General features: G+C 45.8%; 1 protein-coding gene across 1 annotated transcript; it reads left to right on the forward strand.

Moving 5' to 3' along the window:
* The first annotated feature begins 3350 nt into the window (after nt 1-3350).
* On the forward strand, nt 3351-49277 carry LOC142290665 (thread biopolymer filament subunit alpha-like). Its single transcript, XM_075334649.1, has 10 exons — nt 3351-3986; nt 6212-6423; nt 7022-7082; nt 10402-10497; nt 10724-10900; nt 11565-11690; nt 12386-12499; nt 13002-13108; nt 43575-43900; nt 48596-49277. The coding sequence occupies exons 1-10, from the start codon at nt 3351-3353 to the stop codon at nt 48616-48618; spliced, it is 1878 nt and encodes a 625-aa protein (XP_075190764.1). The 3' UTR covers nt 48619-49277.
* Nucleotides 49278-72089: the final 22812 nt, after the last annotated feature.

Genomic DNA, 72089 nt, shown 5'->3' on the forward strand with positions numbered 1-72089 from the left:
ATTTCTCAGGCAGTGTGAAGCGTTCGCCTCACCTAGGGCCCTGTGCCCGTCGGTGCTATGGTTCCAGGGGTACCTCGTCGTACCCTCCCTGGCAACCACTCTCCTTCACCACCTAGGTCACTGCTACACAACCCCGTCTGCAGACACGTCCGTCTCCTTCAGCTGTCACTACAGACTCTCCTACTGTCTTGTTCCTCCCCCCTGGTTGTCGGCTAGTTGACCGGATCGGCTCCACCCCTAGGTGGCCATCCATTGGGTCCCAATCTAGTCAGTCACCCATGATTGGGAGAGGGGAACTGGGGATGTTTGTGTTTTAATGTTATTTGCACTGGTCTTCCAGGTCCCTGGGGGTAGGCCCTGCATCTTTGTCAGGATGCAGTACCTAGTAGTGCCCTGATGGGTTCAGGGGCGCTACATCTATACAACCACTATGGCAATGTACATGTGGTGTTTCCTGAAACAAAAGGAAGTCAGAGTCTCCAAAAAGTACCAGTGGTCAGTGTGAAATTTGCAAGATTTGTATTTATTATTTTTAATGCAGGTTGGGATATGTAATTTAAAAAAAAATCCCAAAACATTTTCAAAAATATATTTCACAAAAAAAGCCTTGATGTAATTAAAAGATCAATTTCTGATGATAACTTTCCTTCAGAAGATCCAGGGATGCAGCTGACGGTAGCAGCTGAGTCGTGGCCTATGGCTCTGAATAGAAGTTGTGCGGAGGGGACGCAAGCTGAACTTCTGCACCGGCTCCCATGAGCCTTTAGCTATGCTCTGGGGAGTTTGTATCCTCTCCCCATGTTTGCATGGGTTTCCCTCATGTACTCCGGCTTCCTCTCACACTCCAAAACACATGAGGGGTTAATTTACTTCCTATGAAATTGACTCTAGAATGTGTGTCTGAGAATGAAAATTAGATTGTGAGCTCCGAGTTGGACAGGGACTGATGTGACGGATGATAGTGCAGCGCCGCAGAATATGTTACTGCAAAAACAGCACAAAAATACACGAGCAATGGTCTCATATACAGCTGTGCGCTTAGCGAAGGATAAACAATCAGTACGCTGCAGAATTAGTGATATGAGATTTCCAGGCAAGTCAGGTTTGTTATTTAGATGTTTAAAATACATAGATAGGCAGATGGATATTTTCTATATTTTATATGCACACATAGAAAGATAGAAATAAACTAACAGATGGATGGATAGATATATAGATAGAGGATAGATGGATAGAAGGATAGAGGATAAATAGCTGGATGGATAGATCGAAATGGATGGATGGATAGAGGATAGATTGTTGGACAGATGAATGATGATGGGTAGATGGATATATAAAGGATAGATGATGGATGGATGGATGGATAGATAGAGGATAGATGGATGGAGAAATGGATAGAGGATAGATGCATGGATGGATGAATAGATTAATTGAGATGGATGGATTGATGGATGGATATATAGAGAGAGGATAAATGGATGGATAGATTGATCGATGGATAAATGGATAGAGGATAGATGGATGGATGGATGGATACATGGATAGAAACAGGATAGATGGATGGATGGATGGATGAATAGATAGAGGATAGATGGATGGATTGATAGAGGATAAATGGATGGATGGATAAATGGATAGAGGATAGATTGAGGGATGCATGGATAGATATAGGATAAATGGAAGGATGGATTGATAGTGCATAGATGGATGAATAGATAGAGGATCAATAGATTGATGAACAGAGGATAGATGGATGGATGGATGAATAGATAGAGGATAGATAGATGGAGAGATAGATAGAGGATAAATACATGGATAAATGGAAAGATAGAGGATAGATGGATATATAAATGAATTGATAGATGGATGGATGGATGGCTGAACGGATAGATAGAGGATAGCTGGATGATAGATAATATGCATATATAAAATGAGATATATGGATAAATAGAACTGAATAAATGATATATAGATATTTCATTGATTAATTAGATTGCATAGAGAGTTAGTAAATTATGATAAATAAATACATAGATATTAAATTGATACATAGAGAAATAGATATGGAAACATGATATACATGTATAAACAGAGAGATACTAAATACAAACATACATGGATATTAAATGATTTTGGATCGATAGATAGATAGATGATAGATAGATAGATAGATAGATAGATAAATAGATAGATAGATAGATAAATAGATAGATAGATAGAGGGATAGATAGATAGATAGATAGATAGAGGGATAGATAGATAGATAGATAGATAGATAGATAGATAGATAGATAGATAGATAGATAGATAGATAGAGGGATAGATAGATAGATAGATAGATAGAGGGATAGATAGATAGATAGATAGATAGATAAATAGATAGATAGAGGGATAGATAGATAGATAGATAGATAGAGGGATAGATAGATAGATAGATAGATAGAGGGATAGATAGATAGATAGATAGATAGATAGATAGAGGGATAGATAGATAGATAGATAGATAGATAGATAGATAGATAGATAGATAGATAGAGGGATAGATAGATCAATAGATGGATAGATGGATCGATAGATGGATAGATGGATAGATGGATAGATGGATGGATAGATGGATAGATGGATAGATGGATAGATGGATGGATAGATAGATAGATAGATAGATAGATAGATAGATAGATAGATAGATAGATAGATAGATAGATAGATAGATAGATAGATGATAGATATCGTAGATAATAGTAAGGACCTTACTGCAGGTTGACTTTGGGTTCAGCGCATGTTTAAAATTAATTGATTAGTAATTATTAAAATAATCTGTGTGTGTCCTGCACTGAAAGACTTTTGATGTGACCATGCCTGTAAAGTATTAACATCTAACCTCAAAAAAAGCAGCTACGTGGCAAGATCCTCCTTGACGTGAGCTGAGGCATCGCACTATTGCCTGTTTGCAGTATACTTAGTACATGTAGTGGCCGAGGAACTTCCCACCAAAAAAAATGATGATCATCTGAATATAAAAATGACAAGTTCCAACATCTTCCAGCCTGGGAGCAAAGTGAAGGCAACGCCAGCCTTTGGCAATGAGCTTAAATTTAGACACTGTACATTGACATTTTCTTAATTCTTTCAGCTGCTTGCTAGCCCTTGTCCTGAGCTTCATCATTACCAGCCCTGAGGCTAATTACAAGTTTGATTGCAGAATTTTGATGAGTCTTGTTAAAAGGGGCCTCACCCAATAGGAAACAGAGTTTGTGCGTCTGTTCTGGACACCAGGCAGGGGTATATAACTGCACAGAGGTTCAGATACAGCTTTGTTCTGGAAGTTTCAGCCTTGGATACATCTCAGGATGACTGTCGAAAAGCAAGTGAAAGTTAGCAGCTCTGCTGTGCGCTATGGCGCATCTTACGGTGGAAACAGACTCTTCTCTGCGGCCAGGAGCAGTGCTAGGGTCGGTGGTGGCTTTGGTGGTGGCTTTGGGAGTGGCTATGGTGGTGGCTTTGGTGGTGGCTTTGGAGGAGTTGGACTTTCCAGGGCAGTTGGGCTAGGAGCAGCAGGTGGTGGAGGTTTTGGTTTAAGAGGTGGTCTTGGTCTGGCTGGTGGTGCTGGTCTGAGAGGTGGATTTGGTGGAGGCTTGGGTGGGGGTGCAGGAGCAGGATTTGGGATAGGCGGTGGCATTGGTGGTGCAGGAGGTAGATTTGGAGGAGCTATTGGTGTACTAAGAGGTCGCCTAGGTGGTAGAGGTTTCAAAATAGGCAGCTATGGCGGAAGCCCATCCTTCTTGTTTGCTGCTGGCAAACCAGGAGGACTAGGAGGACTTGGAGGACTTGGAGGACTTGGTGGATTGGGAGGTGGTCCAGGTGCTCCTGATATCCCATCTATTGACCCATCCCTACCCTCTGTGGACACTGTTCAAGTCACCCGCCTAAAGGAAAAGGAGGAACTCCAGGGCCTCAACAATAAGTTTGCAACCTTCATTGACAAGGTAAGCCTAAGGATTAACCCTATCTATTCATATTTCATTGTATCTTCATCTTAACAAGGTAACATTCTTGTGCACTGAGCACAAGTCTAATAATGAAGGCTTCTTACCCTGTGCCTTTCATTTATGCCAGCCCTTGACTACCATCATCTTTCTTACTTATATATCTACAAGTACCTTTGCCTATTATTATATTATTAAATTTATACATATAAATTTATATATATATATATATATATATATATATATATATAAAAAATATATCTCTATGTATATGCATGATTTTACATGCAGGTATATATGTATATGTATATTTGTATACACATATGTGTGTGTGTGTGTGTATATAAAACATTTGAGGATGGGTGACGCCCATGGTGGCCATATTTTTTTTATCAGTGTGTATCCATACCTATGGCCCACCCAGGGTGTATCCATACTTATGGCCCACCATATAATATATATATAAAAATAACATTTCGCTGTCTGTTTTTCAGTTACAGAGCCCCTATATGAATATGATACAATTAAATAACAACATTATGGCTGAGTGCAGTCACCACTAGGGGGAGTGCAGGAGTTGACTGCATACTGAATTATCATTTTTTAGTTTAATATCAGCTCCCTCTAGTGTTTGCTTCAAGTAGTAACATTTGCATAATTTAAAGCATAACCCTCATTTTTTTTATTTCCTAAATTAATCGTACACATGAAAATAAGAAACTTTGTAATATTTCTTATCAGACAACTTTGCTTCTTTCTCTGCCAGAATTGATCAGTCATTATCAAAATTCTCAATTCTGAGATAAAATCTGTATTCTCATTACTGAGATAAGAGATGGCAATTGTTACTGATGAGATTCTATGGGAAGGAGGAAGGTGCTAGAAGCAAAGGGAGGGGCTAGATGCAGTGGGAGGAGCTAGAGTCAGAGCTCCGCCCCCTCTTTTATTTACATTGAATCTCAGGATCTGCCAGGATTTTGTATCTCTGTATGAGAAAAATGGATGTGTCATCATAATAAATAGATAATAGGAAACTTTATGTGACATAAAAATGACATGGTACTAGTCTGCAGACATTCAATTTTAGGAATTTGGTATAAAGCGTGACTTATTTTTCACAATTCCATACATTTCAATAATAAAAAAAAACCTTGAAACCAAGGAAAGTCTATTTAATTATGCAAATAAAGTTCCCATGACTCCAGCGATACTCTATTGCCGCCATCACTAGTTGTCACTCATCTCTTATGTGCGTGGATGTTGAATCATTGACTCTCAAAACTTTGGTAACTCTTATAAAGGACCCTCCTTGCATATGAAGGAAGGAGTAGTGACCACAGAATAAACTATCAGGACAGGTGGTGGTCACCTGTATTAGAGGCGTGGTGTTCTAGAGCACCGCTTCTCAAATATTCCTCTTATTTCAGTTGTGTGACATCATCATGGTATTGTAGACGTAGGATATCTCATGAGGAGCAGCACAGTTCTGTGACACCAAATGGTAGATTTTTAAGAGCCATTTAGTGGGTGCTGCTACATCATATCACAAAACTAAAAGGATCCATTTTAGTAAGATGGGTTGAAAAAAGTAAAGAGTCTGAATTTTTCGCAAAAACATCTCCACCATGGGCTATATCCAGTATATTGTAGTCTATTTCAATATATCTGAGCTGACATCAGTTAAGGCCTCGCTACACGCTACTATTTATCTGACGATATGTCGTCGGGGTCACGGTTTTCGTGACGCACCTCCATCATCGTTAGCGACGTTGTTGTGCGTGACACCTACGTGCGACTCCGAACGATCGCAAATAGGTTGAAAATTGTTGATTGTTGACACGTCGTTCAGTCAAAATATTGTTCGTCGTTTGGATCGCAGCAGACATATTGCTACGTTTGACACCCTGCAAACGACGAACAACATCCACACGACCGCCTTGGTCAAACAATATATCGCTGAACGATGTTGCGTCGTTTGTGAGATGTATACGTGTGACCGCTACAAAAACGACCTATGAGCGATCTTGGCAAATCGTAACTACGATCTGGGCGTGTCACATCGCTACTGAGATCGTCAGATAAATCGTAGCGTGTAACGGGGCCTTTAGTTTTAGGGGGCTTCGGAATCGTACCACCATGACGCAGAACCCATATGAGTCCAGTTATTTTATTATATACAGCACATGAATGCAGAGATGTAACCAGACATGTTTTTTTGTTTTCAGGTCCGCAGTCTGGAACAGCAGAACACCATTTTGAAAGCCCAGATCAATCTGTACAACAGAAGTGACCCCAGCGCTCCAGCCAACGCTGGAGTGGTGGCAACTACTGCTGTTGCCGGCTACAAAGCCCAGATCGATGTCCTATCCCAAACTAAGGTAGCACTTCTGGCCGAAGTTGATCACTACAAGCAAGTGATTGAAGAAATCCAATCCAAGTGAGTGGGCACCAGAAATGCCGATCATTAAATGCCATGTGCATTAGTGAGCGCTCGATGGTCCATCTCCATACATACATTCTATGGAGAATTATTATTGCATGTTGCACAGTGTTACATCATGAGCCATCATTTCACATTGAGTTTTGAATTCCTGGTTGATACTGTGAATGGTCAAGTTTAGAAAATACATTTCCACAAGCCATTAAAACTTAAGATTTAGTAGAAGGGTTCTCAAGTTCAGGACGTACATCTGATAGCCAACGAGGAAGTAAAAAATTCACTACAGAGTAGAGAACAACTCCAAAGATCATCTCTCAATTGGAAGGATTTATCATGTCCGTACATAACCTATTAATTTAGATGAGTACTGCGTAATACTTCATTGTTCCTCTGGGGGTGCTGCAGGGAAATGGTACACTTATTGCCAACTTCCTCCACATATAATGGCCAATCTCAGAAAGTTGTTATCTAAAGAGATTGGGAAAAATGAAGAGCAATCAACAACTGCAATGTGTAAAAATGTTTTTCCTGATTAGAAATTAATGTTTTCAGTTTTGATCCTCATACTAAATTGATTTGACATTGCTTTTTATAGATATGATGAGGACAGCTCAAGCACAAAGTCTCTGGAGGCCGAATGGACTACTCTGAAAGAGGTACGATAGCCCTAACATGCTTGTCTATCACATATCTATTTATCTATTCATTAACATGATTACCTATCTATCTATTTATTTATATAACTATTATCTATATTATCTATCTATTTATAGTATCTATCTATCTATCTATTATCTATCTCTTCCCTTATCAATATCTATCTATTACCTATCTATCTATCCTTCTATCTATCTATCTATCCATTACCTATCTATCCAATATTTATCTATCTATCTATCTATCTATCTATCTATCTATCATGTATCTTTCTATCTATCTCTTATCTATTTATCTATGATTCTATCTATTCATTATTTATCTATATATTATCTATCTATCCCTCTATCTATCTATCTATCCGTCTATCTATCTATCTATCTATCTATCTATCTATCTATCTATCTATCCCTCTATCTATCTATCTATCTATCCATCTATCTATCTATCTATCTATCTATCCCTCTATCTAACTATCTATCTATCCCTCTATCCATCTATCTATCTATCTATCCATCATCTATCTTTCTATCTATCTCTTATCTATTTATCCATCTGTGACGCCCTGGACCCCAGGGGTCACAGGTAATTACATCAGCCACATACACACACACGCCCACCCCCTGTGAGGTCACACACATGTCACCCGAGAGGGAGACCTGATGCCTCCCTCAGGGCAAGTAGAGCACACCAGGTGGGCGGAGTCAGGCAGAAAGACACGCCCACCGAGGAGACTACTGTCCTGAGGCAGGAAATACAAACAGAACAGTTTAGAGAGTGACAGTGACAGGAGGTGAAAAAGGAGAGAAACTGTCAGGGACCCGGGTTGGAGCCTGGGCCCCTTGGAAAACGTCAGGCAGGCAGACGGTGGTGGCCGTCTGCAGGAGTACCGGTACAGCAACCAGCGGAACCGTATGGACCAGGCCTGGGTTGGAGCCCGCCGGTCCCGAACCGGGGAGTCAAACGTGTACCGGAGCACCAAAAGAAGGGTACTCAGACCCCGTCCTAGCTTAGAAGCCACTGAGTATAGGCAAATTGACTGATTGCTAGCCGGACCTCATGGGTTCATCCACAACCAAAGTCCCGAAAGAAGGCAAAAGCCCACCGAGACCGGGTGAGCGCCACCGCCAAGGGCCAAACACCCGACGGGCCAGCGCCTGCGGGCAACCGAGGGCTCCTCCGGCAGCTCAACACCGGGGAGCGGGCTACCACTGCTCAGGCAGGGGGGAGCCGAAACACAACATCTAGAGGTGCACGGGAAAAGGGGCCACCATCAACCCCGCAGGGGGACATCAGCAGCCGGCCGCGGGAACCGACCAGACCTGAACTTTGGTTTACCAGTGACTCAGTGTGAATTAATTGTGAGTACACCAGTGCCATCCGGGCACGACACACTACACCGCGGCACGGTGCCCTGCACCCCGACAACAGCATCAAACCCTTACAGTCCCCCAACGGGCCCCGGGACAAACTGCCCCTACCCACGGAGGGGCTAACATCTCGTTGCGGCCGCAACACCGATCCCAGACGAGCCCGCCGTTACTTCAGCCGCAGCGGTGGTGCGTCTCCCGTCACCACGACCCGTGGGTGGCGTCACGATCCGTTACACAACCACCACTCCACACCACCTCCCCTTTAACAAGAGCGACGTGGCCTCCGGTCCGGAGGCGCTCGTGCCACCGACCACCCGAGCCTGGACCTCGAGCGGCTCAGCCCGAGCAAGCGGAGGAAGCGGCCGGGCCCCTCTCAGGGCGGTACACATCTATCTATGATTCTATTTATCTATCTATCTATCTATCTATCCCTCTATTTATCTATCCCTCTATCTATCTATCTATCACTCTATCTATCTATCCCTCTATCTATCTATCTATCTATCTATCTATCTATCCATCATCTATATTTCTATCTATCTCTTATCTATTTATCCATCTGTGACGCCCTGGACCCCAGGGGTCACAGGTAATTACATCAGCCACATACACACCCCCCCACCCCCTGTGAGGTCACACACATGTCACCTGAGAGGGAGACCTGATGCCTCCCTCAGGGCGAGTAGAGCACACCAGGTGGGCGGAGTCAGGCAGAAAGACACGCCCACCGAGGAGACTACTGTCCTGAGGCAGGAAATACAAACAGAACAGTTTAGAGAGTGACAGTGACAGGAGGTGAAAAAGGAGAGAAACTGTCAGGGACCCGGGTTGGAGCCTGGGCCCCTTGGAAAACGTCAGGCAGGCAGACGGTGGTGGCCGTCTGCAGGAGTACCGGTACAGCAACCGGCGGAACCATACGGACCGGGCCTGGGTTGGAGCCCGCCGGTCCCGAACCGGGGAGTCAAACGTGTACCGGAGCACCAAAAGAAGGGTACTCAGACCCCGTCCTTGCTTAGAAGCCACTGAGTATAGGCAAATTGACTGATTGCTGGCCGGACCTCACGGGTTCATCCACAACCAAAGTCCCGAAAGAAGGCAAAAGCCCACCGAGACCGGGTGAGCGCCACCGCCAAGGGCCAAATACCCGACGAGCCAGCGCCTGCGGGCAACCGAGGGCTCCTCCGGCAGCTCAACACCGGAGAGCGGGCTACCACTGCTCAGGCAGGGGGGAGCCGAAACACAACATCTAGAGGAAAAGGGGCCACCATCAACCCCGCAGGGGGACATCGCAGCCGGCCAGACCCGAACTTTGGTTTACCAGTGACTCAGTGTGAATTAATTGAGAGTACACCAGTGCCATCCAGGCACGACACACTACACCGCGGCACGGCGCCCTGCACCCCGACAACAGCATCAAACCCTTACAGTCCCCCAACGGGCCCCGGGAAACACCGCCCCTACCCACGGAGGGGCTAACATCTCGCTGCGGCCGCAACACCGATCTCGGACGAGCCCGCCGTTACTTCAGCCGCAGCGGTGGTGCGTCTCCCGTCACCACGACCCGTGGGTGGAGTCATGACCCGTTACACAACCACCACTCCCCACAGCCTCCCCTTTAACAAGAGCGACGTGGCCCCCGGTCCGGAGGCGCTCGTGCCACCGATCACCTGAGCCCGGACCTCGAGCGGCTCAGCCCGAGCAAGCGGAGGAAGCGGCCGCGCCCCTCTCAGGGCGGTACACATCTATCTATGATTCTATTTATCTATCCATCTATCCATCCATCCATCTATCCATCTATCCATCTATCCATCTATCCATCTATCTATGTATCTATCTATCTATCTATCTATCCCTCTATCTATCTATCTATCTATCTATCTATCTGTATCACAGGTCTATTATTTGCTCATTTCTAAACTAAAATCCTTTTCTCTTCTCCCTCCAGGATGTTGATCATTTGTACCTGACAATCTTCGACTTGCAGACCAAACTTACTGGAGTGGAAGATCAAATCACTCTGTCCAAGCAGATCTATGACGCTGTGAGTAACAGATACATGAAGCGCACTAGCCTCAATGTTAAGAAAAAGCAACTGAAGTATGACATAAGAGCATTAGTAACAGATTCCTGATCTACATTTTATTACTAAGCCCCAAAATATTATTAGTCAGTGACATCCCCAGCTGTCAGATAATCCATGCATTGCTAATACTTTTCCAATGATGGTGGAATTGACGATCCACTATTCTCATATTTCCAAATCACAGAAAGTCAGAGAAGTCCAGACCATTGTCACCAGCGGCACCAAGGCAGCTATTTCCATTTCCTTCGACAACTATGCTCAAGCTGTGGACCTGACATCAGCCATCTCTGAAATGAAATCACAATATGAATTACTTGTGGCAAAGACCAAACACGAGGCATTCGCAGCAGCTGAGAGCAAGGTACGTGTATTTGTGAGATATCATAGCATCTTGTATGATCAGGACTATATTCCACCATATATTATGAATACAGATATGGGGGACCAAGTCTACTGTTTTCTAGAAGGTCAGAAGGTGACTATGCACGTTAGAGAAACGTGAATTTCACAACACCGGCCAGCTGTCTAAAATGTGGTCATCTTCTATTTTTAAATATGTAAAATTGCAAAGGGCGTAAAGATCTTGATCCCGACCATATGGCCATCCTGAACATAAGGACCTTTGGCTGGCCTTACATATTACACACTCAGATATTTCGCTTTTACAGCCATGTTCCCTGTATTTGGGTTCTCAATTTGATAATTGGGTATGGACTATAATTCAGAAACAAAAGATATAATTGGTCATTATTTATTGCCTGAGGGGAATTATGGAGGTGCAAAGGTGGCAGTTACACCCCGGCCCTGGTACCTAGGGGAACACCGGAGTTTTAAATGGCACAGGATAAGTGAGGTCTCTATTACAAGTTTGACATTGGGAAGTTTTAAGCTAGACATCTGGGTATCTAAATGTCACCTTCCCACCAAATCCCCATGTATAAGAGAATTGCAGGGCCATCGGCTAGTGTATAATTATACGGTTTTGTTAGTTTTCAATATATACTATTTATTTCCTTATGTTACAGATTTTTGTGGCATCTGGATATACACAGCCAACTGTACAAGCACTTACATCATTCAAGGAAGAATACAGGTCGGTCAAACTCCAAGTTGACTCTATACATCGTGAGATTGAAAGAGTGAAGACTCTGGTAGGTGTCATATAATCAAATCTGTTATCCTTTGGATGTCTTCTAGTTTACATAAAATATATAGAAATAGGTTGTCTGCATTCTACAATGGTTATCTGCTAAAAGGGTTTCTTAAAAATGAGTTGATCCTAGATTCTCCCAGTGTTGGGAGTGTTGGTGATCACCAGTATTCTGTGGGGCAATCTGGCAGTAAGTGTCCAATCCTCCTACAGTTCCCTGAAGGGGAACTAATGCACCGACACATCGAAAACAATGACTGTGAATAGTGCAGTGGTCGCCCATGCTCACTAACACTACATTCACACAGTGGCTTTTGGCACCCCTGTTCTTTTAATCGGTGAAGGGTCACAGTCTTTAGTCCTCAGTGAAAATACATTTATAACCTATGCTGTTCTAGATGATATGTGTTACTTATAGAATAGGCCCCTTGTCATTGAATGGTAAATTGATAGAGGGAGGGTCCCAGTTGAGTTAATTTCAGGTGTCGGAAAGACTTCCATTTTCTAGACATCCAACCCTTCCACATTGGCCGATGACTTCCAACGTAAAATAAGGTTCATATCTGCATAAATAAAATGTCTCTTGGATATAAAAAAGAAAAACATTATACAATGTATGTTTCCACGGGATTTATGTCTAAATGTTCATTATTTGTGTCTTATATGACATGACTGACTCCTATGTTTGATTTACAGAACCTTCAGCTGGAATCTTCCATCTCAGAAGCTGAGTCCAGTTCCACCAGCGAGGTTGACACCTACCAGGAGCAGGCCACAGCTCTCAAATCTCAACTGGATGACATTAGAAAGGTAAAGCTCGAAATCCATGATCCATGGTAGGAATGTCTTGAGAACCCATCTTGGAAGAGATGGTGATCCAAAAAATACGCTGGAACCTATTGCTTTTAGCGTGATAACCAAGCGTTAAGCTATGGAACCAGTGTTTTAAGTTTAGGACTATCTGGTAGGGCGAGGGCCCCAGTGCTCCAATGTCAGACATCTGAATACTGGGTACAACTATTTGTACTGTTATTTTTTAATGTTTATATATACACATATATATATATATATATATATATATATATATATATATTTTTTTTTTTATATATATATATATATATATATATATATAAATAATCTTTTTGATCATCTCAGAGTAATAGTGAAAACTAGTTGACATTATTCAAATTAAGTTCTTCTTATGATTTGGAGCCATCGTGAATGGTCCCTTACTTTTTGCCAAACGCCTCATGTTGTATCATCATGGAAGTGTAAATGCACATTCTCATACTTCTTGCTTTCACTGTAACAGCAAATTGCTCACTATGGTCAAGAATACCAGGATCTGCTGGCCGTGAAGATGGGACTGGATGTAGAGATTACAGCCTACAAGAAACTGATGGACAGTGAAGAGCTGAGGTAAGAAATTATCATGATATCTATGCATATTATAGTTCTCAACTCTCCTGGAAAAGAAAGTTGAGATCTACCAGACTCCAAGAAGAGCAGGCAAATATTTTGTTTGCAGTCTAAATTGCCCAAAAACAGCACTCCTGAAAGGTTTCCCTGGCCGAGGCTGGGATGCTCAAAAATAGGACAATTCCCAGCCATCCTATTTGAAGTTTGGGTTGACAACAGGGTCAGATGGGTGTAGCTAGACGCGTAACTATAATAAGAGCAATTGCTCCCCGGCCTTGGAGCCTAAGAGGCCCCAAAAGTCCCTATTGCTTGTATGAAAAGGCCAGTATTCTTAAAGACTTGCAATAATTGGGAGCCCCATTGGAGATTTTGCATTGGGGCCCATGAGCTTCAAGTTATGCCACTGGTAGGTGGTATGGCTATATACAAAAATTTCCATCTGTGCACGTCAGGAAACTTAGTATTGAGTCCATTGGCAAAAAAAGTATATAAAAATATATGCTTATATACTTTTTCGCCAGCAGATTCAATTTTTATGGATTTATCCTGTGACTAGGGGGGTGAAACATACATTAAATAGTTCTTCTAAAGGAACTTTATGTCCAATTTTGGGCTAATTTCTCGAATACATAGGGCAAAGCTTTAAACATTCTGTTGGATTTTTAGGATTGAGGATTAGTTAAGGATATGTTTTTGGATTATGTGGAATTACTAGTTGGCAGCATTTTACCACGCATTTTATCAGAGCTGGCCGGTTGATGAAAGTGCAGAAGTATTACATAGAGCTCTATAGCCTACATCATGGAATAGGTTGCCGTCCTTGCTGTGTTCATTCAGGATCTACCGCCTTCCCTGACCTGCCTTTCTGTTTTACCGTGAACAGCTGTTTCCATGAACCCAGCTGATTGATAGCAGGTTCTGCCGAGTAACGGAGTGTAGCCGACTGTAAATTAGAGAGCTCCGCTCAAAGAGCCGGGGAACATACAGTCGGAATGGGATGAATTAATCAGACCCCGGACAGATCAGGCAAGGTGACCATTCGGTAAATTTAGGAAGAACCGGATATGATTCAGTGTTTTACTTCACTGAGGAAATGGAAATAAAATATCAGCTTGATGTTAGAAGGATCACTGTGTCCATTTTACAATGGCATATGCTCCAATATAGGCAAAGATGTCTACTGTCCCTGGAATAAATGACAACCCTTCACCAGGTCTTACTTTACTCCTACTGCTCTCTTGAGTTTTTTTTAATCTGCCATACAGTTATGGGCCTTTTTATCTAGAGCTCAATTTTTGGTCTTTACCAATGGGTATTTAGCCAGAGAAACCTAAATACATGCCCTCAACACTCCCTCGGCAAAGTCCTTAAAAATTAGCACTAGAGATGAGTGGATCTGAACTTTATAATTCGGTATTCTTACCGAACAAGGACTTTGCGAAGAAATCAGTGTTCGCGTTCAGAGATAGGGCGCTTTACGTATGCCGACCACTCGAGTGAGCATCGCTGTGCTCGGGTACGCTCAGTGCTCGGCTCAGTTTGAGCCGCTTGCAGTCTCTGGATGGATCTCACGGGAGTAAAAGCAGTGCTATTGGATGTAGTGCATACAAAAAAATTTTTAAAAATTAAAAAATGTTTCCTATCACAGAAGTGCTATAACTGGTTGTATGTGGGTGGAGAGCCAATTAGTGAGCTCCAATGAGGTTCATGTCCAGAACGGAACTTTCTCTAAAGTCCGACTGAACCACCAAACTTCACAGGTCCGCTCATCTCTAAACAACACTAAAGAAAGTCCCATATCTCTGGATCTGTATGGCAAATTTAGCAAAAACTGGATGCCCAGGTCAACAGTGGGATTAAAGAAGATCAAACATTCTCCGCCTTTAACTCTATGAACGGTCCTCTTTAAAGTGATCTAGTTTTATCAACAGTTCTCTGAATTTAAAAGACGCCCTTGGACTACGATCATTGAATATTTCATGCTCAGGCATTTCAATGTAACATAGACACTTCAGTGGAAAGACCACATGGTTATAAATGTGATGGGCTACATCCTAGTTTTTGAGATTGATGAACCTCCTAGGAGCCGATTCCTTAAAGAGGACCAACCACCAGGATTTTCCTATATAAACTAAATCCAGTGTTATGCTGGCGCTATCATGCTGATTCTATACAGACCTTTAGTTGTGAGATTGGATGTATAGATTCTGAAATACAGGCAAGTAAAGTTTGTGAAATGCACTGTTATTTGATTGATAGCAGCTACAGAATATCTAATAGGTGGGTCGGGTTCTGCTAGTTATTCCCGCCCCTGTCTGCCTGCCTGTCCTTCCTCCCCTTGTCTTTGTTATTACAAGGAGGAGGAAGGAGGGAAAAGGGATAGTGGGGAGGAAGGACAGACAGACAAATAGTGGTGGGAATAACTAGCAAAACCCGACCCACCTATTAGATATTCTGTTGCACCTATCAATCAAATAACAGTGCATTTCACAAACTTTACTTGCCTGTATTTCAGAAAGTATACATCCGATCGCACAACTAAAGGTATATTTAGAATCAGCTTGATAGCGCCAGTATAGCACTGGCTTTAGGTTATATAGGAAAATGCTGGTGGTTGGTCCTCTTTAAATAATTAGATATAAAAAAAGGACACAGTACAAAGTCAATATTTTATCATGTTAGTAAAAACCACAAGGGTGGTAATGCACATTGCAATCACTGGGTGGTCATACATAGATACATATAGCATAAGCTTCTCCTAACAGAGTATCACAAAATCACATTTTTTCTTTTAAGCTTATCAGGTCCTATCTCGAATAAATTAAATTAAGGAAAAGTAAAGAAAAGCCTGTATTGGTAGAAATGGATAATCTACATTTTTAACACAGATACATTAGCTTTAAACTTTAACAAGCATGGGGCTGGTTCTGCTTGTTGGGTTATTGGCCTTTTTTTGATTATGGTGCAGCATTTTTCAAAACTATTCAGCCAGACATTGTTTTGCAGAAAGTCGGATAATATATAGATGACGTTTTCTGCCTAGAATAAAATCCATGTCCCACTTAGTGGCCACTCCATAGCAGAGCCGGCAACTAATGTAGAGGTGATCATTCAGGATCATTTTGAGGGAGTCACATTTTTGCCTTTTTTCTAGAATGTCTGTAATTTTACTGGTTTTGGAAGCAACCAAAAGAGTCAGGCAAATCCGCTATCAAACAAAAAAAGAAGCGATATTGAAAATAGCCGGAATGGAGCATTCATTCACAATCCTGACACTGTCGGGAAGAATTCTGGTATAATCCATTTTAAATTATTTAGCAGAGCAATTTAGAGTCGAGAGGGACATGTCAGCCAAAAATAAGCAGAAATTGAGAAAATGTGAAAAATATACTAGAGTGAGAAAAAAAAAAAAAGCCGGGTAATCAAAATGTGACTGATTACATTACGGCCTCCATAGTCTGTCATAATATGACAGGTATATTGCCCAGGAGGTCAGGCCGCACTCGGGGGGCAATGTTTTAAACCGCAACGACAGTCGGGTCTTAGCTGTCTATCTGTCTTTTTTGCCTTCTCTGCTGTAAAACCAGAATGCAGAACAGTAGTTATTCCTTAATAGGCGGCCTGAGAGAAGAACATGCTCTTATCAGATGTGGAAGGGAATCGTGAGCAGTGAACAGAAAATAAAAACTGAACGCAAAAGTGATCGGAGGGACCGGAGAGATAGCAAAATGACTAATGGCTATAATAATTTACTGGTGTAGTAATATCAATGCAACGAAATAGAGCTAATGCATGTAGGGTGCCCGCCTTATTGACAATAAGTGTACAGATCTTACCCAGAACAGGAAAAAAATGTATTTTCTTGGGATTTATAATAATTTATCCCTGCTGCACTTGAAATCAGCTCTCGGTGCATGATGTCTAGAGTGATGGGCAAGTGCGACTATACAGAAGCCAATCTGAACAGAAAGAGCTGCAGTTTAATGCTAGATGAGGGGTCAGATTAGCAAAGTGATAGACAACCTCATATTCCCTCTCGTTCCCAAAAGCTTAAAGGGCTTCTTGTCATATGGTATTGTTGACTTAAAGGGGTATTCCCATCTCTAAGATTCTATCCCAATATGTAGTAGGTGTAATAATATTAGCAAATACCTCCAAATAGAAATGTAGTATAATTCTCCTGTTAGCTATGTCGCTTACCTCATGTGCAGGGCATTGCACAATCTTGGGTATCCATGGTTACGACCACTACCAACTAATTAACTTCAATTCTCTGCACATGAGGTAAGCAACATAGTGAATCAGAAGAACTATACTACATTTCTAATTGGAGGTATTTGCTAATATTATTATTACATCTACTACATATTACGATAGGATCTTGGAGATAGGAATACCCCCTTAAACTCGAGAGGAGGAGCTTTTCTGTGGTACCCAACAACATTTGCTCCACATTGAATGGAACTGTATAGTGCAGATTCATTGAATGTTTACGTCTGGTCGTCACTGGAGCTAAAAAAACCCCTTAGGCTATGTGCCCATGGGGACAGTGTCCTGCGGATATATCCGCAGGACATTCCGCAGGTGCTCCCAGGAAACAGCACCACAACTTCTGTCTGTTTCCATGTTGTGGAATGTCCTGCGGATATGGTGCGGGCATTCTGCATTGAGGATACAGTACCATGGCTTCGGCACTGCACCCTCAATGCAGAACAAGTGCTGCAGTGATCGGGGGAGTTCATACTTACCTCCATCATGCAGCACCTCGCTTTCCGGCAGCCGGGTCACTCTCTCAGCATCTGCAGGAGAAGGTGGGCGGGCCTGAACTAGCTCCGGCTGTCACATGACCGGAGCTCGTGCAGGCTCCGCCCATCGCTTCCTTCCTGTACCTGGATTCACCGCGCTCCTGTACACCGGACGGAGAAAGTCCCTCCGGTGAGGCAGGTAAGTATATGGGACCCTGCGGAGAAATCCGCAACAATAATTGACATGCTGCAGATTTTTCCGCACAAAAATCCGCACGATTTCCGCTGCGGAAAAATCCGCAGCGTGGGCACAGCATTTCCCAAATGCCATAGAAATGGCTGGGGAGTAGCTGTGCTGCAGATTTCTGGAAAATCCGCGGCTTTTCCGCGAGAAATCCGCGGCAAAATCCGCACATTTTCCGCAGCATGGCACATAGCCTAAATAGACAGATCAGATATTGATCAGATATTGAATATATCTCTTAAGAAAAGGTCTTCAATATCATATGACTGATAGCCTCTTTTATTAAAGCATTCCCTACAAGATCAACATCTCCATCAGGCAAACTTGGGCAAATGCTAGGGCCCACTGTGCTTGAGTGGCAAAGGGGGCATAACAATGTGTTGTGGAGTGATCAAGCTGAGCTCAGATAGGATGGGGGCCCTTGTGACTAAAGGATCCAAATATATCCAGACCCAGTCCTGTGCCAGTATATGCTTTTTTCCTGTAAATGAAGACCATATAGCTTCAACAAGACCCTGGCTAGTAGTATCATCTTTGCTACTAGGTGAAATAATTTGTACAGAAGTCCCCCACCCCAGAGGAACTGCACTGTTAGCAAATCCGAGGGTTGGAAAATGGCTCAAGGGGAATGTAGTGATAGACAGTAGTGATGAGCGAATACTAAATATTCGGGTTCGGGTTATTCATACCAAATAACTACTACTATTCCAGTATTCACCACGAATAACAAACCTAATGCAAGTCAATGGGTAACCTAAGCATTTTTCTAGGAAATCTTCAAGAAAAATGCTCCGGTTCCCCATTGACTTGCATTAGGTTTGTTATCCATGATGAATACTGGAATAGTACTAAGAATGTTGTAAGAATAACCAGAACCCAAATATTTAGTACTCAGCTCATCACTAATAGACACCTGCCTCTTAGTGATGAGGGGGTGTTTATTTTAATCTTTAATATAGATTCCTCATTTTTCTATGCACGCCAATGCACATTACACAGATTTCTCTACGATAGACAGAAAGAGCATACACCCAGATCCAGTCCTATAACCCAATATCCAAAGTCCTCTCCCACGTCATGTCCAGCTTCAGTAACCACCGATGAATATGAATATGTAATGAAAATGGGGTATCTTCTTTGCTATTGGGCAAGATAACCTGCACAGAAGTCCCCGCCCCAGAGGAACTTCACTTTTAGCAAATCAGAGAGTTGTGGCAATGACAGATACCTGGCCATTCTTTCCTGGTTGAGGGGCCCATTTTGATTTTTGATATGGGGTCTGCTTTTTTATATGTACACCACCAGACATCTCTACAAATTGGGAAATAGAGCTAATAATCCCAGATTTATTATGAGCAAATCGTCCCTTTACCAAAACATGACTATGTTCCTTTCTGCCGATGTTCACTCTTGATATTCTGACGTATCCCTCTGAACATTGGAGAGCCTTCTGCATCAAACAAGACCCTCGCTTTAATGTGTTCCTTCATTGCGCACTTGTTAATGGGTTGCTAAAAATAGCAGTGCCGTATTCCAGTAAAATATTACTAGTGAAATAGAGCAGAGCACAGAAGAGCGGCGTAATGCATTATGTTCTGTACGGCTACTGTATGCGGCGCTGACTGCTATCTCCCTGGCATTACAGCAGAACAGAGGAATAAATACCTTGTTAGAAAGAATGAAATAATATAAAACGACAGAGCTGGGATTGCATAACAGAAGGATTTCGGCGAAGATACTAGCTGCAGAATATCCCCTGCTTTGTATAAGACTTGAGCAGCAGATACTTGTGTCCTGCCGGTCTCTCAGGGTGACGTATATAGAGCTTTCTATAGATTGCTTGTAGTAATCAATAAATCACTAGTAATATACAGCGTGGTGACCTACATAGAGGTTACTTACCTTATGTTTTCCTGCTGGTGTGTAAGTGATACTCTGACCTATATTTGCATTTCTCTCATTAACCCTTTTGTGCTGCTTCAGCTGTCCCCGTCCTTTGCTGTGACATCGGTGGTTTCCACTGTCAATATTTTTGACTCTTTGGACCACATTTAATAAGACTGAACTCTCTTTACTCCAGCTTGCAATAAACATTAGTTTAATTCAAAATATATGAAAATGTGCACTCTGCTTATAGATATTTTACACTACTAATGTGATCCTCTTTCTTTTATCCTAACTTTTCCTAACTAACACTCTCCTAATATAGGAGCAGATGGGACGATCTCATGCAGCGTTCTCAAATGACCAGGTATGATATCCACATGGACAGAGGGTCATCCATGTGGATATTGTACCTGGTAGTTTGGAGTGCTGCATGAGATCTTCCCCTCTGCAACTATATTAGGAGATTGTTAGTTATGAAAAGTTAGGATAAATGAAAGGGGATCACATTAGTAGTGATCATTAGTAGCACCAAGCAAGGTATCCTCCACAGCCTTTCGTACCAGCGGCACACCACAACGGGACGACAAAGCCACATTGGCAGGAGATATATCTTCTTCTTCTTCTAATATATAAAGCTGAATGTGTGTGTGTATGTGTGTGTGTGTATGTGTGTGTGTGTGTATGTCCGGGATTGGCATCCGCACCGTCGCAGCTGCAGCCACAAAATTTTGCACAGTCACACTTCTGGCCCTGGAGAGCGTCATAGGCTATGTTTCGACGGGAAATTTTAACCCCGCTCTTTACAGTTATTCGCCAAAAAACCTGCCTCCATTAAAGCGAATGGAGTTGGGAGCCACAGTGCAGCCAGAACTTCAGAAGAATGCGCAGCCACGCCCTTATATGGAATGTTGGATGTTGGCGTCTCACAATGCAGCCAGGGAAAGAGACAGACACAGACAGGGTAAGAAACAGACACAAAGAGACAGACACAGACAAAGAGACAGACTCAGACTAACAGGGAAAGAGACAGACAGGGAAAGAGAGGGAAAGAGACAGACAGGGAAAGTGACAGACAGGGAAAGTGACAGACAGGGAAAGAGATAGATAGACAGATAAGGAAAGAGATTGAGACAGACAGGGAAAGAGACAGACAGGGAAAGAGACAGACAGACAGGGAAAGAGACAGACAGACAAAGAGAGAGAGACAGAGAGATATATACAGAGGGGGAGACAGACAGAGAATGGGAGAGAAACAGAGAGACAGTTACTATCCCGGGCAGCGCCGGGTGCTATGTTGTGAGGCGAAATTTTAACCCCGCGCGTTCCAATTTACCAATCAATTTTGCCCCTATCTACATAATTGGGAAAAAGTGAATCGAAAAGTGTTGGGGGAAAATTGACAGCTGCCAGATGTGAACAAGAGGGACTTAAAGAATGAGAGCGATGGCGCCAAAGAGTATATACCGTACAGTTGCTAAGGTGGGGCCCCGACATGGGATACTCACCACACTCGGGGGGGGATATGAACACACACACAAAATGCGCCACACACTACCACGTGCTTGAACACATATGTCGCGGGCGGGGAGGAGGGTGTCAGCACACCGCGCTCACCCCTTCTGCTCGGGTCCGGCAGTTGCTCCTGGTGGCTCGAGCTGTGGGCCGGATCCCGGGGTGTCTCGAGCGACACTCCTCGCCCGTGAGTGAAAAGGGGGTGTTTGTTGGGGTTATAGTTCGTGACGCCACCCACGGTTGTGGTGATTGCACCACCGCTGCTTTGGATGGGGATCCCGGGGATGGTGATGGGAGCAGCCAGGTGTTGTGTTGCCCCTCCGTGGGTAGGGGTTGGTGATCCCGGGGCCCAGTGGGGTGCAGGGGCGCAGGGGCAGCGCTGTGCCTTGCGGCACTGAGGTACTCACTCAGCCAGTAAACACGACACAGTTCTCGGTAAACAAACGGCTGGTTGGACGGGTCCCTCGGACGGTTCACGGTGCTGCGGTTCCCTGCAGTTAGCGGTGACGGTCTCTTCCCTGCACCTTTGAAATGTCTTGTGGTATCGGTGGATTCCCTCCGGTTACCCGCTCCCCGGCTGCAATCTGGGCCGGAGGAGCTCTACACTTTGCCCGCAGGCGCCGGCCCTGGGAAACTGGTGCCTTGGCGGTGGCGGTGTTTCCCCGTTGTGGTTGGACCTTTGCCGTCAATCAGGACTTGCTTGTTGGGAGATCTACGTCCCCTTCACTAACGGATTTAGCAATTTACAGCGACTCCAAGCCTTGCTGGGATCCGAAAGCCCCTGCTCTGGTACTGACTGCCCTTTGTATACTGCTCCAGGCCCTGGATACACACAGCCTCCGCGGCCCTTCCAGCAACCTCCAGACAGTCCCACTGCAGATCTTCACCGCTGTCTGCTGACCTTGCTGACTCCGTCTGGGCACACAGCCACAGACCAACTTCAGGCTTTCTGTCACTTTACTTGCTTGTCTCCTTTACACCTCTCTACTTTCACCACTTTCACTTCTCTGGTTACTCTAGCCCTCAGCTAGACTTCACTCTTCCCCTGCCTGGGGCTATCTCTCTCTTAGCTCCTCACTCCTGCTCCTCCCTGAGCTATCTCCTCTCTCAAGCTCTCCCCTGAGCTATCTGCCTGGTTTACTTCCTGCCTCCAGAGTTGTGAGCTCCTTGGTGGGCGGAGCCAACCGCCTGGCCCACCCCCTGGTGTGCATCATCAACCTCTGGAAGAAGGCAACAAGGATTTATGGGTTCGCTGGTGTACCTGCAGGGAATGTGGGGTGCGTGTGTGTTGTTATCTGTGTCCCCTGGCTTGCCCAGGGCGACACACATATACCACAATCAGCACACATTTCACACATACACCAACCTCGCCACATAATCGACCTAAACACACACAAGTCTGGTATTATCCTTCAAAAATAAAAATCTGATTAATAAGCAGCCACACTACAAGAACAACAAATGTACCACATAGGAAATACGGCAGCTGTCAGTCACATGACCTGTCTATATGTGTATGTGTGAGCTAATATATACTGTCAGGGGGGAGGGCTTTCTGTTGCCTGGAGATTTATCAGGCTGCCAATAGCAACCAATCACAGCTTAGCTTCTATTTTGCCACAGTTAATTAATCTGAGCTCTGATTGGTTAATATAGGCAACAAAGGACATTCTCAGTATGTGTGAGGTCATAGGATGTTAAATCTGTGTGGAATATCTGTGGTGTTGAAATATATGTTGTGAAATGCTTCTATTAGCTTAGTTTTTGCCTTTTAATAATTACATTTATATCTATTTGTTTTGTGGTTTTTGTGTGCAGAATACATTTTTGTTAATACATTCTATTTTGTTAACAGCAGTTATTAACCCGGGCGAAGCCGGGTAGTACAGCTAGTATATATATATATACTAGCTGTACTACCCGGCTTCGCCCGGGTTAATAACTGTTGTTAACAAAATAGAATGTATTAACAAAAATTAATTCTGCACACAATATCCGCTGCCCGGGATAATAACTGTCTCTCTGTTTCTATCCCATTCTCTGTCTCCCCCTCTGTATATATCTCTCTGTCTCTCTCTATCTCTTTGTCTGTCTGTCTCTTTCCCTGTCTGTCTCTGACTTTCTCTGTCTCTTTCTCCGTCTGTCTCAATCTCTTTCCCTGTCTGTCTATCTATCTCTTTCCCTGTTTGTCTATCTATCTCTGTCACTTTCACTGTCTGTTTCTTTCCCTGTCTGTCTCTGTCCCTCTCTTTCCTTGTCTGTCTCTTTCCCTCTTTACCTCTGTATCTTTTCCTGTGTCTGTCTCTTTGTCTGTCTCTTTACTTGTCTTTGTCTGTCTCTTACCCTGTCTTTCTCTTTCCCTCTCTTTCCCTGTCTGTCAGTTTCCCTGTGTCTGTCTCTGTCTCTTTGTCTGTGTCTGTCTCTTTACCTGTCTGTGTCTGTCTCTTAACCTGTCGCTCTCTCTCCCTGTCTGTCTCTTTCCCTGTCAGTCTGTCTCTTTGTCTGTGTCTGTCTCTTTGTGTCTGTCTCTTTCCCTGTCTGTGTCTGCCTCTTTCCCTGTCTGTGTCTGTCTTTCCCTGGCTGCATTGTGACATGCCAACATTCCATATAAGGGCGTAGCTGCGCATTCTTCTGAAGTTCTGGCTGCACTGTGGCTCCCAGCTCCATTCGCTTTAATGGAGGCAGGTTTTTTGGCAAATAACTGTAAAGCGCGGGGTTAAAATTTCCCCTCGAAACATAGCCTATGACGCTCACGGGGTCCAGACGTGTGAGTGTGCAAAATTTTGTGGCTGTAGCTGCGACACAGCAGATGCCAATCCCGGACACACACACACACACACACACACACACACACACACACATTCAGCTTTATATATTAGATATATGCCTTATGCATTTCCCTAAATGGTGACTGCAATTCATAAATTGTGTCTATTCTATACTTCACTATACGAAGCTTTGATTAATGCTGCGGTGTCTCCTTCCCTTCCTATGTTGTCTTCACTTACAGGGGAGCCTTTTCTCAGTTTCCTAATATACTTTAGCTATCTACTTTGCTCCTATAAGCTTATCTCTAAGAGGCTCGTGAATACCTTTATTGTTGTTGTAGCTTTTCTCTTTCCAGCTGCAGACTGCAATCAGACCAACTGAGCAGGGCACATCACTGGTGGAGGTTGGGCTGCCTCTGATTGACAGCAGTCCGGGCACGCATGCCCAGATCACACTTCACTCTCCTCTCAGCCCACACCATTGACCTGCCCTGCTCAGTTGGTCCGACTCTGGTCTGCGGCCAGAAGTATCAAGACTACAACAACAATAAAGGTATTTGTGAGAAATCAGTTAACTTTAGCAGAGTAGATAGCAGAAGTCTCTTAGGAAAGTGTTATGCTGGGTTTACACACTGCAACATCGCAAACGACATCGCTGTAACGTCACCGGTTTTGTGACGTTACAGCGATCTCCCCAGCGACATTGCAGTGTGTGAAACCTATCAGCGACCTGGCCCCTGCTGTGAAGTTGTGATCGCTACAAATCGTTCAGGACCATTCCTAGGTCCTTTGTTTCCCGCTGTGCAGCATGCATCGCTAGCAGGTTTCAGTGTGTAAAGGGGACTTTACAGCGACTCCGCGGCTCTGTCTGTGTAGCGTCCTGATTAGCGGTCACCGGTGAAGGATTCACCGGTGACCGCTAATCCCCCGAGTGACTGAAGTGTCCCCCCCTCTCTCATACTCCTCGATCCCCGATCCCCGGCTCTGCACGGCGTTCACTCTGCTCCAGCAGCTTTTCCTTTTTTGAAAAAGCCGGCCGCTCATTAAACAATCTCGTATTCCCTGCTTTTCCCCGCCAACCGGCAAATATGATTGGTTGCAGTGAGACACGCCCACACGCTGAGTGACAGCTGTGTCACTGCACCCAATCACAGCAGCCGGTGGACGTGTCTATACTGTGCAGTAAAATAAATAATTAAAAAATCCGGTGTGAGGTCCCCCCCAATTTTAATACCAGCCAGATAAAGCCATACGGCTAAAGGCTGGTATTCTCAGGATGGGGAGCTCCACGTTATGGGGAGCCCCCCAGCCTAACAATATCAGTCAGCAGCCGCCCAGAATTGCTGCATACATTATATGCGACAGTTCTGGGACTGTACCCGGCTCTTCCCGATTTGCCCTGGTGCGTTGGCAAATCGGGGTAATAAGGAGTTATTGGCAGCCCATAGCTGCCAATAAGTCCTAGATTAATCATGTCAGGCGTCTATGAGACACCCTCCATGATTAATCTGTAAATTACAGTTAAAAAACACACACCCGAAAAATCCTTTATTAGAAATAAAAAACACTAACAAATTCCCTCATTACCAATTTATTACCCACAACAAAGCCCTCCTTGTCCGGCGTAATCCACGGTCCTCCAGCGTCGCATCCAGCTCTGCTGCATGCAGGTGACAGGAGCAGCAGAAGACACAGCCGCTCCTATCACCTCCACGCAGCTAATGAAGAGAGCCGTGTGATCGGCTGAGCTGTCACTGAGGTTACCTGGATCCAGCGGTGGATGCAGCGGTGGCCGCGGGTAACCTCAGTGACAGCTCAGCTGATCGCGCTACTCACCGCCGCTCCGGTCACCTCCACGCAGCAAATGAGGTGAGTAGCGCGATCAGCTGAGCTGTCACTGAGGTTACCCGCGGCCACCGCTGGATCCACCGCTGGATCCAGGTAACCTCAGTGACAGCTCAGCCGATCACACGGCTCTCTTCATTAGCTGCGTGCAGGTGACAGGAGCGGCTGTGTCTTCTGCTGCTCCTGTCACCTGCATGCAGCAGAGCTGGATGCGACGCTGGAGGACCGTGGATTACGCCGGACAAGGAGGGCTTTGTTGTGGGTAATAAATTGGTAATGAGGGAATTTGTTAGTGTTTTTTATTTCTAATAAAGGATTTTTCGGGTGTGTGTTTTTTAACTGTAATTTACAGATTAATCATGGAAGGTATCTCGGGGTGACGCCTGACATAATTAATCTTGGACTTATTGGCAGCTATGGGCTGCCAATAACTCCTTATTACCCCGATTTGCCAACGCACCAGGGCAAATCGGGAAGAGCCGGGTACAGTCCCAGATCTGTCGCATCTAATGTATGCGGCAATTCTGGGCGTCTGCTGGCTGATATTGTTAGGCTGGGCGGCTCCCCATAACGTGGGGCTCCCCATCCTGAGAATACCAGCCTGCAGCCGTATGGCTTTATCTGGCTGGTATTAAAATAGGGGGGGACCGCAGGCCGGATTTTTTAATTATTTATTTATTTACACGGCACACAGAGCCGCGCGGCATTAAATGAAGTCGGGTGAAGTTCACCTGCTTTTTTGACACGTCCCCAACGACCAGCTAGTCGCTCTGCAGGTCCGGATCGCTGTTAGGTCGTTGGCCAGGTCTGCCTGTTTGACAGCTCACCAGAGACTTTGTAGCGATCCCGGCTAGGTTGAGATCGCAGGTTGGATCGCTAGAAAGTCTCAGTGTGTAAACCCAGCTTAAATTAGGAAGAGTTAGGATAAAAGAAAAGGGATCACTGTTACGAGGGGGACCCGGGGAAGCGTGCCAAGATGGGAAATGGACAGCTTCCGCCGGTCAAGGTCCACTGTGCGGTGTAAGGGACCGCTGCTATGGTCAGGAAAGAGTGAGCGGGTTGCTACTAGTGATCGTCTGGAACGTCACAGACGATCTATGTACACCGGTCCGCCCTAACCCGTGAGGGTTGTATGGCTCGGGGCTTCTCGTACGGTGTACCTGTTGCACGGGGACGCACAGAGGTGCCTACGCACGTGTGCCAGCGGGAGTCACAGGATATGGCACGAGGGTAGCACAGAGGTGCCCACGCACGTGTGCTTTCAATAACCAGGTGAGTCCGGTGGAGACTCGAGGAGCTCACCTGGGACAGGAACACGGCCTGTTGAAGGAGATACTGCCGGAGCAGCAAGGCAGGGGCAAGACCTGCAAACCAGGTGCTGCCTGAGCAGCAAGGGCAAAGCCCACGAAAGACAATGACGTCTGTACAGTGGCGTGGCAGCACACTGCCAGACATCCAAACATAGAAGGACGGTCGCGCCCCGCCATGATGGCAGGGGGAGTTTTTAAGGAGGTGTAGCTCCACCCAAGGGCGGGCGCGAGACGGGCGTGACTCAATCAGGGTTCGTGACGTCCTGGCCCAGCCAGTCAGGATTCAGCACATCACCAGCCTCGTCATGGGGCCGTGTGATATCAGTGAGCGAATCAGAAGACGTCACGTGGAGCACATGCTCATCCTCCTGCCTCTGGGTCATAAAGGCGGGATCCCCGGTTTCACAATGTGCAGAGACATGGGAAGTCTTGCTGCTTCCCTGAGCATCTATTCTTTGCACACTGCACAACTTCCCAGAGCCTCCATGATGCTGAGCAGGAGAGCTCGTGGCAGGCAAGGGATGGGAGACCGCTCCATTCCCTGCAAGGGGAGAACCACTAGGTGTCACCCTTCTGCTGTGTCTCTGAGAAGGCAACTCCTGCAGTCTCCCAGACCTTTGGTGCTGCTGAGCAGTAGGGCTCGTGGCCGACAAGGAATGGGGGACCACCTCATTCCTTGCAACAAGAGAGCCACGACGTGTAACAGATCACATTAGTAGTGAAAAACCTCTTTAACTAGTTTACCACAGTTTACACAGTGTGTACATAAGAAAACGGCAAAAACATTTTTGTCTTGCGAGGATAATTTGCATATTCCCAGTGCCTTCTGGGATAAGTGAAGAGTCACCGCGAGCTCAAGGAGAACCGGGTTTTGGCCGTTACAGCCGGAAGGAAGACTTCTGAAAACCAGGGAAGGAGTCTTGCGAGGATAATTTGCATATTCCCAGTGCCTTCTGGGATAAGTGAAGAGTCACCGCGAGCTCAAGGAGAACCGGGTTTTGGCCGTTACAGCCGGAAGGAAGACTTCTGAAAACCAGGGAAGGAGTCTTGCGATGATAATTTGCATATTCCCAGTGCCTTCTGGGATAAGTGAAGAGTCACCGCGAGCTCAAGGAGAACCGGGTTTTGGCCGTTACAGCCGGAAGGAAGACTTCTGAAATTTAGCCTGTCTTCTTCATTGTGAGCGTGAGTGAGCAAAGTGTGAGCAAAAGTGTGAGTAGAATTGTTTGTATTTAGTTGTTTAATTACTTAACATTTGTTTAGTGCTATCCCCATTAGAAAATGTGCTCCACTATTGCTAATGCGATCCAGTGTACATCTTGTCTCATGTATGCAGTCCTTGAAAAGCCGTTCGAGGGTGCATACTGTTCGAGATGTGAGCAAGTTGCACATTTGGAAGCCCAGATACTGGATCTAAATGAGCAGCTGGCAACTCTGAGATGCATTAGCAATATGGAAAGGAGTGTGCTGCTCAGTGAGCAGCAGCTTGCTGGGTCAGATGTGGGGGAGGATCGTAGTAGGGAGCGGCAGGACGGTGAGGTAGGTAGCTGGGTGACAGTTAGAAAGGGGGGTAAAGGGAAAAGTGCTAGGAAGGCTAGTCCTAAACTGACACACCCCAATGAGTTTGCAAACTTGGCAGATGAGGGGGATGTTATTACAGGGGTAGCATTGCTGCAGCAAGGCATGACCTCTGAATGCCAGAGGAGTGTCTGCTCCAGTAAGGGGGGGAATAGGAGTGCAGGGCAGGCAAGACAGGTACTGGTAGTGGGGGACTCAATTATTAGGGGGACAGATAGGGCAATCTGTCACAAAGACAGGGATCACCGAACAGTGTGTTGTCTTCCTGGCGCTCGAGTTCGGCACATCGCTGATCGGGTTGACAGATTACTGGGAGGGGCTGGGGAGGACCCAGCGGTCATTGTACACATTGGCACAAATGACAAAGTTAGAGGTAGGTGGAAGGTCCTTAAAGATGATTTCAGGGAATTAGGTTGTAAGCTTAAAGCATGGACCTCAAAGGGGGTATTTTCGGAAATACTATCTGTGCCACGAGCCACACCAGAGAGGCAAAGAGAGATCAGGGAGGTTAACAGGTGGCTCAGGAATTGGTGTAAGAAAGAGGGTTTTGGGTTCCTGGAGAATTGGGCCGATTTTTCAGTTGGCTACAGATTCTATGCTAGGGAAGGGCTGCATCTTAATGGGGAGGGTGCAGCTCTGCTGGGGCAGAAAATGGCTAGAAGGTTGGAGGAGTGTTTAAACTAGGAATGGGGGGCGAGGGTATTCACTTTATAGAAGGGGAATGTAGTGCAGATAGTGACCAGGGCACCAGTAATGAAATTGGGGGTGGTACGGGGGGAAGGGTTAGGACAGTTAATACAGTAAACAGGAATACAGGTACAGAGTCATACGTAACGTGCATGTACACTAATGCCCGAAGCCTCACAAATAAGGTGGAGGAATTAGAATTAATATTGTTGGAAGAAAATTATGATATAGTGGGGATATCAGAGACATGGCTGGATGAGAGCTATGACTGGGCTGTTAATTTACAGGGTTATAGCCTATTCAGGAATGACCGTACAAATAAGCGAGGGGGAGGTGTGTGTCTATATGTAAAATCATCCTTAAAACCCATCCTGCGTGACAACATATGTGAGGGAACTGAGAATGTAGAGTCCCTATGGGTGGAGATAAGGGGGGGGGGAGAATGAATAATAAAATACTGATAGGGGTGTGTTATAAGACGTCGAATATTATGGAAGAGGTAGAAAATCTCCTCATAAAGCAAATTGATAAAGCAGCGAGTCTCGGAGAGGTAATTATTATGGGGGACTTTAACTATCCTGATATAAACTGGGGAACAGAAACTTGCAGTTCCAGCAAAGGAAATAGATTTTTGATAACAATGAAAGATAATTACCTTTCACAAATGGTACAGGACCCCACAAGAGGGGGAGCACTACTAGACCTTGTACTAACCAATAGGCCAGACCGCATATCAAATATACAAGTTGGGGGTTACTTGGGGAATAGTGATCACAAAATAATAAGTTTTCATGTATTCTTTAGTAAGATGTCTAGTAGAGGGGCTACAAGGACACTAAACTTCAGGAAAGCAAATTTTAAACGGTTGAGAGATGATCTTAGTGCAATAAACTGGGATGATGTACTAAGTAATAAAAGTACACAAAGCAAATGGGAGACTTTTATGAGCATCCTGAATAGGGCTTGTGCAGAAAATATACCCTATGGGAACAAACATGCTAGAAATAGGAGGAAACCCCTATGGCTAAATAGAGCTGTAAGGGAAGCAATAAAAGAAAAACAGAAAGCCTTAAAAGAATTAAAGAGGGTAGGTAGTGATGAGGCATTATATAATTATAGAAAATTAAATAAAATATGTAAAAAGCAAATTAAGTTAGCTAAGTTTGAGACAGAGAGACTCATTGCGAGAGAAAAGGCCCCGTCACACACAGAGATAAATCTTTGGCAGATCTGTGGTTGCAGTGAAATCATGGACATATTGTTCCATTTGTACACAGCCACAAACCTGGCACTGATTGTCCACAATTTCACTGCAACCACAGATCTGCCGCAGATTTATCTCTGTGTGTGACAGGGCCTAAAGTAAAAATAATCCTAAAATATTCTTTAACTACATAAACAGTAAAAAACTGAAAAGCGATAGTGTTGGCCCCCTTAAAAATAGTCTTGGTGAAATGGTGGAAGGGGATGAGGGTAAAGCCAACCTGCTGAATGACTTTTTTTCTACGGTTTTTATACAAGAAAATGCCATGGCAGATGACATGACCAGTGATACTATAAATTCACCCTTGAATATTACCTGCTTAACCCAGCAGGAAGTACGCCGCCGCCTCGAAATCACTAAGGTTGACAAATCTCCGGGCCCGGATGGCGTACACCCCAGAGTACTACAGGAATTGAGTTCTGTGATAGATAGACCATTATTTTTAATCTTCTCAGATTCCTTAATAACAGGGTCGGTACCGCAGGACTGGCGCATAGCAAATGTGGTGCCAATATTCAAAAAGGGGACAAAAACTGAGCCGGGAAATTATAGGCCGCTAAGTTTAACCTCTACGGTTGGTAAAATCCTTGAGGATTTCTTGAGAGATGCTATACTGGAGTATCTCAAGAAAAATAACCTTATGACAGAGTATCAACATGGGTTTATGAGGGATCGATCCTGTCAAACTAATTTGATCAGCTTCTATGAAGAGGTAAGTTCAAGCCTGGACCAGGGAAATGCAGTGGATGTTGTGTATATGGACTTTTCAAAAGCTTTTGATACGGTGCCACACAAAAGGTTGGTACATAAAATGAGAATAATGGGAATAGGGGAAAATATGTGTAACTGGGTTAAAAACTGGCTCAGTGATAGGAAACAAAGGGTGGTTATTAATGGTACGTACTCGGACTGGGTCTCAGTTCATAGTGGGGTACCACAGGGGTCAGTATTGGGCCCGCTTCTTTTCAACATATTTATAAATGACCTTGTTGGGGGCATGCGGAGTAGACTTTCAATATTTGCAGATGATACTAAACTCTGCAGGTTAATCAATACAGAGGAGGATAATTTTATATTACAGGGAGATTTATGTAACTTGGAGGATTGGGCTGAGAAGTGGCAATTGAAGTTTAATGTAGATAAATGTAAGGTCATGCACTTGGGTAGAGGAAATAACATTTATGATTATGTACTTAATTGTAGAACACTGGGTAAAACAGACACAGAAAAAGACTTGGGTGTATGGGTGGATGGTAAACTTCACTTTAGTGGACAGTGTCAGGCAGCTGCTGCCAGGGCTAATAAAATAATGGGATGTATTAAAAGAGGTATAAGTGTTCATGAAAAAAATATAGTTCTACCTCTGTACAAGTCACTAGTGCGACCGCACTTAGAATACTGTGTACAATTCTGGTCACCGATATATAAGAAGGACATAGCTGAACTGGAGAGGGTGCAGAGAAGAGCGACCAAGATTATTAGAGGAATGGGTGGGCTGCAATACGAAGACCGGTTATTAAATTTGGGGTTATTTAGTTTGGAAAAACAAAGGCTTAGGGGGGATCTAATCACAATGTATAAATATATGAGGGGACAGTACAGAGACCTTTCCAAAGATCTTTTTACACCTAGGCCTGCGACTGGAACACGGGGGCATCCGCTACGTCTTGAGGAAAGAAGGTTTAATCATAATCACAGACGAGGATTCTTTACTGTACGAGCAGTGAGACTATGGAACGCTCTGCCGCATGATGTTGTAATGAGTGATTCACTACTAACATTTAAGCAGAGCCTGGATGCCTTTCTTGAAAAATTTAATATTAGCAGTTATGTATATTAGATTTTATGACAGGGTATTGATCCAGGGAACTAGTCTGATTGCCGGATGTGGAGTCAGGAAGGAAATTTTTTCCCCATTGGAACTTGTTTGCCACATTGGGTTTTTTTTGCCTTCCTCTGGATCAACATGTTAGGCTACGGGTTGAACTAGATGGACTTAGAGTCTCCCTTCAACCTTAAAAACTATGATACTATGATACTATGAACTTTATGTCATTCTTAATCAACTTATCTAAGTCCATGCCAACTCTTTAAAAAACATGTACACTTTGTGCCAATTCTATCAAGTTCTAAGAAAAAGTCACAAAATTTTGTGCAAGTATGATTGGCTACTCGGAAACAAAAAATACAAATATTAATGTACCTACATTTCTTGTTAATCCTGTCGATCGACACTCATGATCACGAGGGAAAACTTGCTCTTTAGGCCAGACTGGATCATGCATTATGGACGTTCATTCATGTATGCCATTCACTTTATCATTTCCCATCCCTCGGTTGAACTTGATAGACATATCTCTTTTTTTAACCATACTATGTAACTATGACTTTTTAAAGCACATTTTTTGCCAAAAAATTAATAATTAAGGTCGGCCTATGACTTTGTAGCATGTGCTGATACAAAGAGCTCTCCTGTTTGAATACATACTTGAATTCCCCATAAAATAACAATTTTGGAGTAATTTACACTTGTGCCATTCCTAAATTATTACTACTGGAAGTATTTGAAATAAATTTACCAAGTATTAACATTCTCTTTTCGAAAGAGGTGCATCAGTGCTGGCAGTGAAAAATCATACCCTGTTGACAAGGGGAAGGGTTACATGCAATTATTTTATTCAAGCATTTTGAGAATACGTAATAAAGGAATTGCAAAGTTCTCATAAAAGATATTCCAGAATAGGTATTTTATAGGGAAAGGAAAAAAAAGTAATCAAAGAGAATGAATGCATAGTAGGGACAATGACTCATTTATGTGACCCCTGGACTTTTATAAATGTGAGATGGTAGAGCAGGATAACTGATTTATATGCCATTAAGAAAGACATTTTTGGGTTAAGGGTGAAGTTAAAGTGTTTAATAAAAAATAAGAGTAAAAGAATTGTAACAGAATTGTAACGCTGTCCCTCCTCCCTCCACAACAAGGTAAAACTGCATTTGGTGCACACACCAGTCTAATATGTCCAAGAACTATCCCGATCCTCATACTTTGTAGCTTGCCATCTACTCTAGGTGGTTTCCCTTCATCAGCCTTTTGCCAGCACTATAGGTGCATTGCTCCTACCATTGTTCAATTACTGCCTTACCCGTTTCTCTGTTATTCCTGTATGCAACATCACAGCAAGGAGAGCAAGAGCAGGGAGACAAATACCTGCCCCACTCCCTGTAAATAGACAAAAATAGCTCCACTTCCTGTAGAGAGACAGAGACCCAACCCCCACTTTCTGTAGAGAGATAAAATTCTGCCCCCAAGTTCATGTAGAGAGACAAAATACTGCCCACCGCTTCTATAGAGAGACGAAGACCCACCCCCACTTCTGTAGAGAGAGAAAACCTGCCCACGACTTCCTATAGAGAGAATCACCCCCCTTCCTGTAGACAGACAAAAAATGCCTCCACTTCCTGTAGAAAGAAAGACCAAAACTCCACTCCCCACTTCCTGTAGACAAAATCCTGCCCACCATTTCCTGTAGAGAGACAAAACCCCGCTTCCTGTAGAGACAAAATTCTGCCCACCACTTCCTGTAGAGAGACAAAATCCTATCCACCACTTCCTGTAGAGAGACAAAAACCCACTCCACCCTTCCTGTAGACAAAATCCTGCCCACCACTTCCTGTGGAGAGACAAAGACCCGGCCCCACTCCCTGTAGAGAGACAAAATCCTGTTCACCACTTCCTGTAGAGAGACAAAAACCCACTCCCCACTTCCTGTAGACAAAATCCTGCCCACCACTTCCTGTGGAGAGACAAAAACTTGCCCCCACTTCCGGTAAAGAGATACAATTTTGTCCACCACTTCATGTAAAGAGACAAAGATCCACCCCCCCCACTTCCTGTAGAGAAAAAGAACCACTCCCCACTCCCAAGTAGAGACAAAATCCTGTCCACCACTTCCTGTAGAGAGACAAAAATCCACTCCCCCTTCCTGTAGACAAAATCCTGCCCACCACTTCCTGTGGAGAGACAAAAACTTGCCCCCCACTTCCTGTAAAGAGATAACATTTTGTCCGCCACTTCCTGTAAAGAGACAAAATCCACCCCCCACTTCCTGTAGAGAAAAAGAACCACTCCCCACTCCCTGTAGAAACAAAATCCTGTCCACCACTCCCTGTAGAGACAAAATCCCGTCCACCACTCCCTGTAGAGACAAAATCCTGCCCAGCACTTCCTGTAGAGAGACAAAAACCCACCCCCACTTCCTGTAGAGAGACAAAATCCTGTCCACCACTTCCTGTAGAGAGACAAAAACCCACTCTCTACTTCCTGTAGACAAAATCCTGCCTAACACTTCCTGTGGAGAGACAAAAACCTACCCCCACTTCCTGTAGAGAGATACAATTTTGTCCACCACTTCCTGTAGAGAGACAAAATCCACCCCCCACTTCCTGTAGAGAAAAAGAACCACTCCCCACTCCCTGTAGAAACAAAATCCTGTCCACCACTCCCTGTAGAGACAAAATCCCGTCCACCACTCCCTGTAGAGACAAAATCCTGCCCAGCACTTCCTGTAGAGAGACAAAAACCCACCCCCACTTCCTGTAGAGAGACAAAATCCTGTCCACCACTTCCTGTAGAGAGACAAAAACCCACTCTCTACTTCCTGTAGACAAAATCCTGCCTAACACTTCCTGTGGAGAGACAAAAACCTACCCCCACTTCCTGTAGAGAGATACAATTTTGTCCACCACTTCCTGTAGAGAGACAAAGATCCACCCCCACTTCCTGTAGAGAAAAAGACCCACTCCCCGCTCCCTGTAGAGACAAAATCCTGTCCACCACTTCCTGTAGAGACAAAATCTTGCCCACCACTTCTTATAGAGCGACAAAGAACTGCCCCTACTCCCTGTAGAGAGAAAAAAACCTGGCCACCACTTCCTGTACAGAGAAATACCCCTCCTCTTCCTGTAGAGCAGGGGTGGGGAACCTCCGGCCCGCGGGCCGCATGCGGCCCGCCATGACCTTTTATGTGGCCCCCGGGCACATTCCCGGGGGAGGCAGTGCTCGTGCTGTCACCGCGGTTTGCTGCCGCCGGCCCTTTAAATCCACACATTGCTGTTTGTGCTGCAATGTGTTCTCCCGTCGGCCAGTGCCAATTGTGGGCGGGTCTACAGCAGCCTCAGCTTCTAGCCTTGTGTGTCCGCCCCCTGCCCTCCGGAGATCAGTGCCTGCCTTCTCCTTCTGATGCAGTGTGTCCGGCTCCTGCACTCCGGTGATGTGAGTGCAATGCACCCCCCCAGTCCTGTGTGCACCCCCCCAGTCCTGTGTGCACCCCCCCAGTCCTGTGTGCACCCCTCCAGTCCTGTGTGCACCCCCCCAGTCCTGTGTGCACCCCCCAGTCCTTTGTGCACCCCCCCAGTCCTTTGTGCACCCCCCCCAGTCCTTTGTGCACCCCCCCAGTCCTGTGTGCACCCCCCCCAGTCCTGTGTGCACCCCCCCCAGTCCTGTGTGCACCCCCCCCAGTCCTGTGTGCACCCCCCCCCAGTCCTGTGTGCACCCCCCCAGTCCTGTGTGCACCCCCCCAGTCCTGTGTGCACCCCCCCCAGTCCTGTGTGCACCCCCCCAGTCCTGTGTGCACCCCCCCCAGTCCTGTGCGCACCCCCCCCAGTCCTGTGCACTCCCCCCAGTCCTGTGCACCCCCCCCAGTCCTGTGTGCACCCCCCCAGTCCTGTGTGCACCCCCCCCAGCCCTGTGTGCACCCCCCCCAGCCCTGTGTGCACCCCCCAGCCCTGTGTGCACCCCCCAGCCCTGTGTGCACCCCCCCCAGTCCTGTGTGCACCCCCCCCAGTCCTGTGTGCACCCCCCCAGTCGTGTGTGCACCCCCCCAGTCGTGTGTGCACCCCCCCAGTCGTGTGTGCACCCCCCCAGTCGTGTGTGCAGCCCCCCCCAGTCGTGTGTGCAGCCCCCCCCAGTCGTGTGTGCAGCCCCCCCAGTCGTGTGTGCAGCCCCCCCAGTCGTGTGTGCAGCCCCCCCAGTCGTGTGTGCAGCCCCCCCCAGTCGTGTGTGCAGCCCCCCCCAGTCGTGTGTGCAGCCCCCCCCAGTCGTGTGTGCAGCCCCCCCCAGTCGTGTGTGCAGCCCCCCCCAGTCGTGTGTGCAGCCCCCCCCAGTCGTGAGTGCAGCCCCCCCAGTTGTGCGTGCAGCCCCCCCACAGTGATGTCTGTGCCTCCCCCACAGTGATGTCTGTGCCTCCCCCACAGTGATGTCTGTGCCTCCCCCACAGTGATGTCTGTGCCTCCCCCACAGTGATGTCTGTGCCTCCCCCACAGTGATGTCTGTGCCTCCCCCACAGTGATGTCTGTGCCTTCCCCACAATGATGTCTGTGCCTTCCCCACAGTGATGTCTGTGCCTTCCCCACAGTGATGTCTGTGCCTTCCCCACAGTGATGTCTGTGCCTCCCCCACAGTGATGTCTGTGCCCCCAGCCCCACAGTGATGTCTGTGCCCCCAGCCCCACAGTGATGTCTGTGCCCCCAGCCCCACAGTGATGTCTGTGCCCCCAGCCCCACAGTGATGTCTGTGCCCCCAGCCCCACAGTGATGTCTGTGCCCCCAGCCCCACAGTGATGTCTGTGCCCCCAGCCCCACAGTGATGTCTGTGCCTCCCCCACAGTGATGTCTGTGCCCCCAGCCCCACAGTGATGTCTGTGCCCCCAGCCCCACAGTGATGTCTGTGCCTCCCCCACAGTGATGTCTGTGCCTCCCCCACAGTGATGTCTGTGCCTCCCCCACAGTGATGTCTGTGCCTCCCCCACAGTGATGTCTGTGCCTCCCCCACAGTGATGTCTGTGCCTCCCCCACAGTGATGTCTGTGCCTCCCCCACAGTGATGTCTGTGCCTCCCCCACAGTGATGTCTGTGCCCCCAGCCCCGCGTGTGATGTCTGTGCCCCCAGCCCCGCGTGTGATGTCTGTGCCCCCAGCCCCGCGTGTGATGTCTGTGCCCCCAGCCCCGCGTGTGGTGTCTGTGCCCCCAGCCCCGCGTGTGGTGTCTGTGCCCCCAGCCCCGCGTGTGGTGTCTGTGCCCCCAGCCCCATGCCCCCAGTTAATTAATTGCTTCACCCAATATAGCAGGGTCATTTAAACATTGATAATTTTGTGCGGCCCCCGAAGGTTGGTAGAAATTTCCAAATGGCCCCCGACAGAAAAAAGGTTCCCCACCCCTGCTGTAGAGAAACAAAAAACCGCCCCCTCACTTCCTGTTGAGAGACAAAATCCTGCCCACCACTTCCTGTAGAGAGAGAAAATCCTGCCCACCACTTCCTGTAGAGAGACAAAGATCCACTTCCATTTCCTGTAGAGACAAAGACCCTCCCTCTTTCCTGTAATATCCCTAAGTGTCTCTACTTCTACTCTCCCGCACTTTGGAGTGATTTTTCGGGGGCAAGATAGAATATTTTTAAATCAAGTGATTTGCAGATTGCTTATTTATCACATTATCTATGAAACGACATCAAGAAATATTTGAGGAGAGGGTTAGAGTTTTTCAGATTCAGTGATATTACAGCAGAGGTCTAGGCAACCTGGATTATAGTTCTTATAGCCGGCATCTTAAAGGGTATTTTACATCTGAAAAAAAGCCTGACTTGATTAACTTTAATCCAAATGTAGTCTGAATATTAAACTTTGGTTTCTGGTATTATAAATGTCACCAGCATATGGAAATCATTATTATAAGCTGCTGATTTAATATTTTACTACACTTTTTTTTGTGCATAAGTAACTATATATAGAATTTTTTTTACTTTTGTGAAAAGGTCTTGTGGATTATTGCCAAAATTTATTGTCCTCCTTTTAGGTCTAAAATCTTGTGCTGATTGGTTTCTGAACTCTGGATTATCATTAATACAACAGTGTGTAATAAGTTTGCTTGTCCACTTTTGGGGACTATTTTTTTTACTTAATTGCATATATTTTGGACAAAATAAAAAAAACATTTTTTTTTACAGTGGGGTTTCATAAAAAAAATTGTATTATTTGCCTTTTACAGCTTCTGTGTTTCAGAGTCTATAAATGGTGCTTTACAAGCTGTGACATCGCTAGCGATCTCGTTAGCAATGTGACATGCCAGATCGCAGATACGTTTTTTGATTTTTTTTATTTTTTTTTGCCGAGATCACACATAGGTCATGTTTCTTTTTTTTGTTTTTTTTTTAGTGCCGATCACATGTGCGATCTCGGCAAATCGTATGTGCGATCTGGCGTGTTATATCGCTAATGAGATCGCTAGCGATGTCGCAGCGTGTAAAGCCCCCTTATCTCTTGCTGTGAAAAGAGTTAACTGAGGATCCATCAGTGAGCTCATTCTGATGTAAAGTTTGTCACTCTGTTGTCTGTATTTTTCTGAGCTCCTCTAAACAGATTTATAACCATAGACCACATCAAAGTTGAATGTGCAGGGAAATCATGAGCCTGTGAAAGCAAACGGTGCAAAATTTTGATTACAAACATGATTTTTAGCCTAAAGCTCACACATTTATGTTGGGGAACGATTAAATTGTCCTCAAAACTGTTACCACTAAGGCCCTGTGTGCAAGCTGCGGATTTACGGCAGATTTTGCCCCAGATTTATCGCGGAATTGCTGCAGAAAATGTGTAACATTGCTGCAGACAATTCCCCAGCAAATCCTATGGGTTTTAAAAAATGTTGTGAGCACACTGCGGTTTTTTATACCTGCGGATTTTCCGCTGCGGAATTAATGAGCATGTCCCTTCTTTTCTCCAGGTACCTGCGGTTTTTGTCATAGATAATGGTAAAAATCCGCAGGGACCAACCTGCGGAAAATCCATGTTAAATCCGCGGTAAAACCGCATGCGGATTTCGCCTTCGGTTTTGGTGCGTTTTTTACCGCAGGTTCGGGATTCTTTAAAAGGGTCAGTATTTTTCTTAAGAAATAGTCAATTTCTAGTGCGCACATGGCCTAACAAAAGAAAACATGACCTAGCTGAACCTTCATGTGTGTTCATGGAGTTGGGAGAGATAGCCGAATAAGCATCAATTATCTAAGGTTCATGGGCTCCTTCTGAGTTTTCCAGGTTGTAGACCCCCTGGGCCAGTACAGGTTTCACTCGTACCTCAAGATCCCAAGTTCTGCTGACCCAATACGTTCTGGTGTGCTGTGCTGAACTTTGATTACCCAGAAGATCTGCCCACTGACCCACATCTGTCATCATTTCACATTTGTATCATTTACAGTTAGGTCCAGAAATATTTGGACAGTGACACAATTTTCGCGAGTTGGGCTCTGCATGCCACCACATTGGATTTGAAATGAAATCTCGACAACAGAATTCAAGTGCAGATTGTAACGTTTAATTTGAAGGTTTGAACAAAAATATCTGATAGAAATTGTAGGAATTGTACACATTTCTTTACAAACACTTTTAGGAGGTCAAAAGTAATTGGACAACTAAACCAAACCCAAACAAAATATTTTTATTTTCAATATTTTGCTGCGAATCCTTTGGAGGCAATCACTGCCTTAAGTCTGGAACCCATGGACATCACCAAACGCTGGGTTTCCTCCTTCTTAATGCTTTGCCAGGCCTTTACAGCCGCAGCCTTCAGGTCTTGCTTGTTTGTGGGTCTTTCCGTCTTAAGTCTGGATTTGAGCAAGTGAAATGCATGCTCAATTGGGTTAAGATCTGGTGATTGACTTGGCCATTGCAGAAGGTTCCACTTTTTTGCACTCATGAACTCCTGGGTAGCTTTGGCTGTATGCTTGGGGTCATTGTCCATCTGTACTATGAAGCGCCGTCCGATCAACTTTGCGGCATTTGGCTGAATCTGGGCTGAAAGTATATCCCGGTACACTTCAGAATTCATCCGGCTACTCTTGTCTGCTGTTATGTCATCAATAAACACAAGTGACCCAGTGCCATTGAAAGCCATGCATGCCCATGCCATCACGTTGCCTCCACCATGTTTTACAGAGGATGTGGTGTGCCTTGGATCATGTGCCGTTCCCTTTCTTCTCCAAACTTTTTTCTTCCCATCATTCTGGTACAGGTTGATCTTTGTCTCATCTGTCCATAGAATACTTTTCCAGAACTGAGCTAGCTTCATGAGGTGTTTTTCAGCAAATTTAACTCTGGCCTGTCTATTTTTGGAATTGATGAATGGTTTGCATCTAGATGTGAACCCTTTGTATATACTTTCATGGAGTGTTCTCTTTACTGTTGACTTAGAGACAGATACACCTACTTCCCTGAGAGTGTTCTGGACTTCAGTTAATGTTGTGAACGGGTTCTTCTTCACCAAAGAAAGTATGCGGCGATCATCCACCACTGTTGTCATCCGTGGACGCCCAGGCCTTTTTGAGTTCCCAAGCTCACCAGTCAATTCCTTTTTTCTCAGAATGTACCCGACTGTTGATTTTGCTACTCCAAGCATGTCTGCTATCTCTCTGATGGATTTTTTCTTTTTTTCAGCCTCAGGATGTTCTGCTTCACCTCAATTGAGAGTTCCTTAGACCGCATGTTGTCTGGTCACAGCAACAGCTTCCAAATGCAAAACCACACACCTGTAATCAACCCCAGACCTTTTAACTACTTCATTGATTACAGGTTAACGAGGGAGACGCCTTCAGAGTTAATTGCAGCCCTTAGAGTCCCTTGTCCAATTACTTTTGGTCCCTTGAAAAAGAAGAGGCTATGCATTACAGAGCTATGACTCCTAAACCCTTTCTCCGATTTGGATGTGAAAACTCTCATATTGCAGCTGGGAGTGTGCACTTTCAGCCCATATTATATATATAATTGTATTTCTGAACATGTTTTTGTAAACAGCTAAAATAACAAAACTTGTGTCACTGTCCAAATATTTCTGGACCTAACTGTACATTCCCTTTATTCCCTTTTCTCAGACACATACGTGGTGTAGATATGTAGGGCAGAGATAATTTGTGTTGCTTTTCAGGGAATTTTAAAGGATACAAGCATCTTTATTATCTGAATGAGGAGCCTAATTAGGTTGGATTTCTGTGGTTGTGATAAATTACCATAGGTTGTAGAAAATAACGTCACTTGCTTCACAGCCTAGAGCGAACACAATCATTTGCTTTAAGGGGTTTTCCCATCAACAAAGTTAATTTTAAAAGTTCATTTTAATCAATAGATCTTGAAATAATAATTTCTATAATTGGATGTGTTTAAAAAAAATGTTCCTGTGCTGAGATAATCTTATATATGTGTCCCTGCTGTGTACTGTGTAATGGCCATGTCTGACCGTACAGGAACATCGTCTGATCATACCACATCTACTGGGGGAGGGCAGAATACAAAAGAGAATAAAGACATTACAGCACGGGATCATAGCTGATTCTTTTTGTGAGATAAAACATTTGCCTTCCTGATTTTAAAAAAAATGTTTTACCTCACAGAAAGAATCAGTTGTGATCCCGTGCTGCAATGTCTGTATACTTTTTTTTACGTCCTCCCCTATCCAGTAGATGTGATATGATAAAAACATCAAAGGAGACCGGTTGTCATCGCCGCACTTTTCACCAGTCCGAAGGCGAAAATTAAATCATCCAAGTCTTTATTGAAGGAGCTAATACAAGTCAACGCGTTTCTGGGGTCACAGCCCCCTTCTTCAGGACAAAATAACACTGACAAGGATAGTCACGTTGACTTGTATTTACTCCTTCAATAAAGACTTGGATGATTTAATTTTCGTCTTCGGAGTGGCGAAAAGCGCGGCGATGACAACCAGTCTCCTTTGATGTTTTTATCTGCCTGAATCTGCAGTGCTGCAGCTATCACATGCTTCTTTAGATGTTGTGACCTCTCACAACCCCTATAGGTGAGTATATTCTTCGCCTCTTCTCCCCCTGCTTACCTGGTAAGACCCAATTGCGCCCTTCCTTCCACAGACTTTCCTCTAATGTGTCTGTAGGTGTCATATGATCAGACCATTTCCTGTACGGTCAGACACAGCCATTACACAGCACATAGCAGGGACACATATATAAGATTATCTCAGCACAGGAATATTTTATATAAACACATCCAATTATGAAACTTATTATTATTCCAAGATCTATTGGAAAATTAACTTTCTTTGTGAGAAAACCCCTTCACGAGGAGACAGATAAATTATCCCATGATGATTATCCTCCCTTCCTTCTTTCCAATCCTAAGGAAAAAAGCAAACAAAAATATAGATATTCACCTTTAAAGCTGACCATGTTCATTAGACAGCTTTCACCTTAACCATCGTGCAACCGACAGCTATCGCTTCCAATTCCTTCAAAGGATTGTACAGATTACCACAAGGATCGCCCACCTCCTCGTAGCTCTCATCTTTGGATTCATTATTAGGTTTTATTACTCGAGGGTGGAAATGTGCACATAAGATAACCATGATTAAGGCTTAGCCGAAACGTGTCTGATTTTCCTCTTCCTTCATTATGGATTTTATTCTGTTAATCAATTTTTTCAATGATTAAATACACGTGATGTTTTATTCCATTCCTCCTTTTATTGTCATTTGGTCCATGTATCGCTGGAAGTTTACATTTTTTTTAGTTTGGATTATAAAATGTATTTAATCCTTTATTTCTCTGTTTTTCAGACTCAGCTCTGGAAGTGGCATCACCGTCCAGATGTCCAAATCTACTGTGTCCTCTGCTGCGGGAGGTGGTGGAGGAGCTGGTGGTGGAGCCGGATTTGGAGGTGGCCTTGGAGGAGGACTAGGAGGTGGCCTCGGAGGAGGTCTTGGACTTGGTGGTGGCCTTGGAGGTGGCCTAGGTGGTGGCTTTGGAGGTGGTCTCGGAGGAGGCTTAGGGCTTGGCCTTGGAGGAGGACTTGGCGGTGGTGGAAGCCTGGGCGGTGGAGGCTTTGGATTTGGATCAAGCTTTGGAGGCGGATTACAGTATGGAAGCCTAAATTCCAGCTCATGTAAGTTCTCATCAAGAATTCCTTATCTTTTTTTTTTATAAATGTATAATATAAGGTAATGTCTCTATATGATATTGGGCCAATCCAACATCAATTTTGATCTCCTTCATTTACCATTTACTTACTACTTTGTATTCAACCACGGGGCCTTCAAAACCAAAGTAGAAAGCCACCATCTTGAACATTTAGATTTCTAAATTGCTCTCTTGCCTTTGAAGTATTTTACCTTGTTAAGGCCAGGTACTAACATACTATTTTGGGCTGCTTATTGCAAGTACAACAGGAATCAGATCAAAAACTTTTATACTTTTATACTTTTCCCCTTTCTTTGGGGTCCAATTCTGATTTGTTCAGAAGAATTTTCTTCAAACCAACCTGTGATTTGCTTCAAACCACCCTGTGTGAACAGGTACTTAATCACACATTATGGAAATACCACATTTTGGTGATATTATTGGTTGATTATCATATTATAATGCACTCAAGGGATTCCCAAAACAGATATTGCTCTCCTATCACCCATCGTGCCATCATGTCCGATCCATTGGGGTCCAATAAGTGAGATGTCCTCAGGTAACAAAAGTGCAGTGATTCATTTTTGGATAGATTAGCTCTGTTTTTTCAGTAAGCCGCATGGGTTAATGGATTGACCATGTGGAGCTTGCCATAGATGAAGTGAAACAGTGCATCCAAAGCCATTTTGGGATGTGGGGTCTTAAGGTCGCTTTACACGCTGCGACATCGCTAGCGATCGCACCCGCCCCAGTCGTGCGTGCGTCACGGGCAAATCGCTACCCGTGGCGAACAATATCGGAGGTACGCATCACATGTGTCGCCCGGGGACCAGGGGGTACTCAGATCTGGGCCACGGGGTCACTTCTGTGGGTATCACGGTGGCATGACCCGGTCTGTGATCCCAGGCTCCACAGTAAAAGGGGGTTTGGTAAGGGAGATGGTGAGGTTGTGACACCACCGCTGCTCTGGACGGGGATCCCGGGAGTGATGGTATGGAGCAGCTAGATGTTAGTTCTCCCCTCCGTGGGTAGGGGGTTGGTTGTCCCGGGGCCCGGTGAGGTAGGTGGATGGGTAGCAGGCGGGTTATGGGGCCTGGCGAGGTGCAGGGTCGCAGGGGCAGCGCTGTGCCGCACGGCACGGGGTACTCACTCAGCCAGTAATCACGACACAGTCCTTGGTAAACCACTCGGCTGGATGGACGGGTGCCCACAGACGGCTGCGGTTGTTGTTTCTCCCCTGACCCAGTTTGGTGGTGTAAGTCCTTTCTTCCACCTCCGTGCATGCTCCTCCTGCGCTCCGGCTTCCAGCTGGCTCCCCGGTTCGGTACCGGTGGGCCACCGCCCAGCCCCGGCTACCTACGGTTCCACCAACTGTCTCCCCGGCTCCCTGCAGATGGCCACTACCGTCTGCCTGACTCTCTGCTGCACGAGGGCCCTAGGCTCCAATCCTAGGCCCCAGTCTGCGTCTGCCTCTCTGCAGACCTCCTCTCTCTTCCTCTCCTAGACTTGTCTGCGCTTGTTTCCTGCCTCAGGCCAGCTAAACTCCTGGGTGGGCGTCTCCATCTACTGACTCTGCCCACCTGGTGTGTCAGTCTGAGCCTGAGGAAAGGAATCAAGTTTCACTGGGGATGTCTGCTGTGAAACTGCTGGGGGTGGGGGTGTGTGTTGTTACCTGTGGCCCCTGGCTTGTCCAGGGCGCCACACACACGCACATACCTTCCTAACGACGTCGCTGTGGCCGCCGAACAAACACTTTTATAAGGCGGAGTTTCGTGTGATGTTACACAGCAGCCCGCCAATAGAAGCGGAAGGGCAGAGAGCAGCCACATTAACGTCACTCCCACCTCGTTGCCGGAGGACGCAGGAACACTGTTGTTCGTCGTTCCTGGGGTGTCACACGTAGCGATGTTCGCTGCCTAAGGAACGATGAACAACCTGCGTCCTAAAAAATCAACGATTTTTTGGAAAGGAACGACGTGTCAACGATTTTTCCCTTTTTTTGGATCGTCAGCGGTCGCACGTAAGTGTTACACGCAACGACGTCGCTAACGACTCCGGATGTGCGTCACGAATTCCGTGACCCAGCGATATCTCATTAGCGATGTCGTTGCGTGTAATGGGGCCTTTAGCCATTGGACGCCCACAAATCAGGCATTGATATCCCATCCATGCTTGTCTTAGGTCATCCCCTCCACTGCCACCCCATTATATGACAATACCACCACTGTTTATTTCACATATAATAGTTCAGCTCTACTGATTACAGTACAGACCTGCACATTTTTGGTGCTGATATATATATATATATATATTTACAATATAATATCCATTTCTGAATGAAAATTTTACACTTTGCACTGTTTGTGTTAGTGAACACAAAATGTAATTTGTTGCATAGAAGGACTTTACATAATTCGATATAAAGTAGGCAAAAGCAATATATTAAGGAGGGGAGTACAATAACTGTACATGCTTTTTACAGATTCTTATTGTATATCATTATATAGAATTGCCATATATCCCCTCTTAAAGTCTATATATTGACTCTGAAAATTTAGTGTGGAGGATTACACCAATCTGCTTCCCTACCATATCCCCGTACATTCAGCCATTGGTTAGCGGTAATCAATTCTGTTTTTTAGATATAATCCATATTGTATTTTTTTACAGAGTTTATTGATTTCTTAGAAATGTTTTAGACAGTTTTATATGTATGTTTTACTAGAGTTGGGTAACTATTTGTATTCGGGTAAGGCTTACCGAATACTGAGTGCTATTCCAGTATTCGTCATGACAAGAAAAATGCTCAGATTCCCCATTGACTTGCATTAGATTTGTTATTCGTGACGAATACCGGAATAGAACTTTGAGATTCGTTACGAATAATATGACACGAATATTTACTATTCGCCCATCACTAGTTTATACCATTATACTATTATACATTCAGTTCCCAGGTTCTAGGTGATAATGTGCTGCTGATCACTGGGGCATAAGCTCTTAGATGGAGCTGCTCTATCCATACCCAAGTATCTACAGTAAGTTGATACACATGGCACTTCTGGGATGGTGCACAAGTAGGGTTCAAAACCGTCTCAAGTAGATGTAGAAACTTGGCACTCAAGATAAATGTGAATAGTGGTCTTTTATTGAGAAGAACGTGTAGAACCAGCACAAGAACAGACATTTTGGTGAAAAGACCTTCATCAGTTTGCGAGCAGGGGGTCCTCAGAAAGTATAGGAGCGTGGCGAGCAGCGTAGCTGGTAAGACGCGGTGTCCACCGCTGCCTATGTGGCACTGCCAGTCCTTCACAATGAAAACCACTGTTTACATTGATCTTGAGTGCCAAGTTTCTACATTGACAAGTATCTTCAATAGTCCCCTACGCAGTGAATGGAGCAATGACACTCTTTGCTTACCGGACAGTTTAAATCTCGGTTCTTGGAATTAGTAGGCATTCTGTAAGTTGGACCCCAAGCAATCGGCACGTTCTGACTTACTTTTTGGATAGTTGATAATTTGTTAAGTTGAGAAATTAGTAGGGTACATCATGGTTTTAAGAGTCCAACTCTTAACAAAACCCACCTATGCTTTTTAAAGAAGTCGCAAGGCTTAAATAATCACCGCAGACTCTTCAAAGTTTACCAAATGCGGTCTACATAGTATTGTCACTGCTGCATTAAAGTGATAATAACCTGCACTGTTTCTACTAAGCTGCTGCCCCTTTAAACAGTTGATCGACAAGCAAGCCAAGAGCCAGACCCCAATACATTAGATACCAAAGGCCCATTATACCGTTAGCCCATCAATATTATAAACCCAGAAACCCCTTTAATGGGAATCATCTCATAGAGGAGAAGAGGCTGAGCAGATTGATATATAGTTTTGTAGGAAAATATTCAGTATCACCTGTGTTTTCATTCCTTTAATTCTTAACTTATCCTACGCTTAAGAGTCCAGGGGGCACTACGGCACATGGATACCCCCTGATTGAGGGGGGCCCCATGGATGCCATGGGACGGAGGTGCTCTGAGAGGGTGGATCCCTGCTTTGTGTTCGTTCGTGTCCCAGTGTCTTTCCCTTCCTTCCCCCTTTCCCCTTATGTATCCCACCCCCGCTCGTTTCTCGCTAAACCTTTCTTGTCTTACTCGTTTCTTTTTTCTCTCTTTCTTAATCTACCCTGGTATTCCCGTACTATAAAACCTTTGGTAAACATGGAGAGGTCAAAATGTTGAAAATATTCATGTGTCACAGTTAGTCTGTTATACAATGCTATATAATGGTTGTGAAATGTATTGCAATTGATCCAGACTGGAATGATTCCATGTTTATGGTTAAATAAAGAATTTTAAATAAAAAAAATAGAGTCCAGGGGGCGGTCCTATAGTCATACACTAAATAGTACCGCCCACTGGACTCTTAAACATAGAAAAAGCAGGATTTTAAATTGTTATGATTCAAAATATACTGAAACTTCTCCAATAAACCTATATATCAATCTTCTCAGCTCCTCCTGCTCTGTAACATGAAGATGGCAGATATGACACCATGTTTGGTGACAAAGGTTCCCTTTAAGTTTTAATTTACCATCTTTAATGGTAGAGATGATGCCATAACCATGTTTTAAGCCCTGGGATGTATTATATTAGCGACTAATTAATTTTCTGCTTTACATTTCAGTATCTACTTCCACTACTTATTGAAGATCAGGAACCTGTTATTGAAGAGCAGCATCTGTCACAAATTTCTGAGAAATCCCACTGAACAACCTTGCTGTGATAATAGAAACCCGGCTGGATTTTTCTCCATGCAAAAAGTAATATCTGCACTTAACGAGCTTCCAGAGAAGACGACGTTGCTTTATCTCTACCGTTTTCTAACATGGGACTTTATCGTTTGTTTGTGTCGAACATATTGTATTATTTTTCTTCTGTGTGAGCTTGTGGTGATTTTAGGCATTTTTTTTTTATTTTTTTTTACTTTTTTTTTTCTTATTTTTATTTTCGGCCATTTCTTTCAGGGTCCTTTTCCACAAAATGATAAATTATACATGTAACCCCCACGCTTGCCACATAAATTTCTAATTACTGAGCTGCAGGAAATTTAGCCTAATCTGGGAAATATCACTGAGCTATGGACTGCTGAACAGACAAGGGCATATCTCCTCCACACTGCATGTAAGGCTGAAAGCGTGAATAATATACTCGCAGTATGTGTCATGACGGAGATTGACGTGCTGCCAACACTTAGATATGTAACTTCCAGGTACAGGCACCATGTTTTGTTTAACATAAAGGAGCGTGCTTGAATCTCCTGCTGAGTCCTTGTATCCAGAGCGCATTTAGCAGATCCCTGAGCAAAATAAGGGCTTTATGTTGTCAAAAATGTAAAGAAATCAAAATAAAAGCATTTCTTAAACATTTACGTGTGGGAGGAGTCTGTGTTTTATGAGTTTCTTTACTAAATTGTGACTGATAATATCACCATAGCAATGTGTATGTAGAGTGCCACCGGGCAGTAGTCGAGGGCTAGGTGATGATTCCTGACTCCCTGGAACACTACATGGAAGACACAATCATGGCTGGGCGTGTGGACTTTTGCCATGGGAGCAGTACGCCCATGTAGTCTGCGTGATACCGAAGGTTTTGGCTGGCCAAGACCAGTTCATGAATCATTCCGACAAAGAGACTGTAGCGTAGAACGGGCTGAGGTGTTGTTCCCTTGCACCCCAGTATGCCACGAGAAAGATGGGGTGGTAATGTCTATGTGTGTGGACTTGTGTCCTGATGGTGATTCGCCCGTGCATGACTCACGCTGCTGATGGTTTTGGTTGGTCAAAACCAGATGTTAGCTTAAGCACAGAAGGAGACCACCAGTTTTTTTTACCTAAATGTAACTTGAAAAACACAGTACATCCAGAATAGTGGTTACACATCTTCTCGTACATTTCTTGCTCAATATGAAGCCTCCCCACCAATAGTCCCTTTACTCCTTCCAACCTAGATGTTCCTGTCCTCATTAGTCCCAGATGTTTCACCAACACCCAACTCAACATCACAAAACCATCCATGAGAGTCAATCCATCCCCTTCTGTGACTACACGTCCAGATAGGTTATCACTATGGCCGAACTCTAGCCTCACGCTACTGAGGCTTTCAGAAGGTCCGCCCAGGGTTCCTGTTTCGTCTCACACACTGTGTGACCAGGCCCTTCACCTTCTGTAATCGTATACTGTCTGGGGCCTCGATGCTCAGCGTCCTGTATGAGGAACCGACTACCCTAGTCACTTGTTCTCCTGGTCACCATGTTGACCCGACTACGTTGGATACTTTGAGTACTTTTCACCTCCTTTTCATATTATGATATTACAGATCAATATTGCACAGAACTCTGAGAATATATTTTGAACAGGACTTCTCCTCTGGACACATAGCATTAGTGGATTATAGAGGAGGCAACACAACAAACTAATGTGGCCCTTGCTAAGAAACACAGAATTGCTTCTGATTCCTGATAATCATTTTTTCACATCCACTGTGCGAGTAGGGGGCATAGGCTCACTATATAGAGATTTTTACAGCTCCCTATATTGAATAGCAGCTGTATAATTCACTATCCATTGAGCTGTCACGTGTTAGGGACATGCTCAGGGCTAGCTCTTACCGAACCATATGGGACCATGCACTTTAAATGTCATTTTTTCTTTGGGCACATTAAGGATTAATTCCTTCTCTGGTGCAACAGCAGACTTGCTCAGCTTTCAGCAGTTAATCAACTTCTGGCTGGGATTTAAGGCCTCTGCTTCCTGGACTTGGTTCTGGTTGTTCTATACCGTTAGGAGCTAGCCTGGGAGCAGAGAGGATGTGATTGTTGCTGTTATTGCTGTCTGCTGTGGTTTGTTGCAACTTGTTTTGTTTTTGTACTACCTCCTTTCCCTTTTTATCCCTTACACATACAGTATATCCTTGGTTGTTCCCTGGTGTAGGTTTTAGGTGTGTATTAGTTTTTATTTTACCCCTGTCTGTAGTTTGTTGTTGTAGGGGTTTGGGGGATCTTTGTCCTGATCAGTCCCCTGGGTGGTAGGAGTGGTGGGGACTTGTCATCAGGGTCAGGGCAGTAGTTAGGGCCAGGTCAGGGGCTTGGACCTCTCTACCTTCAAGGGTACCTCCGGGTGTGCGGGAGGAGCTCAGAGACCGCAGCATTAGGGTCTCCATAGGTTACCCTATCTTCCCTGGTCATCTGTTACACCCGGTCCCTGACATAAGCTCATCCTAGTGGTAGCTGCAAATAGCCATCATTTTGTGAAGACAAATAGGCAATCTGGAGCTAAGGGTCATTTATCCAATGCATTTAAATATCAGTTTTGGCCAGTGTGACTTATTTAGGTAAAAATTTCACAGCTCCAGAAAATTCTTGGAAACATTGAAGGGTCCAACCTAGCATTCATTATGGCTTAAATCCGGTTAATTAAAAGGGCAAAACATTCATAAGGAAGAGGTATTCTGCAAATTACTGTTATGAAACTACCCTTTGTCTGCAGATTTTTGATATGTAATCTGAGGGTGGCAGGGACTGAAACACTGATTTCAGCAGTGTCACTTATAAGTCTGTGCTGTCTAGTTTCAATACAATGAGAGTTTTATCCGCAGGAGATTATCACTGCCCGGACTAGGTCTTGCATACCTGATAATTCAACCATGCCTCAGCAGTGATTAGCAGCTCACTATCACTAAACAATGTACACAAAAAGCTATAGTATTTGCAGGGTTAACTTTCTTAGCTCTGATACATGCTACATCTAAGAACTCTGTAAAAATGTCTGCACGCAGTAAACTAAGGGATACAGATAGGGAAAACAGCTGTAGCTTATTGGGAAGACACTGGTTTTTTTACAAATCTTTATAGAGGAATCGAAAGATGGAGTTCATCCTTGCCTGACAAGAAATAGAGGAAAAGTGGTGTTAAGTGGAATGCTGTTAATGGGAACAAACCAACCCTGAATGTAGGGTGGATCTGTGCGGGAAGGTGCATATCATTGGGGCTGCCCTCGTTGCACCTTAAGAACCACTGGGAACAAAGGACACAACTGACGTTTTTGTAATTCACATTCCTGGAAATAACTGAATGGAACTGAGTTTAATGGCTGTTACTCTGAGGTTATAACTTTGTACAGTTGTGAACAATGGAATCAACTGGTGAAAGGACATATCAACATTTCTTCCCTAAGTTGTAGCTCTGCAAGGACCCACTATAGCTGGTCTCATATTGTATCCAAGCCCAAGAGTTTGAACCTGAACCTTCCAGATCCGTTCCTGTTATGCCCCACAGAATCCAAGTCATGTTACTAACCTCGCTGGTGACCAGCTCTGGGTGCTGAGGCCTCTGCTACTGAGTTTCTCCTGTGTTATCACTCTCCTAGGCGGTGGGACACTGCCTGAGTAATTGTTACGTCACCACCGGAGTCCGCTCCATCGACTTCTACTCCGATCGCCAGACGACGCCGTGTTCCTGCCGTGGACAGTGCTGGTGATGGGAGAGGAGTCGATGCCAGCGGCGCCGGTGGGCGCGGGCTCCGCTCATCCACTGGTCTGGGTTTCCTGGGGATCTGCAGTGCCACGGGCTGACTGTAAGTGGCGGGTGTCTCTCAGCTGAAGTACCATCATTCAGCTACAGCCTATGGGAAGACACCACACCCTTTTTAATGCCCCTCCTATCTGCTGACCTCTGCCAGAGATAGTTCTGAAAATTCTAGTTCCTGTTCCTTCCTGTTCTGTGATTTCGTGTGCTGATTACCGCTTGTTTCCTGACTACCCTCCTGCCTGCTGTTTTTGTACCTCGCTGACAGATCCGGTTTTGACCTCTGCTTGTTTCTGATTACGTCCTTGCCTGCCGATTCTGTCCCTGTTCCGCAATTCCTGGTTTGACCCTGCCTGACGACTACTCTCTCAGATTGCAGCCTTCCACAGGTAGTGATCTCCAGGGCCCTGTGTAATTCCAAATCCCTGTATAGGTGTTAAAGGGTTTCAGGGTTCTGGGGGTCTTGCTTGCTGAGTGGCTTCCCTCTAGCCTGTCCATTACAGCCCATCTGAGTCTGTGGATCCAGGCAGGTGTTAGGGGTACTTTGCACGTTGTGACATCGCTAGCATCGGCTAGCGATGCCGAGCGCGATAGTCCCCGCCCCCGTCGCACATGCGATATCTTGTGATAGCTGCCGTAGTGAACATTATCGCTATGGCAGCTTCACACGCACTTACCTGCCCTGCGACGTTGCTCTGGCCGGCGACCCGCCTCCTTCCTAAGGGGGCGGCTCATGCGGCGTCACAGCGTCGTCACACGGCAGGCGGCCAATAGAAGCGGAGGGGCGGAGATGAGCAGGACGTAAACATCCCGCCCACCTCCTTACTTCCGCATAGCCGGTGGAGGCAGGTAAGGAGATGTTCCTCGCTCCTGCGGCTTCACACACAGCGATGTGTGCTGCCGCAGGAACGAGGAACAATATCGTATCTCCTATAGGTGCGACATTATGAAAATGACCGATGCTACAAAGATCACCGATTTTCAACGCTTTTGTGATCGTTTATCGGCGAATCTAGGCTTTACACCTTGCAACGTCGTTACCGGCGAAAGATGTGCGTCACTTTCGATTTGACCCCAACGATATCGCAGTAGCGATGTCGCAGCGTGCAAAGTACCCCTTACAGTAATCAGGTAATAGGCTGCTTTTCTGCTAGTCTGCACTCTTCTATCTCCCTGTGTCAGATCTACTAAATTAAGGGAACCTGTCATCAGATTTTAGAGATATAACCCAAAACTAGCACCTTATGCAGTGCCTGTTGTGTTGCATTCTATAAAGGTGCATGTTATCCCCTGACTCCCCCTGTACAATGCACCTGTAATCATCAGGGTCAGGTGCAGAAAGATACTATGTGGACTTTGTGATAAAGAAATCATAACATCCCCTACATTTAAGGAAGCAGAAACTAATAGGAATTTTTTAGCTAACAAAATGTGGACAAAAACAATAGACAGACCCAGTCCCCTAGTGTGGGAGCTGCTCATGTTGAGCTATTAGGGCGGGGATCCTAAAGGGAACCAATCATCAGGATTTTCGTATAGAACCTAAAGCCAGTGCTATTCTGGCACTATGAGGCTGATTCTCTACATACCTGTAGTGGTCACCTCGGATGTATAGGTTTTGAAAAGCAAGAAAGTAAAGTTTATAAAGTCGGCAGCTTCTTGAGTGACAGCAGCTGAGGATCAGATAATATCTGGGGGGGGTATTCAGAGTTATCCCCTCCACCTGATATAAGTAGCATAAGTATTATACAAACGATTCACTTTTTCCCTTGCAGGACCGGTGTGAGATCATACCCATGTGACGGGGCGGGGCCTCAACCAACAAAGCTGATACCACGAAGCAACATTTTTCTGTTGGCTGAGGCCCCGCCCTGCCCCTTCTGTTCACATGGGTACCACAGTCTCACGATGGCTGTCACGGATAGGCTAGAGTCTAGCCGCCCACTAAGCAGGATCCCGAGAACCCCAAAACCCTTCAACCCCCTATACAGGGATCTGGAATTACTATAGGGCTCCAGAGATCACTACCTGTGGAAGGCTGCAATCCCAAGAAGAGTAGCTGTCAGGGAGGGTCAAACTAGGAGATACAGAAAAGGGACAAAATCGTCAGACAAGAGCATAGTCAGGAAATCAAGCTAAGGTCAAAACCGGAGATGGCCGCGAGGTACAGAAATGGCAGGCAGGAGAGTCGTCAGAGTGCAAGCAGGGGTCAAAACACAAGGATCAATATACAGAGCAGGGTAAGAACCAGAGACAAGCAGGATAAACTAGACTCTATATCTAACGGCAACCAGCAGACCGGAGGGGGAATAAGAAGGGTGTGGTGTCTTCCCATTGGCTGAGGCTGAAAGGTGGTAACTTCAGCTGGAAGGCACAAGCCACCACAGTCAGCCAGTGGTACTGCATGTCTCAGGGAAACCCAGCTTAGTGGATGGGCAGAGCTTGCGCCCACCAGAGCTACCAGTACTGACTCCTCCCCTATCACTAGCACTGGCCACAGCGGGAATACGGCGACGCCTGGTGACCAAAGCAGAAATCACAGGAGTGGACTCTGGTGGAGATGTGTTAGTGTGCTTCTTAGATCCCAGTGATCAGCTTTGGAACAACCTGGAATCAAGTGCTGTATTGCACTGCAGCAACCCCGCAGTTGACAAGAGGTATTACACAATTCATTTTAAATTGAGTAGGCCGTCCATGTGTCAAATGGATATGCTGGGTCCTCCACAGAGAGAGACAGTCTTGGTAACTGTTCTTTTGGCTGATAGATGAGAGTCCTAAACAGTAGACCCTCGTTATTTACTATAACTTTAATAAATGGGTTTTTGCTTGGTTTATCAGCTAAGAGTAGACTGGAGAACACAGTTTGCTTTCACAATGGTAAAGAATGTTTTGGAATAATGTATCTTTGATCTACGGAGAATACAATTATTTCCCTTCTCCATTTTATTGATGGAAGAGTTATGTGATGGGCACATAAAAGTCGTTGATAGTGTTTTTAGGATTTAGTACAGCTCATCCCCGGAGCTTGATGTTTACAAGAAAAGCTGAAGTCGATGAATAAACTGCAGTTCCACTAAGTATTCTCCGCACATACTCTTTCCTTGGGTAATTTATTCTAAGCATGGTAGTTGGAAGCAAAAGGTGAACATGCATATATTATCAAGAGCCAGCACATAAAATTCAGTACATAAGTTTATTAGACACTACATTTAGGAAAAACATAGCAGTGAAGTGAGAAATCCACTGACTCATCAAAACCATATTGAAATGATCTTGGTGTATGGGTTTAGTGCAGCTGGTGGTAAGTGGTGAGGACGTGCAATGGTAAGTGACACGCAGTATAAAGTCCACCGGTCGGGTGAGAACATCTTTATAGTGAATTCCTCTATTTCTATATTTTTTCTTATCACTGTACAGTGCATTGGAAACATATAACACTTTACACAACACAAGGGAAATTGAAATAGAAGTGTGAGCGAAATACACTCTATGCTTCCTGAACTCCAAATTAGTAAGGCTATTTGCCCACGGGACTATGTACCCTAAGATATATCCGCAGTTACTTCCGCAGGTTTCCCGCAGCTATACAAAGCTGCGGGATTCCAGCGAAATAGCTGCGGTAAACCTGCGGACATTCGTGCGACTTACCTGCGGAAGTCCCGGCCTCTATCTCCATTGTGGAGGGCCAGGAATTCCGCAGGTATTTCCGTATGAGTAATTGACATGCAGTTACGTATGGCTGCGGGAAATCCGCAACATATTCCACAGCTGCACATACCGCAGCATGGACACAGACACTCCCCATGTCCCATAGGATAACATGGGGAGTGTCTGTACTTGCTAAAACCTGCGGATTTATCTAGAAAATCCAGATAAATCCGCAGGTTTTCCACGGCAAAATCCGGGGGTACAGAGTCCCGTGGGCACATAGCCTAAAGGCCGCTTTACACGCAACGACATTGCTAACGAGATGTCGTTGGGGTCACGGAATTCGTGACGCACATCCGGCCTCGTTAGCGATGTTATTGCGTGTGAAACGTATGAACGACCGTTAACGATCAAAATTACTTACCTTATCGTTGATCGTTCCATTCCCGATTATCGTTGCTGTTGCAAGATGCAGGTTGTTCGTCGTTCCTGCGGCAGCACACATCGCTACGTGTGACACCTCAAGTTAAAAACAATAGTCAAAATATTTAAAAAAAAAAATTTGGTCACATGGGTATGACCTCACACATGTCCTGCAAGTCAAAAATTAAATCGATTGTATAATGCTTATGCTAATTGTAACGGGAGCAGGGGATAACTATGAATACCTCCCAGATATTATCTGATCCTCAGCTGCTGTCACTCAAGAAGCTGCCAATTTTATAAACTTTACTTTCTTGGATATCAAAACCTAAACATCCGAGCTGACCACAAAAGGTATGTATAGAATCAGCCTGATAGTGCCAGTATAGCAGTAACTTTTGGTTATATACAAAAATCCTGGTGATTGCAGTGGATTAGTAAAATTCTTGCTCCTGAATTCAGCTTTATATTTGACCTTTCTCTCTTTTCCACCTTATTCCTAACTAATCTCATAAAACCGGATAAGAGATTTTCACTTTGTACTCTTAGTAAACAAGGAGCAAATATGTTCCAAAAAAAAATAAAAGTAAATAGTGTGACATTTCAGATGACAGGGCCGAGAGTAAAAAAAATGAGTGACTTGTACATCAAAGCACGACCGTCCCCTGGAGACACAGCGGCGACGCTGAGAGCAGATTTTATGTGCTATGAGAAGGTTTATTTTTTTTTAATTTTTTTTTTTAGTCTCTATACTTTTGTAGGCACTGAGCTCCACTTAACAAACAATAAAAATAAATAAATATTTAAAAAGGTGGTTCACTTCTCTGCAATAGTGGCCACTTCTCTGTAAAACTGGTAGGGAAGGCTTTTTCTAAATACCTTGTTCAGCCAAATCTGCCTGTGAGCGGCACTATTGTGGTCCGCTCATCCCTATGAAGTGACACCCGGGCTCTGTGACTTCTGAGATCCGGTGATGTCACGTCAACTTCCAGTTGACCTGACATCCCTGAGGCGGGCCCCAGTCTCCCTGAGTGACTGGGCTATGGACGGCATTTCACTGCTCGTCACAGCACAGCATCACAGCACAGCATGTCGTGCGCACTCTCATTCACTACAGAGCACTGCAAGCAGGAGCAATGCGGGGCTGTGAAACGCCACCCACAGCCCAGTCACTCGGGAAGACTGGGGTCGGTCGCGGTGATGTCGGGTCAACTGGACGTTGACATGACATCACCGGATCCCAGAGGTCACGGACCCAGGTGGTCATTTCATGGAGATGAGCCGACCGCAACAGCGCCACTCAGACACAGATTTAGCTGAACAAAGTATTTAGTAAAAGCCTTCCCTATCAGTTGTGCAGAGAGGAGGCCACTATTGCAAGTAGTGAACCCCCTCTTTAGCTCCGTATTGGAGCTATGATGGAAGCATCTCACTGGGGTTTGGGGGATGAACTCGTAAGCAGTATTGGGTGTTGAGAGTCTGCATGTTTATGTTCTTACATTCACCCTCATTTGGTTACAGTTTAGGGGGCCATTTAGTTTTGTGCTATGTTTGTGGTTCATATGGGAGCAGTATGTGTACTACTGTTGTGTTGGCTGTCTTTTACTACATGAACATGCTTAGTTTGGATCCTTGAGCACTTATATGTGTTCTGGGGGAAATTGTGAGTTGATGGTCATCCTGATAGCTGGCAGCTGGTGCAGGGAGGGCAACATGATTAAGAAGGGATGCTAGGCCTGAGGATATAGGAAGGGCTTAAGGTGTAATGCACTTTATGTAGAGAAAAATTGGAAGATGGGGTTATAGGATTTGTGGGACCTTGTGATTTATCAGGGGGAGGTCAGTTGTAGGGTTGTAACACTCCGGGGTCGAGGGTTTTTCACCCGACACGCCGCAGGCCGGGAATGTAGATACTCTGCGTCGTCACGGGCTGGCCTGGCTCGTTTTCGTGACCCAGAGACGTACAGGAGGGTAGGGAAGGCGGTGGAGGTAGGGCAGAGGATTGGGACGGTAGTGATGGTTTAGGAAAGTCTTTTATGATCATGATGCCACCTGTGGTATGCGGCCAGGGATGGGCCACCGGGGCTGTTGGTGAAGGTCGCAGCCGGGATGGTGTCGCTCTCCACAGGCAGAGCAGGATTACCCCGGAGAGGATGATGGAGAACGGATGGGGGTGGTGGTAGTCCCTGATGGCACCGCAGCGCTGGGCGACGGTGATGGTAAAGGAGAGGCAGAGGCAGGGGCTGCGGTTCCAGGTCTTTTACTCGCAAGTAGTTCAAGCGCTGCCCCAGAGTACTGATCTCTGCCACGATGGGCTCCAACCAATCCCGGATAGTCGGCGGTCACCGCCAGTGCTCATGAAAGTCTTTTAGTTAAGTGTCCCTCAGTTGCTATCTGCAACCCGGGCCGAGCCTCCTGCTCCAAGCCACGGGCCCACGAAGAGGGAGAAACACTAACTCCAGTTGTCAGTGCTAGAAGTTATCCCAAGCTGTGCCGGGGAAAGTTCTGCTGTAAGTGTGCTGATTGTGTGACGCCCTGGCGCCGCCAGGTGGTCCCAGAAGTGTACTACACCCTACATGACACCTTCCCACACAAGGTCCCATCAGCCACAAAATCCTAGTCACCCCCCTCAGGGTAAAAAGGACACACCAGTGGGCAGGACCAGGACATTGGGAGCGCCCACCTAGGGGTCTTGAGGATCCGGGGGAGGGAACCAGTTAGTTCAGGGGAAGTGAAGTTCAGGTTCACTCAAGTGTGGAGTGAGGAGTGAAGTGGTCTGTCTGTGACAGTGACAGACCCTGGGAGTTGAGGCTGTGCCTAGTGCAGGTAGCCAGGGTAGTGGCCCTGGTCTACTGGCTAGGTGGCAAGCAATGGACCGTGTCCAAAGGCGACGGGATTACGGTCGCGGGAGATCCCAGAGTGGACCGGGACAGGGTTGGAGCCCGCTGGTATCAACAGCGGAGATCCGGTCTGGAAACCGTGCACAGGCGGGGTACCTGGACCCTAGTTAGAAGATGGTTGCAAGCCCCTTCTCTAATTAACCAGGCCGGGAGCAAGGTTTCAGGCGTTGTTCCAAAGTGTTAGCCCAGATAAAGCAAAACAGCAGCCCACCGCAGGGAATAGGGTATCCGCAAACACCCACTGGAATCCCAAGGGTCAGTTTTTACGGGCACGTCTCCCAACCAAAATACACCGGGAGTGGACTTCCCCATTCCATAGGGAGTTGTCCAGAAGTGAGAAAAAGTACAAAGTGCCGGAGGGAGGGACATCGGTACACCAGCCGGGTGTGGGACCCGAGTACACCCGGATGAGGCAGCCGGCCACTGACACCTTGGTTTACCAACAGACTTGTGTGCAGTTATTCAACAGTGAGTACTTATTTTAACACTTAGAAACCTATTGCGTAGGTAGTAAATCAATATAGAACCAGAATGCTACCTCAATTTAAATTTTATAAAACCAGTATTTATTGCAATTCATTAAAATTCAAAAAATTCCACCTGTGACAACATATAGCACACAAAAAACATAATCCCAGGACCATGGGACAGCTCCAAAATATCCGCCCAAAGGAACAAAACAATTATTCCATAATTAGTCTCAGTAATAATCCTGCCAAGGTATAAGATCTAAATGACCCTCACTCTCTCTTTCCTCTACCTGCCAATGGAGATGCAACATAAAGTCACAATACACCCTAAAGGTGATGAGGTGCCCCCATTCCTCGGCGGCTTTCCCTTCTAGGATATCCCTAGTCTCCCTCGTGTTCAAATAAAGTCTAGAGGTTATAGCCTCAATTGTCAGGAAAGATAGGAAAAATAGACTTATCTGAGAGATACTTGAGTCAAAAAATAGTCCCTCAACAGTCCTTTTTTCATAGTGTAGAGGCGTCCGGGCTTTCCATGGTCCTCAACCCAATAACATAGATTCACACAGTCTAAACGCGTTTCTCCCCATACAATTAGTTAGGGTTCATCAGGAGACAATGAAAAGTAACTGGCCCAATCGCATGTAATGGTCCATTACATATATCCACATGGAGAGGTGTGTGCTGCTGAATGAGTAGCCCCCTTAACAGCTATTAGGCGATTGATCCAGTTACTTTTCATTGTCTCCTGATGAACCCTAACTAATTGTATGGGGAGAAACGCGTTGAGACTGTGTGAATCTATGTTATTGGGTTGAGGACCATGGAAAGCCCGGACGCCTCTACACTATGAAAAAAGGACTGTTGAGGAACTATTTTGTGACTCAAGTATCTCTCAGATAAGTCTATTTTTCCTATCTTTCCTGACAATTGAGGCTATAACCTCTAGACTTTATTTGAACACGAGGGAGACTAGGGATATCCTAGAAGGGAAAGCCGCCGAGGAATGGGGGCACCTCATCACCTTTAGGGTGTATTGTGACTTTATGTTGCATCTCCATTGGCAGGTAGAGGAAAGAGAGAGTGAGGGTCATTTAGATCTTATACCTTGGCAGGATTATTACTGAGACTAATTATGGAATAATTGTTTTGTTCCTTTGGGCGGATATTTTGGAGCTGTCCCATGGTCCTGGGATTATGTTTTTTGTGTGCTATATGTTGTCACAGGTGGAATTTTTTGAATTTTAATGAATTGCAATAAATACTGGTTTTATCAACAGTGAGTACACCAACATTCCCCGGTCCAGCCCAGCACGCCATCTCCGGCCTACATCACTCCCCGTGATTTTGGACACTGAGCCCCGAGGCATCCATCCCTACCCACGGAGGGGTTAACATCCAGCTGCCATCCCATCGTCCCTGGGTGCCTCTCAATAGTAGCGGTGGTATTCCATATTACCACACACAGTGGGTGGCATCACAAAGTATCTACAGCAATCCCTGTACATATACGTCCCCTTTTATTTGAAGTGTCGGCACGACCCCCGGGTCCGGAGACCCCTCGTGCCACTGCAGATCCAGATCCGAGCAGCCCGACTCCTGACGTGGGGGCGGCACAGTTGCACCTACTTCTACCCCATGTGGTGCCTGCCCCCAGTGGTTGTCCTAGCGACTGGGAAAAGTCCCGTGCTTTGTGATGGGTCACTACCCTGTCTGCCCTAGTCCAACCCACTGTGAGGAAGCACCTTACTGTTGTTTGTGTGTGTTTTGTGAAGGCACCGTCAGTTAACCCCCTCCTAACCCGGGATAGATATTACCCCTAAAAAAGTGGTGTAATACCCTGTGGCGCCTGAAGCCCAGGGGCGCCACAGGGTAGTATATAGGGCAGCGCTGTGGGGTGGGGTGGTCATTCGGTACCTGGAAAATGTCCCGAATCGTTCCACTCACTTGCCCTATTTTTCGGGACTTCTGGAGATCGACGTAGAGAGATGAAAACAATTTGATTTTGTCGCAGCAGTCGGTGGAACGGAGTGGGAGGCATTTGAAGTTGGTGAATTTCACAAAGAGTGGAGGGGAGGAACCGAGTGCAGGAATGGGTTACCCCTGGTGGTGCAATGGTATGGTTGGTTAATGTGGGTCCCTGCTGGGCTGGGTCACAGTGAGACAGTGGTCGGGAAACATTCGGTTGGGTGTCCGCGAGTTGGTGTGGTGCAGCTGAGGGCATGTTGTGGAGCTGGGGTTGCAATCGATTACAACTGGAACCTTCCCTTACCCCCCTCCTTTTCTGGTGGTTATGTTATTATTCAGTTATTATTACTATATTTATGTATGAAAATATTATTGGTTGTTTGTTGTTAGTTAATAAATGGGGCTGCTGTGGCCTTTTACATCCAATGTCACACAGTCTTTGTGTCTTAAGGCCGCTTTACACGCTACGATATATCTAACGATATGTCGTCGGAGTCACATTGTTAGTGACGCACATCCGGCATCATTTGACATATCGTAGCGTGTGACAGCTACGTGCGACTGTTAACGAGCAAAAATACTCACCTCATCGTTGCTCGTTGACACGTCGCTCATTTTCAAAAAAACGAACGTCCTTCTGTGCTCCGATTGTTCATCGTTCCTGAGGCAGCACACATCGCTCCGTGTGACACCCCGGGAATGATGAACTGCAGCTTACCTGCGTCCCGCCGGCAATGCGGAAGGAAGTGTGTTGCCCGTGGATCAGGGGTACTCAGATCCGGGCCACGGGGTCACTTCTGTGGGTATCACGGTGGCGTGACCCGGTCTGTGATCCCAGGCTCCACAGTAAAAAGGGGATTGGGTAAGGGAGATTGTCCGTGACGCCACCCACGGTTGTGGTGATTTTGGTTACACCACCGCTGCTCTGTAGGGGGATCCCAGGAGCGGTGACAGGGAGCAGCTTTGATGTTAGTTCTCCCCTCCGTGGGTAGGGGGTTGGTTGTCCCGGGGCCCGGTGATGGGGTAGTGATGGATGGCAGGCGGGCTACAGGGCCTGGCAAGGTGCAGGGTCGCAGGGCAGCGCTGTGCCGCACGGCACGGTGGTACTCACTCAGCCCAATGATGCACACAGAGTCTCTGCTGAAACAAACGGCTGGATGGACGGGTCCCACAGGCGGCTGCGGTGTTTTCCCCTGACCCCAGGTTGGTAATGTAAGTCCTTTCCTGCACCTTCCGTACTCTCCTCCTGCGCTCCGGTTTCCAGCTGGCTCCCCGATTCAGTACCGGTGGGCCACCGCCCAGCCCCGGCTACCTACGGTTCCACCAACTGTCTTCCCGGCTCTCGCAGACGGCCACTACCGTCTGCCTCACTCTCTACACATGGGCCCTAGGCTCCAACCTAGGCCCCAGTCTGCGTCTGCCTCTCTGCAGACCTCCTCTCTCTTCCTCTCCTAGACTTGACTCCGCTTGTTTCCTGCCTCAGGCCAGCTAAACTCCTGGATGGGCGTCTCCATCTCCTAACTCCGCCCACCTGGTGTGTCTGTCTGAGCCCGAGGAAAGGAATCAAGTTTCACTGGGGATGTCTGCTGTGAACTGCTGGGGGTGGGGGGGTGTGTGTGTTGTTACCTGTGGCCCCTGGCTTGTCCAGGGCACCACAGAAGGAGGTGGGTGGGATGTTACATTCCGCTCATCTCCGCCCCTTCGCTTCTATTGGGCGGCCGCTTTGTGACGTCACTGTGACGCCTTCAGGAAGAGGATGTTCGCCGCCCACAGCGAGGTCGTTTGGAAGGAAAGTACATGTGATGGGGGTTTACGACTTTATGTGACACGGGCAACAAATTGCCAGTAACGCACAAAAGATGGGGGCGGGTGCGATCGCACATGCGAACGCACGATAAGTCGATATGTGTAAAGAGGCCTTAAATCTTAGTTTAAGAAGTCGGGAAAAGGGTTTTTTTGGGTTATGGTCAGTATTGCAAAGTAAGGACTTCAGTCAGACTTCCCTGAGTCATGGTTTGCGATGCCGGAGCCTGTATCCAACATCTACAAGGAGTTTATATGTTCAACCTGTTGTACGGGTTTCCTCTCTGTACAGCGCTACTGAATATGCTGCTGCTATATACGCTTTGGAAAATCAATAAATCCATTTAGAGCCATGTAAAATCAAATTATTAATGTTAAAAATTCTCTGCATCTTTTCACATTTCACTAAAGAGAAGTATAAAAAGCAAAGACAGAAAGTGCGGTAATGTGACCTTGTGCGCGGTCTGTACCCGGAGTAAACATTTATCATTTCTTTAATATGTGTTCCTGTTTATGCAATTATTCATTTTATCTGTGAGAGCTCATCCAGCGCCTCTTGAGAGACATTAAATATTCTCTGATGTATGAGGCCGCGTATAAATAATGTCCCTTAACACAACCCAGCTTTAATTAAGGCCTTATGCATTGTAGTCTATTGATTTCTGCCTACTGTATTGAATATGTACATTGATTATATATTCCTTCTCTTGTTAGTATAGTTTATGACCTGAAGAGTTCACTTTGCCAAAGTAGAACAAATGCAAAGAGATGAGAAACTCAAAGAATAAATCAAATAAATCTATCGATCCACAGTATCTCTCGTATTTATTCCATATCTATCTGCGGTGACCCACGAGGAAGGCGCCAGATGTTGCAGATGGGCCAACTGGGAGATGTAGTTCCACTGGCAGCAGATGGTCCCGTCATGGTAGCTGAAGTGGGACGCTGGACCCCTAAACACTTCCCTTGTGTCCACAACAATTGTCAATAGCGGGAGGTGGCACTTACGGAGATGGTATAGGGACCCCCGGGGGCGCTCCTATGGAGGTGGTGTCTGGGTTCAGGTGTTGGCGCGCCCGTAATGTTTGTGCAATTACAAGCAGCCAGACACAAGGGTGAACTTGCAAAGATAACACTTTACTGAAGTTAATATTAGCATAAAGTCTGTCTCGCAAAGTTCACTGTATAGGGTACATTTAGTATTTATTTTCCGTATGAAAAAAAATCAAAAGGAGGAATAAAGTATAAAGACCAAAGAAAAAATCCCCTAAAATAATACAATACTCATTAAAACGGTATACCCTAGAACCATCAATATAATCCTACCAGACCGTGGTCAAGTGATGGGGGTGCACAACACAAAAGATAAGATACCAGAGAAGGGGTAGTGGTGAGAGGGGTGACAGTATTCACCAGTACTTTCAAAAATTATGATAATAAGGGGCACTATATCTGACAATAAGCCCTCTCTGTCACTTGCCTACCAGCGGAGTTGCATCATGATATTTAGGGTGCCCCCCGCTCCTTCCTCGTCCACTGTTCCCTACCTTACCCTAAGATAATATTTGCCAAGAATTGACCCCATTACCATTAAATACTTGTGAAAGTGAATCGTGCCAAAAAACTGTCAGAGATCAAAAATTAGGACAATAAAGGGGGCTTTACACACTACGATATCGTTAATGTTTTATCGTCGGGGTCACATCGTTAGTGACGCACATCCGGCGTCATTAACGGTATCGCAGCGTGTAACACTTACCATCGTCCTTAAACGTCCTCCAAAGTGGTGAAAATCGTTCACCATGGAGAGGTCATCCTAAAACCAAAAATTGTTAATAGTTGTTTATAGATGTTGTTCATCGCTCATGCGGCAGCACACATCGCTGTGTGTGACACCGCAGGAGCGAGGAACGTCTCCTTACCTGGGTCCTGCCCGCAATGAGGAAGTAAGGAGGTGGGCGGGATGTTCGTCCCGCTCATCTCCACCCCTCCGCTTTGATTGGCCGGCCGCTTAGTGACGTCGCGGTGACGTCGCGGTGACGCCGAACGCACCTCCCCCTTGAGGGAGGGATTGTTCGGCAGTCACAGCGACGCCGTCGACCAGGTAAGTGCGTGTGACGCTGCCATAGCGATAATGTTCGCTGCGGCAGCGATCACACGACATCGCATGCGCGACGGGGGCGGATGCTTTTGCGTACGATATCGCTAGCAATTGCTAGAAATATCGTAACGTGTAAAGCCCGCTTAAGTCCTCCTCGATTGTTAAGTACTCAAGTTCAAACTGCCTGAGTCTACAGATTAGACTATCAATCATAAAGCACAAACACCAGATGTATAAGTATAGACAGATAATATAATGTAAATTCCCAACAGGGACTTATCTGCCAGTATCTGCAAAAAAACCTAACCCGAAGCGTTTCCCCCCGGACTTCTTGGGGTTCATCAGGGGACCTGGGACCTTTACAGGACAATACTCGAGGAACAAAAAAAGCCATCTAATGGTGTCCATTCCAGGAGCAGACAATACAGGTGCCTGGATAAAGTCCCAAGATTAAGACTATATCATGCCCACGGTAAGATAACGGGACATTCCAACCATCAGGTAGATGATACCCCTTCTCCTGTATCTTATCTTTTGTGTTGTGCACCCCCCATCAGTTGACCACTGTCTGGTAGGATTATATTGATGGTTCTAGGGTATACTGTTTTAATGAGTATTAAATAAAGTATTATTTTAGGGGATTTTTTCTTTGGTCTTTATTAGAGATGAGCGAACCGGTCGCGGTTCGGCTCGAGGTTGGTTCGCCGAACGGACCTCCCGTTCGAGTTCGGTTCGTCGAACGTTCGACGAACCGAACTCGAACTGCATAGGAAACAATGGCAGGCAATCACAAACACAGAAAAACACCTAGAAAACACCCTCAAAGGTGTCCTAAAGGTGACAAACAACTCAAACACATTGGAAAGTGACAAGGACATATACTCATGCGAAAACAAAACAGCTGGACAAGGAAAAAGAGGAGGACACACAGATATAGGCATGGCACGCCCTTCTAAAATCATGTAAAACACCGCAAGGTGACTCCAAGCGGAGTCTCCCTTTTTTCCAAAAATTGGGCCACACACACACCCACCCCTTCAGTGGCAGCACTTGTGCCCCAGTTGTACACTTCACAGCTACATTTGCATCAAGCACCTTCAAAAATACGCCATTCTTATCCGTCCCCAGGATGACACCGGGGTACGTAGATAAAGTCTTTGCTGATCCATGACTTGTTCATCTTGGCTTCTTTTAAAAACAATGTAAGCAAGGGTTACTCCAAGCGGAGTCTCCCTTTTTTTCCAAAAATTGGGCCACACAGACACCCACCCCATCAGTGGCAGCACTTGGGACCTAGTTGCAAACAGGATGTTTTGATTTGCATCAAGCACATTCAAAAATACGCCATTCTTATCCGTCCCCAGGATGACACCGGGGTAGGTAGCAAAGTCTTTCCTGATCCCAGCTCTGTTCATCTTGGCTTCTTTTAAAAACACAGCAAGCAAGGGTTACTCCAAGCGGAGTCTCCCTTTTTTCCAAAAATTGGGCCCACACACACCCACCCCTTCAGTGGCAGCAGTTGTGCCCCAGTTGTACACTTCACAGCTAGATTTGCATCAAGCACATTCAAAAATACGCCATTCTTATCCGTCCCCAGGATGACACCGGGGTAGGTAGCAAAGTCTTTCCTGATCCCAGCTCTGTTCATCTTGGCTTGTTTTAAAAACACAGCAAGCAAGGGTTACTCCAAGCGGAGTCTCCCTTTTTTCCAAAAATTGGGCCACACAGACACCCACCCCATCAGTTGCAGCACTTGGGCCCTAGTTGCAAACAGGATGTTTTGATTAGCATCAAGCACATTCAAAAATACGCCATTCTTATCCGTCCCCAGGATGACACCGGGGTAGGTAGCAAAGTCTTTCCTGATCCCAGCTCTGTTCATCTTGGCTTCTTTTAAAAACACAGCAAGCAAGGGTTACTCCAAGCGGAGTCTCCCTTTTTTCCAAAAATTGGGCCCACACACACCCACCCCTTCAGTGGCAGCAGTTGTGCCCCAGTTGTACACTTCACAGCTAGATTTGCATCAAGCACATTCAAAAATACGCCATTCTTATCCGTCCCCAGGATGACACCGGGGTAGGTAGCAAAGTCTTTCCTGATCCCAGCTCTGTTCATCTTGGCTTCTTTTAAAAACACAGCAAGCAAGGGTTACTCCAAGCGGAGTCTCCCTTTTTTCCAAAAATTGGGCCACACAGACACCCACCCCATCAGTGGCAGCACTTGGGCCCTAGTTGCAAACAGGATGTTTTGATTTGCATCAAGCACATTCAAAAATACGCCATTCTTATCCGTCCCCAGGATGACACCGGGGTACGTAGATAAAGTCTTTGCTGATCCATGACTTGTTCATCTTGGCTTCTTTTAAAAACAATGTAAGCAAGGGTTACTCCAAGCGGAGTCTCCCTTTTTTTCCAAAAATTGGGCCACACAGACACCCACCCCATCAGTGGCAGCACTTGGGCCCTAGTTGCAAACAGGATGTTTTGATTTGCATCAAGCACATTCAAAAATACGCCATTCTTATCCGTCCCCAGGATGACACCGGGGTAGGTAGCAAAGTCTTTCCTGATCCCAGCTCTGTTCATCTTGGCTTCTTTTAAAAACACAGCAAGCAAGGGTTACTCCAAGCGGAGTCTCCCTTTTTTCCAAAAATTGGGCCACACAGACACCCACCCCATCAGTGGCAGCACTTGGGCCCTAGTTGCAAACAGGATGTTTTGATTTGCATCAAGCACATTCAAAAATACGCCATTCTTATCCGTCCCCAGGATGACACCGGGGTAGGTAGCAAAGTCTTTCCTGATCCCAGCTCTGTTCATCTTGGCTTCTTTTAAAAACACAGCAAGCAAGGGTTACTCCAAGCGGAGTCTCCCTTTTTTCCAAAAATTGGGCCACACAGACACCCACCCCATCAGTGGCAGCACTTGGGCCCTAGTTGCAAACAGGATGTTTTGATTTGCATCAAGCACATTCAAAAATACGCCATTCTTATCCGTCCCCAGGATGACACCGGGGTAGGTAGCAAAGTCTTTCCTGATCCCAGCTCTGTTCATCTTGGCTTCTTTTAAAAACACAGCAAGCAAGGGTTACTCCAAGCGGAGTCTCCCTTTTTTCCAAAAATTGGGCCACACAGACACCCACCCCATCAGTGGCAGCACTTGGGCCCTAGTTGCAAACAGGATGTTTTGATTAGCATCAAGCACATTCAAAAATACGCCATTCTTATCCGTCCCCAGGATGACACCGGGGTAGGTAGCAAAGTCTTTCCTGATCCCAGCTCTGTTCATCTTGGCTTCTTTTAAAAACACAGCAAGCAAGGGTTACTCCAAGCGGAGTCTCCCTTTTTTCCAAAAATTGGGCCACACAGACACCCACCCCATCAGTGGCAGCACTTGGGCCCTAGTTGCAAACAGGATGTTTTGATTTGCATCAAGCACATTCAAAAATACGCCATTCTTATCCGTCCCCAGGATGACACCGGGGTAGGTAGCAAAGTCTTTCCTGATCCCAGCTCTGTTCATCTTGGCTTCTTTTAAAAACACAGCAAGCAAGGGTTACTCCAAGCGGAGTCTCCCTTTTTTCCAAAAATTGGGCCACACAGACACCCACCCCATCAGTGGCAGCACTTGGGCCCTAGTTGCAAACAGGATGTTTTGATTTGCATCAAGCACATTCAAAATTACGCCATTCTTATCCGTCCCCAGGATGACACCGGGGTAGGTAGCAAAGTCTTTCCTGATCCCAGCTCTGTTCATCTTGGCTTCTTTTAAAAACACAGCAAGCAAGGGTTACTCCAAGCGGAGTCTCCCTTTTTTCCAAAAATTGGGCCACACAGACACCCACCCCATCAGTGGCAGCACTTGGGCCCTAGTTGCAAACAGGATGTTTTGATTTGCATCAAGCACATTCAAAAATACGCCATTCTTATCCGTCCCCAGGATGACACCGGGGTAGGTAGCAAAGTCTTTCCTGATCCCAGCTCTGTTCATCTTGGCTTCTTTTAAAAACACAGCAAGCAAGGGTTACTCCAAGCGGAGTCTCCCTTTTTTCCAAAAATTGGGCCACACAGACACCCACCCCATCAGTGGCAGCACTTGGGCCCTAGTTGCAAACAGGATGTTTTGATTTGCATCAAGCACATTCCAAATCCACAAGCATTTACTCTCCCCAGGATGACACAGGGGTAGTAAATTCCTTCTGGATCCATGACTTGTTCATTTTGATGAACGTCAGTCTGTCCACATTGTCACTGGACAGACGCGTGCGCTTATCTGTCAGCACACACCCAGCAGCACTGAAGACACGTTCAGAGACAACGCTGGCAGCTGGACACGACAAAATCTCCAAGGCGTAACTGGAGAGCTCTGGCCATTTTTCTATGTTTGAAGCCCAAAAGGAGCAAGGCTCCAGTTGCACAGTCATGGCATCGATGTTCATTTGGAGATACTCCTGTATCATCCTCTCCAGCCGTTGACTATGTGTCAGACTTGTTGTCTCTGGTGGCCTTGCAAAAGAGGGTCTAAAAAAATTATGAAAAGATTCCATAAAATTGCTGTTACCGGCACCAGATACGGTCCTACTGGTACGGGTAGACTGGTGAAGATGACGAGACCGTCCCATGTTTGTCAAGTTACAACTGGGAGATTCCCTCCCTGCACCTGCACGGTTGTTTAGTGGAAAAGCCGAGCTAAGATCGAGTAACAGCTTCTGCTGATACTCCTGCATACGTGCGTCCCTTTCTATGGCTGGAATTATGTCACAAAATTTGGACTTGTACCGGGGATCTAATAGTGTGGCAATCCAGTAGTCATCATCACTTCTAATTTTGACAATACGACTGTCATGTTGGAGGTAGTGCAACAAGAAGGCACTCATGTGTCTTGCGCAGCCATGCGGACCAAGTCCACGCTGTGTTTGTGGCATAGAGGTGCTAACCGTTCTTTCTTCCTCTGACATCTCCCCCCAACCTCTTTCAACTGAAATTTGACCAAGGTCTCCCTCATCCGCTGAGTCTTCCATGTCCATGGACAGTTCGTCCTCCATTTCTTCATGTTCTCCTGCACCTTGCTCAACATTTCGCCTGCTACTATGCGCCCTTGTCGATCCCTGTTCCCCATGGTCCCATGCCTGCTGCGTTGGTGATGATGAACGTCTGGATCTTGGTGATGTTGTTGTCCCTTGCACATATGAATCCTCCTGTAGTTCCTCCCCTTCATGTTGTCCCACCCCCTGACTCCGAATAGTGTTTAGCGTGTGCTCCAGCATGTAAATGACTGGAATCGTCATGCTGATAATGGCATTGTCAGAGCTAAACATATTCGTCGCCATGTCGAAACTGTGCAGAAGGGTGCATAGGTCCTTGATCTGAGACCACTCCATCAGGGTGATCTGCCCCACCTCTGCATCTCGTTGGCCCAGGCTATACGTCATGACGTATTGCACCAGGGCTCTGCGGTGCTGCCACAGTCGCTGTAACATGTGTAGAGTTGAATTCCAGCGTGTCGCCACATCGCATTTCAGGCGATGAACCGGCAGGCCGAAAGACTTCTGGAGCGATGCAAGTCGCTCAGCTGCGGCGCTTGAACGCCGGAAGTGAGCAGACAGTTTTCGTGCCCTGTTCAGAAGGCCATCTAGGCCGGGATAGTGTGTTAAAAATTGCTGCACGACAAGGTTCAACACGTGAGCCATACAAGGTACGTGTGTCACCTTGCCCAGGCGAAGGGCCGCACCCAGGTTTGCAGCATTGTCGCACACGGCCTTACCAGGCTGCAGGTTGAGTGGAGACAACCATTTATTAAACTCGGACCGCAGAGCTGACCACAACTCCTCAGCTGTGTGACTCTTATTACCAAGACATGTCAAGCTAAAGACCGCCTGATGCCGTTGCGCTCGGCTGCCAGCATAGTAATGAGGCGTGCGTGATTCCTTCTGCGCAGTGAGAACGCTGGTGGCCTGACCAGGCAGGCTTGGGGCGGAGGTGGAGGACCCAGATGAGGTGGAGGATGCAGAAGCTGTGGCGGAACTTGGACAGACAGAGGATTGACACACAAGTCGTGGGGACGGCAAGACTTGTGCAGCAGACCCTTCACCATCTATCACCATAGTTACCCAGTGCCCAGTCAGCGACATGTAACGTCCCTGTCCATGCTTACTGGTCCAAGTATCGGTGGTGAAATGCACCCGTTCACACACAGAGTTTCTCAAGGAAGCGGTGATGTTGTGTGCGACATGCTGGTGTAGCGCGGGCACACCTTTCTTAGAGAAGTAGTGGCGACTAGGCATCTGGT

The sequence above is a fragment of the Anomaloglossus baeobatrachus genome, chromosome 2 (genome assembly GCF_048569485.1).
Source record: "Anomaloglossus baeobatrachus isolate aAnoBae1 chromosome 2, aAnoBae1.hap1, whole genome shotgun sequence".
NCBI lineage: Eukaryota > Metazoa > Chordata > Amphibia > Anura > Aromobatidae > Anomaloglossus > Anomaloglossus baeobatrachus.

Excerpts from the sequence above, each read along its gene's own strand:
- LOC142290665 (XM_075334649.1), top strand. The coding sequence starts at position 3,351 with ATGACTGTCGAAAAGCAAGTGAAAGTTAGCAGCTCTGCTGTGCGCTAT. Across the intron at positions 11,691-12,385 it reads TTGAAAGAGTGAAGACTCTG|AACCTTCAGCTGGAATCTTC; the intron begins GTAGGTGTCATA and ends TTTGATTTACAG. Across the intron at positions 13,109-43,574 it reads ATGGACAGTGAAGAGCTGAG|ACTCAGCTCTGGAAGTGGCA; the intron begins GTAAGAAATTAT and ends TCTGTTTTTCAG.